Below are 72,089 nucleotides of genomic sequence, written 5' to 3'. Positions count from 1 at the left end.
TTTCAGGAAGAAAAGAACACTGAGTAAATAATTATGACAAGAAAGAAACATCACAGTATTGGTGAAGCAATACAAGTATCTATCCAGAGATAGCGACAGATTTCATAGGCTAAGGGCTCAGTCTCACAAGAGTTCTGCGTGGTTAAATATAAAGTGCAAAGCTAGGATTTAAAAAAAAAGTTGACATAGATCAGTAAGTACAAAGTTATGAAAGAAAATTGTTAAGAAGTTTGAGAATTTGTACATAAGGAGGAGCTAAAAAACAATAGAATGTTTTGGTGACAGCAACATGGTCAGGTTTTTTAAAAGGTAGATCACTTTCTCTGCTACGGTATAAACAGATTCATGGGAGATAAGATGATACAGCAGAGGAATGTAGGAAGTTACTGCATTTGATTAAGAGAGAGATTCTAGAGAGGAGGCAGAGCAAGATGGCTAAGTAGACTCCCTTTAAAGACCATTCCCCCTCCCCACAGGAACACGAAACTAAACAACTATTCACACAGAAAGCCACCTTCATAAGAACCAAAAATCAAATGAGCGATAAGAGTACCTGGTTTTAACATCAAGAGGCACTGAAGAGGGTAGGAAAGACAGTCTTGAATTGCGAACAGCAACCCTCGTTCATCCGCTGGCGTTAGCCGTACGACACAGGCAGAGAATCTGTGAGCTAGGGGAGAAAGAGTGCCGTGATTGTGGGACTTTGCATTGAAACTCACAGCTGCCTGACATACTGGAAAGCAACACTGGGCAGAATTCAGTCAGAGCCCACAGAGGCAGCATTTAAACCAGTACTAGCCAGAGGCAAATTGTCCATCTAAGTGGTTGAAACCTCAGTTGTGGCAAGCCCCAACACCATGTGCTAAAGCACACTGGATCCTAAATAAATATAAAAGGCGTCCGGGTGTGGTGGCTCACGCCTGTAATCCCAGCACTTTGGGAGGCCAAGGCGGGCGGGTCACGAGGTCCAGAGATCTAGAACATCCTGGCCGACATGGTGAAACCCCGTCTCTACTAAAAATACAAAAATTAGCCAGACATGGTGGTGGGCGCCTGTAGTCCCAGCTACCCAGGAGGCTGAGGCAGGAGAATCACTTGAACCGGGGAGGCGGAGGTTGCAGTGAGCGGAGATCGGACCACTGCATGCCAGCCTGGCGACAGAGCGAAACTTCGTCTCAAATAAATAAATAAACAAATACGAAAGGCAATCTAGGACACAAGGAGTGCAATTACTGGAAAAGTTCTGGTGGTGTGGTGGCTTGGAGCCAGTAGACTTGGAGTGCCTGTGACCTACTGAGATACAAGCAAGGGCAGCTTAGGGAGTGCTTGTGTCACCCCTCCCCCACCCCCAGGCAGCAGAGCTCACAGTTCTGGGACATTCTCCTTCCTGTTGCTTGAGGAGAGAAGAGAGAGTAAAGAGGACTTTGTCTTGAAACTCAAACACCAGCTCAGCCACAGAAGGACAGGGCACCATGCAGAGTCCGGAGGTCCTCATTCTAGTCCCTACCTTCCAAATGACATTTTTAGACATAGCCTAGGCCCAGAAGGAAATTTGCCATCTTGAAGGGAAGAACTCAGTTCTGCAGTAACTTATCACCCCTAGCGCTGTCTCATGTTAGAATTATCTGGAGATCTGCTTGTTTGAAAGCATCTAGCACCTCCCCTTCACTCTTTCTCTCTCTCTTGCTAGCCATGTGAAGATGTGTCTGCTTCCTCTTTGCCTTCCGCCATGATTATAAATGTCCTAAGGCCTCCCCAGAAGCAGAAGACTGTACAACCCACAGAACAGAGAGTTGATTAAACCTCTTTTCTTTATAAATTACACAGTCTCAGGTATGTCTTTATAGCGGTGTAAGAATGAACTAATGCAATCACCAATGTTGGAGATTGGGCCTGGTGAGAGGTGATTGAGTCATGGGAGTGGATTCTTCATGAATGATTTAGCACCATCCCCCGACGTTGATACTGTATAGTGTGTGAGTTCTCACAAGATCTGGTTGTTTAAAAGTGTGTAGCACATGCCCCGTCTCTCTTCCTCCTGCTCTGGCCATGTGTGACATGCCTGCTTCCCCTTCACTTTTTGCCATGATTGAAAGTTTTTCGAGGCCTTTCCAAAAGATGGAGCAAATGCCAGCATCATGCTTCCCGTAGAGCCTTTGGAATCATGAGCCAATTAAACATCTTTTCTTTATAAATCACCCAGTATCAGGTATTTTTATAGTAATGCAAGAGCAGACTAATATAGTCAGTCATGTCATACAAATTCAAGGCTACATTACTAGCTAGAGACTTTGATGCCCCGCTTTCAACATTGGACAGATCTTCCAGAGAGAAAAACAACAAAGAAACATCGAACTGAATCTGCATTATGGAGCAAATGGGCCTAACAGATATTTACAGAGCATTTCATTCAATGCCTACATTATTTTCCTCAGCACATGCATTATTCTCCTGGAGATACCATATATTAGCCCAAAAATTAAGTCTTAAAAAAGTAAAAAAAAAACAACAAAAAACAAAATGAAATCACATCAGGTATCTCCTCTACCTACAATAAAATAAAACCAGAAGTAAATAATAAGAACTTTGGAAACTACACAAAAACATGAAAACTAAACAATATGCTCCTGGATGACTAGTGAAAAAATTAAGAAGGATGATGGTCAATGAAAAAATTAAGAAGGACATACAAAATTTCCTGAAACAAATGAAAATGGATACACAACTTACTAAAATCAACAGGATACAGCAAAAGCAGTACTAAGAAGAAAGTATTAATATACTTTCATGTGACAGACAGCAGGATGCCAGTTTTGATCTGGGATTGTACACAGTCAGTCTTTCTTTGGCAACCCAGCAGTGTGTCTGTGCAGGTGTTTTAGTATTAGTCCAGGGATTACAGCACTTGCTATGGAGCTGGCTAGTAACTTCCATAACCAGAATTAAGTGACAAGTGTGGAAAGTGCTCCAGGTGTATGCACTGAAATGGTGCTCTCTCTCATCACATGTGGAACAGGAGAGCCATTGCTGCCATAGTTTTTCCTGGGTGTTGAGATTTGTAGCTAAGGCCAACTGGGCAACCTGGAACTAGTCTGTATGTGACATTCCTGGCTGTCTCAGCCTGCCTCTCGAAGAACCTGGTTCAGTGGGGCCCTCTCTGCTCCATGCCCAGGCATATGTCCAGACACTAAGAGTGCCCTTTCACATGAATTAAAAGCTTAAGCTGTCCCACTCTTCTTGTGCATAAATTGGGGTGCAGCAGGACCCTCTCTCTTCTGCACCTAGGCAGATATTCAGGCATTCAGAGCACTTGCTCTCCAGGATCAGCAGCCTGAGCCACCCCACCATTCCTACACATAGATTGGGGACTGGTGTGGCCCTCCCTGCTCCATGCCCGGGCAGATCTCCAGGCAGTCAAAACACTCCCTCACACAGGGAGGAACTAGCCTGTATGTGACATTCCTGTGTGTCACAGCATGCTTCTCTAAGAAGCTGATGCAGTGGGGGCCTCTCTGCTCCATGTCCAGGCTTAACCCTCCTTTCCACCTTAACCCTCCTTTCCATAGATTGTGGTGCAGTGAGGTCCTCCCTACTCAACACTCAGATAGAGCTCCAGGCATTCAGAACACTTGTACACCTGAATCAGCAGCCTAAGTTGCCCATCCCTCCTGTGCAGAGATTGTGATCCAATGGGGCCCATCTGTAAGTGGGCATGGCCAGTCTGGCCTTGCCCATATGGGTCCCCACCTTACAGGGATAAGCAGGGAACTCAGACCACTGTGCACTCCATGGATTAGCTCATTGCCTGAAGCAACGAGACTTTCTCCCAGTAAACAATGACTATATGTTTACCCATTTGCATTGGCCACAGTTGGCTCATACCCATTAGCTCAATCTGGTAGCCTGTAGTTTGAACCATACAGCCCAATATAAAACCAGCCAACATCAGTGCATAGAGATATAGAAGCAAAGCCAAAAGATCCCATCAGACATTCTGTGCAGTCATATCCTCTAGGAAAGAGGTAGAGGTAGAAAAATAATAATAAGACAGGGAAAGAAAAAAAGAAGAAAAATGACATCTCCATAAAAACAGTTACAAAACCTAGAAGTGCCAGCATCTCCAGATGAGAAGGAACCAGCACCATGTAAAATCTGAATACTGTGACACCACCATGGGATCATACTAGCTCTCCTGCAATGGTCCTATACCAAAACAGAAACTCAGACATGGTAGACAAAGAATTCAAAGCAAGGAAGCTCAATAAGATTCAGGAAAATGTTCAAAATCAACAGAAAGGAACTTCTAAAACAATCCAGGAAATTAAGGAAGAGCTAAATATCTGGAAATAAATCAATCAGAGCTTCTGGAATTGAAAAACTCACTTAAGATATTTCAAAATTCAATTGAAAGTTGTATCAATATACAAGACTAAGCAGAAGAAATGATTTCAGTGCTTGAAGACAAGTCTTTGGAAGTAATTTGGTTAGATAAAAATTTGAAAAATAATTAAAGAAAGGGACAAGGTGTTTGAGAAATATGGGATCATGCAAACAAACAAACAAAAAACCCTGTATATTACTGGCATTCTTGAGAAAGGAGGAAAAGTAAACAACATGAAAAACACATTTTATTTGAGGGATAAATAAAAAAATTTCTCTAGTCTTGCCAGAGAAATAGAGATTCAGATATAATAAATCCAGAGAACATCAGTGAGATAATATACAAAATAAACACCATCAAGACATATAGTCACCGAGACTTTCCAAGGTCAGTGCTAAAGAAAAAATCTTAAAGTTAGAGAATAAGGTCAGGTCATATACTAAGGAAACCCCATCAGGCTAACAGTAGACTTCTTAGGAGAAACCAGAAGAGATGGGGGCCTAGTTTCAGCATTCTTAAAAACAAAAAAAGGAAAAAGAATAAGAAATTCCAACCAAGAATGAAGCTGTCAAACTAAGCTTCATAAGTAAAAAAGAAATAAAATCTTTTCCAACAAACAATTGCAAAAGGATTTTTTTTACCATTAAACCAACCTTATAAGTCATCTTCAAGGGAGTTATAAATGTGGAAACAAAAGAAAAATACCTACTACCAAAAAAATCTTCCCACATGTAAGTACATAATCCACAAACTCTATAAAGCAACTACACAATGGAAACTGAAAAGCAACCTGCTAAGAAATCCATAAGATGATCAAAACCTCACATATCAATTTTTTTTTTTTCTGAGATGGAGTTTTGCTCTTGTTGCCCAGGCTGGAGTGCAATGGCGTGACCTCGGCTCACTGCAAACTCCATCCCGCAGGTTCAAGTGATTCTCCTGCCTCAGCCTACCAAATTGCTGGGATTACAGGTACCTGCCCCCACACCTGGCTAATTTTTTGTATTGTTAGTAGAGACATGGGGTTTTGCCATGATGACCAGGCTGGTCTCCAACTCCTGACCTCAGGTGATCCACCCACCTTAGCATACCAAAGTGCTGGGATTCCAGGTGTGAGCCACTGTGCCTGGCTGCACATATCCAATATTAACTTTGGAGGTAGACAGTCCTATTGCCACACTTAAAAGGAACAGAGTGGCAAGTTGGATTTAATAAAAGACCAAACTGTTGGTTGTCATCAAGAGACCCATCCCATATGTAACAACATTTATAGGCTCAAAGTAAAGGGGTGGAGTAAGATTGAAGTCTTAGGGGTCCTAAATATATATGTACCCAACATTAGAGCTCCTGGATTTATAAAACAAGTACTTCTGGACCTATGAAAATACTTAGCTACACAATAATAGTGAGGGACTTCAATACTCCACTGACAGCATTAGAGGAATCACCAAGAGAGAAAACCAACATAAATTTTGAACTTAAATTCAATACTTGACCAATTTGACCTAATAGACGTCCATAGAATATTCCACCCATCAACCGTAAGTACACATATATACACAACCAAGAATACACGTTCTTCTCATCTGCATAGAGTACATATTATAAGATTGACCACATTCTTGGACATAAAATCTTAATGAAATTTTAAAATTGAAATCATGGCAACCATACTCTCAAATGACAGTGGAATAAAAGTAGAAATGAATTCTAAGAAGATCTCTTAAAATGACACAATTAGTTGGAAATTTAACAAACTAATCCTGAATGACTTCTGGGTAAAAAACAAAATTAAGGTAGAAATTTTTAAAAAATGAAAACAGATACAGAAATATACCAAAATCTCTGGGATGTAGCAAAATGTTAACAGAATAATTTATAGCTGTAAACGCATTTGTCAAAAATTTAGAAAGATCTCAAATTAGCAATCTAACATCACACCTAAAGGAACTAGAAAAACAAAACCAAAATAACCCCAAAGCTACCAGGACAATAGAAATAAATAAGAGAGCAAAGCTGAACTAAAATGAGACCCAAAAATTCTTACAAAGGATGAGCAAATTAAAAGTTGATTTTTTAATGGATAAACAACAATGATAAACTGCTAGCTAGATTAACCAAAAGAGAGAATCAAATAAGCACAATCAGAAATGACAAACGTGATATTACAAGTGATCACACAGAAATACAAAAGATTCTCAGACTATTATAAACACCTCTGTGCACACAAACTAGAAACTATAGAGGAAATGAATAAATTTATTGAAATACCGATCTCCAAATATTGAATCAAGAAGAAATTGAAGTCCTGAACAGAACAATAGAATTCCACAATTGAATCAGTCAAGAAAGACTACCAACCAAAAAAAAATCCTGTATGAGTGGATTCACACCTGAATTAGACCAGACACACCGAGAAGAGCTGGTACTAATTATACTAAAAGTACTCCAAGAATTTGAGGATGATCAACCCTTACTTAACTTACTCAACAAAACCAGCATTACCCTGATATCAACAACTGGCAAAGACACAAGAAAAAATGAAAACCACAGGCCAATGTCCCTGATGAACATATATTTGAAAATCCTCAACAAAATTGTAGCAAACTGAATCCAGCAGCACATCAAAAAGGTAATACACCATAATCAAGTAGGGCTTATTCCTGGGATGCAAGTTTAGTTCAATATATGCAAATCAATTAATGTGATCTTTGCATAAGCAGAATTTATAACAAAACCATAAGATTATTTCTGCAAATGTAGAGAAAGGTTTTCATAAAGTCCATTATCCTTTCATGTTAAAAACCCTCAACAAACTATGCATCAAAGGAATATACCTCAAAATAATTAGAGCCATCTATAACAAACCCACAGCCAACATCATACTGAACAGGCAAAAGCTGGAAGCATTCCCTTTAAAACAGGAAAAAGATAAGGATGCCTACTCTCATCACTCCTATTCAATATAGGAGTGAAAGACCTACCCAGAACAATCAGGCAACACAAAGAAATAAAAGACATGTAAATCGGAAAAGAAGTCCCATTCTCTCTCTCTTTTTTTTTTTTTTTTTTTGAGAGGAGATCTCACTCTGTGTCTCAGGCTGGTGTGCATTGGCACAACCTAGACTCACTGCAACCTCCGCCTCCCAGGTTCAAGCAATTCTCGTGCCTCAGCCTTCCAAGTAGCTGGGATTACAGGTCTCCCCGCCACCACACCCAGCTAATTTTTGTATTTTTAGTAGAGACGGGGTTTCACCATGTTGGCCAAGCTAGTCTCGAACTCCTGACCTCAGGTGATTTGTCCGCCTCAGCCTCCCAAAGTGTTGGGATTATAAGTGTGAGCCTGGCAGAAAAGAAGTTCCACTCTTCCTTTGCTGATGATATGGTTCTATACCTAGAAAACCCTTAAGACTTCACCAAAAGCCTCTTAGACTTGAAAAAATGACTTAAGTAAAGTTTCAGGATATAAAAATCAATGTAAAAAATGATTAACATTGCTATACACTAATAACATTTAAGCTGAGAGCCATATCAAGAACTAAATCCTATTTACCATAGTTACAATACCATAAAATAACATATCAAGGAATACATCTAACCAAGGATGTAAAAGATCTCTGCAAGGAGCACAACAAAACACTGCTGAAAGAAATAAGAGATAACACAAATGGAAAAACATCTCATACTCATGGACTGGAAGAATTAATATTATTAAACTGGCTATACTACCCAAAACAGTCTACAAATTCAATCCTATTTCTATCAAACTACCTACATCCTCTTTCATAAAATTCAAAAAAAATTCTAAAATTCACGTGGAACTAAAAAAGAGCCCAGATTACCAAGCGATCATAAGTTAAAAGAAAAAAGCTGGCGCCATTGCACTCCAGCCTGGGTGACAGAGTGAGACTCCGCCTCAAAAAAAAAAAAAAAAAAAAAAAAACAAAGCTGGAGACATCATATTACCTGCCTTCAAACTATACTGTAAGGCCACAGAAATCAAAATGGCATGGTATTGGTACAAAAAAAGACACGTAGACCAATGGAACAGATTAGAGAACCTGGAAATAAAGTAACATACATAAAACCATCTGATCCTTGACAAAGCCAATAAAAATAAACAGTGGTAAAAAGACTTCCTATTTAATTAGTAGTGCTAGGATAACTGTCTAGCCACAGGCAGAATAAAACTGAACCCTACCTTTCACCATATCCAAAAATTAACTCAATCTGGATTACATATTTAAATTTAAGACCTCATACTATACAAATTCCAGAAGAAAACTGAGGAAATATATTTCTGGTGATTGACCTTGGCAAATAACTTGTGACTAAATCCTCAAAAGCAATTGTAGAGGCATGGCACGGTGGCTCACGCCTGTAATCCCAGCACTTTGGGAGGCTGAGGTGGGTGGATCACCAGGTCAGGAGATTGAGACCATTCTGGCTAACATGGTGAAACCCTGTCTCTACTAAAAATACAAAAAATTAGCCGGGAGTGGTGGCAGGCGCCTGTAGTCCCAGCTACTGGGGAGGCTGAGGCAGGAGAATGGCGTGAACCTGGGAGGTGGAGCTTGCAGTGAGCCGAGATTGTGCCACTGCACTCCAGCCTGAGCGACAGAGCGAGACTGTCTCAAAAAAAAAAAAAAAAAAGCAATTGCAGAAAAACAAAAATTGACAAATGAGAATTAGTTAAACTAAAGAGCTTCTACACAGCAAAATAAACTATCAACAGAGTAAACAGAGAACCCACAGAATGGGGAAAATATTTTCAAACTATGCATCTGACAAAGGTCTAATATTCAGAATCTATAAGAAAATTAAACAACTCGACAAGTGAAAAACAACTCCATTAAATAGTGTCAAAAGACTTAAACAGACCCTTTTACAAAGATATACAAATGACCAACAGACATATGAGAAAATACTCAACATCACTGACCAGTCAGAATGGCTATTATTGGAAAGATAAAACATGCTGGCAAAATTGTGGAGAAAAAAAAATGCTTATACACTGTTGTTGGGAATGTAAATTAGTCCAGCTTTTCTTGAAAGTAGTTTGCACAAAGTGGGTACATTTTTTGCTAATGGTCTGAAAGCAAGGTGCCTCACCTGAAGCTTAAGATCTTCTTCCAGACTGATTTGGCTTGTTAGAATATTTTCTTTTGGTCATAGGACTGAGATTCCAGCCTTCCTGCTTGCTGTTGGGAAGAGGAGGCCATTCTCAGCGCTGGGAGATTGCCTGCTGTTTTCTGCCCTCTCCACAACATGGCAGTTGTTCCTTCAAGGACAGAAAGAAAATATCTTTGTTGCTTTTAACCTGAAGTTCCTTCACTCTGACTTCTAGACCTATATACAAAAGACTCACATAGGTCAGGCCAACATATATAATCTCCTATTTTATTTATTCAAGGTCAACTAATTAGTGACCTTAGTACATCTGCAAAATCTCCTTTTTCATGTAATATGGCATAATCATGAGAGTTTTATTGCATCAAACTCAAAGGTTCTGAGTACATTTAAGATGAGGAAATTATATAAGTCATGTGGAACAAAGGTTGGAAATCTTGGCGTCATTTTACAATTATTATTATGTTACAATGATAGTTATTAACCTTCAAAATATATATATATATACTATTCAACATACATGAAAAAAGTAAAACATGGTATCCTCCATCCCCGTCTCATTGTATTTTCTGATATTATCATTCATCTGATTACTTTTCTTTAAAATTTTCTCCTACATTGTATTAAATGTGTATCCCACTTTGAAATTCATAAAAAAATTTTGAAAATTGATGTGGAAAGAGCATGAGACAACAAAGGCATCCACGGGAGGAAAAGATAGAAGGAGGTATTTTTTACATAAGGGAAACATATGATTCTATGAACTCCCATGATGACTTAAAAGAATATTTTATCTTCTGTAGCCATGGGATTGATATAAAAAAAACCAATTACTTTCCAAGTAAAGATGTATCATGCAAATGAAATGAGGAAACTCTGTGGGGTTCTTACGTGAATGTGAGAATGTTTATTAGGAAAACATGAAAAACCCTGAATATAGAATGAGAGAATTCATACGTATTCTTATAGAGATGATTACTTACACTCTCCACTCCCCCATCTTCTTTTACTTTGCTTTTAAGAAGAAAGTCACTTCCCCGACTAAGAATATTAACATTCCTTTGCTTTAAAATGTTTTTTTTAAATAGTGCAGTATTTATTTTTATAAAAGTAAAATCACTTTTTTTCTATATATCCTTCGGTGAATAGCTTTTTCATCTAACAATGTATCTTGGATAACTTTCCATGTTGCTACTTATGGATCTATATTTTTCTTTCTTTTTTTATATATATGTGTTTTTTTATTGTACTTTAAGTTCTAGGGTACATGTGCACAACATGCAGGTTTGTTACATATGTATACATGTGCCATGTTAGTGTGCTGCCCCCTTTAACTCATCATTTACATTAGGTATATCTCCTAATGCTATCCCTCCCTCCTCCCCCCAACCCACAACAGGCCCCAGTGTGTGATGTTCCCCTTCCTGTGTCCAAGTGTTCTCATTGTTCAATTCCCACCTATGAGTGAGAACACGTGGTGTTTGTTTTTTTTTGTCCTTGCGATAGTTTGCTGAGAATCGTGGTTTCCAGCTTTATCCATGTCCCTACAAAGGACATGAACTCATCCTTTTTTATGGCTGCATAGTATTCCATGGTGTATATGTGCCACATTTTCTTAATCCAGTCTATCATTGTTGGACATTTAGGTTGGTTCAAAGTCTTTGCTACTGTGAGTAGTGCTGCAATAAACATACATGTGCTTGTGTCTTTATAGCACCATGATTTATATTCCTTTGGGTATATACCCAGTAATGGGATGGCTGGGTCAAATGGTATTTCTAGTTCTAGATCTCTGAGGAATTGCCACACTGTCTTCCACAATGGTTGAACTAGTTTATGGTCCCACCAACAGTGTAAAAGCGTTCCTGTTTCTCCACATCCTCTCCAGCACCTGTTGTTTCCTGACTTTTTAAGGATTGCCATTCTAACTGGTGTGAGATGATATCTCATTGTGGTTTTGATTTGCATTTCTCTGATGGACAGTGATGATGAGCATTTTTTCATGTGTCTGTTGGCTGCATAAATGTCTTCTTTTGAGAAATGTCTGTTCATATCCTTTGCCCACTTGTTGATGGAGTTGTTTGTTTTTTTCTTGTAAGTTTGTTTGAGTTCTTTGTAGATTCTGGATATTAGCCCTTTGTCAGATGAGTAGATTGCAAAAATTTTCTCCCATTCTGTAGGTTGCCTGTTCACTCTGATGGTAGTTTCTTTTGCTGTGCAGAAGCTCTTTAGTTTAATTAGATCCCATTTGTCAATTTTGGCTTTTGTTGCCATTGCTTTTGGTGTTTTAGACATGAAGTCCTTGCCCATGCCTATGTCCTGAATGGTATTGCCTAGGTTTTCTTCTAGGGGTTTTATGGTTTTAGGTCTAATATTTAAGTCTTTAATCCAACTTGAATTAATTTTTGTATAAGATGTAAGGAAGGGATCCAGTTTCAGCTTTCTACGTATGGCTAGCCAGTTTTCCCAGCACCATTTATTAAATAGGGAATCCTTTCTCCATTGCTTGTTTTTGTCAGGTTTGTCAAAGATCAGATAGTTGTAGATGTGTGGTATTATTTCTGAGGGCTCTGTTCTGTTCCATTGGTCTATATCTCTGTTTTGGTACCAGTACCATGCCGTTTTGGTTACTGTAGCCTTGTAGTATAGTTTGAAGTCAGGTAGCATGATGCCTCCAGCTTTGTTCTTTTGGCTTAGGATTGACTTGGCAATGTGGGCTCTTTTTTGGTTCCATACGAACTTTAAAGTAGTTTTTTCCAATTCTGTGAAGAAAGTCATTGGTAGCTTGATGGGGATGGCATTGAATCTATAAATTACCCTGGGCAGTATGGCCATTTTCATGATATTGATTCTTCCTATCCATGAGCATGGAATGTTCTTCCATTTGTTTGTATCCTCTTTTATTTCTTTGAGCAGTGTTTTGTAGTTCTCCTTGAAGAGGTCCTTCACATCCCTTGTAAGCTGCATTCCTAAGTATTTTATTCTCTTTGAAGTAGTTGTGAATGGGAGTTCACTCATGATTTAGCTGTCTGTTTGTCTGTTATTGGTGTATAAGAATGCTTGTGATTTTTGCACACTGATTTTGTATCCTGAGACTTTGCTGAAGTTGCTCATCAGCTTAAGGAGATTTTGGGCTGAGACAATGGGGTTTTCTAAATATACAATCATGCCATCTGCAAACAGAGACAATTTGACTTCCTCTTTTCCTAATTGAATACCCTTTATTTCTTTCTCCTCCCTGATTGTCCTGGCCAGAACTTCCAACACTATGTTGAATAGGAGTGGTGAGAGGGCATCCCTGTCTTGTGCCACTTTTCAAAGGGAATGCTTCCAGTTTTTGCCCATTCAGTATGATATTGGCTGTAGGTTTGTCATAAATAGCTCTTATTATTTTGAGATATGTCCCATTAATACCTAATTTATTGAGAGTTTTTAGCATGAAGGGCTGTTGAATTTTGTCAAAGGCCTTTTCTGCATCTATTGAGATAATCATGTGGTTTTTGTCTTTGGTTCTGTTTATATGCTGGATTACGTTTATTGATTTACATATGTTGAACCAGCCTTGCATCCCAGGGTTGAAGCCCAGTTGATCATGGTGAATAAGCTTTTTGATGTGCTGCTGGATTCTGTATGCCAGTATTTTATTGAGGATTTTTGCATCGATGTTCATCAGGGATATTGGTCTAAAATTCTCTTTTTTTGTTGTGTCTCTGCCAGGCTTTGGTATCAGGATGATGCTGGCCTCATAAAATGAGTTAGGGAGGATTCCCTCTTTTTCTATTGATTGGAATAGTTTCAGAAGGAATGGTACCAGTTCCTCCTTGTACCTCTGGTAGAATTCGGCTGTGAATCCATCTGGTCCTGGACTTTTTTTGGTTGGTAAGCTATTAATTAATGCCTCAATTTCAGAGCCTGTTATTGGTTTATTCAGAGATTCAACTTCTTCCTGGTTTAGTCTTGGGAGGGTGTATGTGTTTAGGAATTTATCCATTTCTTCTAGATCTTCCAGTTTATTTGTGTAGAGGTGTTTGTAGTATTCTCTGATGGTAGTTTGTATTTCTGTGGGATCGGTGGTGATATCCCCTTTATCATTTTTTATTGCATCTATTTGATTCTTCTCTCTTTTCTTCTTTATTAGTCTTGCTAGTGGTATATCGATTTTGTTGATCTTTTCAAAAAACCAGCTCCTGGATTCATTGATTTTTTTGAAGGGTTTTTTGTGTCTCTATTTCCTTCAGTTCTGCTCTGATCTTAGTTGTTTCTTGCCTTCTGCTAGCTTTTGAATGTGTTTGCTCTTGCTTCTCTAGTTCTTTTAATTGTGATATTAGGGTGTCAATTTTAGATCTTTCTTGATTTCTCTTGTGGGCATTTAGTGCTGTAAATTTCCCTCTACACACTGCTTTAAATATGTCCCAGAGATTCTGGTATGTTGTGTCTTTGTTCTCGCTGGTTTCAAAGAACATCTTTATTTCTGTCTTCATTTCGTTATGTACCCAGTAGTCATTCCGGAGCAGGTTGTTCAGTTTCCATGTAGCTGAGCAGTTTTGAGTGAGTTTCTTAATCCTGAGTTCTAGTTGGATTGCACTGTGGTCTGAGAGACAGTTTGTTATAATATGTGTTCTTTTACATTTGCTGAGGAGTGCTTTACTTCCAACTATGTGGTCAATTTTGTAATAGGTGTGGTGTGGTGCTGAGAAGAATGTATATTCTGTTGATTTGGGGTGGAGAATTCTGTAGATGTCTATTAAGTCCGCTTGGTGCAGAGCTGAATTCAATTCCTGGATATCCTTGTTAACTTTCTGTCTCATTGTTCTGTCTAATGTTGACAGTGGGGTGTTAAAGTCTCCCATTATTATTGTGTGGGAGTCTAAGTCTCTTTGTAGGTCTCTAAGCACTTGCTTTATGAATCTGGGTGCTCCTGTATTGGGTGCATATATATTTAGGATAGTTAGCTCTTCTTGTTGAATTGATCCCTTGTTTGAGGCAGATGCCTTTCAAGGGGATGCTGATTGTTTTTAAGACTCACAGGTACCATCCCTCATGTCTTCCTGACCCAGAATTAAATAGCCAGCATATTCTCAAAAGAATAAGGATAAATCACAACCTGAAAGGGGATAGAAGAAAAGCCAAAAGATCTGCCTGATTTTTCTCAATTCGTATCAACTGAAACCTGGAAATGCATGTGGGGAAGAATTCTAAGTGTGTTATTTTATGAGGAAAAAATATTATAATATTAGATGGGATTTAATTATTAATATGGGTTACAGCTTGAGCAACAATGAGTATCTCTAATAGTTTCCTTGATGAATAACTGAAATCTGGATGCTATGTTGGCCTACGTTAAATAGAATGGAAATACTAGAACTTAACTGGCATGTAAAGCAGGGGAAAAAATGAAAGTGCTTAGGAAGAGGAAGTAACTACAGTAGATTCAGCATGGATTATTCACTTATCCAAGCTAATCATATTTCCAAGAAAAGCTCGGAGAATATCTCCTTCACTAGTGAATTGAGAAGAATCCAGAAGATAGTTCATTTATAAGTGACTTGAAAAGTTAACAACGATGAGAACAGTACCAACATGCTTGGAAAGGATAGCCCTATAATGGCTGTCTTTGTCAGGTCCATGATAACAGGTGTTACGTCTTAATTTAAGTGGTGGTAATGAGATTGTGCAGTGGCGTAGGCCAACATCTAATAGCTCTTACCTGTATCTTTAAGCTGGGTGTGGTTAGCAGTAATCACAATGTTTTGGTCTGCAGAGACTTGACGAAGTGAGTATTCGAGGTGTTCCTGGGAATGAGAACAATAGATATGATGGCTTTGTTATGTGCTCACTTGGCTAAGCTGAAGAGTATTTCCCAGAATTCCCTTTTTATATGCTTCTAATAAGGGTGCCAGCAAGGCAGGAAGCAACCGTTTTGTAGGATGTGCATGGATAGTCTGTTAACTCACCTCATTAGCATAAAGCAGCAGCTAGGTCTTCAATTCTCTTCTTGCTATACCTTCATTTATTTTGTCTGAATCTTAGGCCACATGTATTACATGCTACTTCTATAACAAAGGACTCTTTGTCACCTTAGGCCACCTCTATGGCAAAGGACTCTGTTTTCGAGGATGCCCTCATCACTAATGTCAGTGGTAACAAGACGAAACATGACTTTCAGTCTGTCCTCCTGTGGTTCCAGACTTCTTGTTATCTTTTCTCTCTGCTTGTCTGTCTGTGGACTTTGGCCTCCAGCATTTGATATAGAAATATCCTTGCAAAGACTGGCTAGTCAATTTCCATTTCCCATAAACCATTTCCCATAATAAATGTCCCGCTTGTTCTGGTCCTCTGAGTGAACCCTGATTGAAACAGAAGGAATCAAGTAAATTATTTATTAATAAGTAAAACAGGGAAAACATAGATTAAAAACAAATTTTCTATAGTTTGAAAAATAATATCTCCTTCAGAATTCATCTTAAAATTTAATACCCAATATAAAGGTATTAAGAGGTGTGCCTTGAGGGTGTGATTAAATCGTAATGGCGCCACTGTCTTGAATGGGATTAGCACTCCTATAAAAGGGCTCAAAGTTGCCTTTCCATCCCTTCTTCCACGTTTCTCCCAGCTGGAGGATGCAACAATAAGGTCCATCTTGGAAGCAGGGAGCAGCCCTCACCCAACATCAATCCCACTGGCACTCTGAACTTGGATTCCCTAACATCCAGAACCATGTGAAATAAATTTCTGTTCATTATAAATTACCCTATCTCTGGTATTTTGCTATAGATCCACAATCAGACTAAGACAAAATGTAAGTGGGCTGAAGATACTTGAGGGAATCGCCAAGTTAAAGAATCAAGGACCTCTAACCTACTTCCCAGATGTGATTCAAAAGACAGATTCTAGAGCTCCTGAAATAAAGTAGAAACTGGGTTCCCCCTGAAGGTAGACCCTAGAAACAAACCTACAAATATGCAATGAAAAGAGTCTTTCCAACTTTACCCAAAGAAACCTGTGAACATTTTCCAAAGTAAATCGCTTTGAATATCCAGACCTTTTAAGTATTACTCAATACACTGGCTCTGAGCTGACATAAATTTTTCATACTTCAACAGGCCGCTGCTGTCCATGACTCAGAGTGGGGGTTTATGGAGGTCATTTGAGAAAAGGAATGTTGGTCTGAATCCATCTGTAAGTGGGCACAGTAAATCTGCAAAACCATTCTGTAGTTACCTCCCCAAGTTCTGAATGCATAGTTGAAATATTCATACTCCATAGCTAGCAGAATCCTCACACTGCTTCCTTGGCCTATGGTGAAAAGGCTCTTATGGTACAATAAAAAAGTAGAGGTCTTTGATCTCATTTTACATGAATAGCAGAAAAAAAAGTCATATGTCATTTGTAGTACAATCGCAAGGAATTATGCCACCATCAAAGATACAAGAAAAGTGAGTTCTACTTTATTTTCACTTAACATGCCACTTGGGCTTGTGAAGAAATATTGATGCTATAGATCGAAAGGAACTATTGTAAACCTAATTAGCAATTGCCTCCAATTGCAGCTGTTGTTTCAAATGTTGTATATATATTGGAGCAGATAGTATGAAGCTCCGTAGTTGGTGTAAACCTATTGTTCTGGACTGGACGCGGTGGCTCACACCCGTAATCCCAGCACTTTGGGAGGCCGAGGCAGGCGGATCATGATGTCAGGAGTTCGAGACCTGCCTGACCAGCATGGTGAAACCCCGTCTCTACTAAAAATACAAAAAATTCACCAGGCATGGTGGCGTGCACCTGTAGTCCCAGCTACTCAGGAGGCTGAGGCAGGAGAATTGCTTGAACCCAGCAGGTAGAAGTTGCAGTGAGCTGAGGTTGTGCCACTGCACTCCAGCCTGGGCGACAGGGTGAGACTCCATCCAAACAAACAAACAAACAAACAACAACAACAAACTATTGATTGGCAATTGCTTGCATCTATGTATTACAAAGGACCACCACAAAGTTTGCTTTCATACTGTGTGGAATGCAGCACATCTTCTCTGTATTACCTCAGGAATGTGTCGTCTCTGTTCTGTTTCATAAAATAGTGCACTGTGTCACTTTTTGTGTCATAACATAGCACACTTGCTCACCTCAACTGTGTCACCATCCCTCAGGATATATTATCTTATTATGTCAATAATATCACAAAACTTGCATTTGGTGAGCAAGATATAGCAAATAACCTCTAGATGTATTTGTAAAATCTATATGTCAAATGGTGGGAAATAAAACCTGTGAAAATTCAGAAGGGATGAATGTTACACATGAGGTGAACAACAAGATCTTCCCTTAAGTAAGACATATCTAGCTGAGTGACTAATATTCAAAACTGCCATTTCCCAAGAGGACCAGTCTGACACCCAATGGCCGTTTAATTATATTGAATTCTTCTCATCACCTTGTGGAGAAGGATACAGACAATAATCCATCTTCACTGTAATAGTGATTCAGTGTATCACTAAAAACATCTATCAAATATTATATTACAGATGCTTTTAAGTTGCCCAGAATTATTTTTAGCATGACTTTAATTGGTTTTGTTTCATACTCATTCAACATCATGGTATTCACACATCACTGCCCCTTAACAACGAACCGTTTTACAACTGAAGCAGCAAAGGAATGGACTTAGACTATCAAGAAATTCACTGATCTTGCTATGTACACCCTCCCTGGAAGCAATAGTACTGATAAAATGTTGGGATGAACTGTTAGGGGCTTGTTTACAACCAATGCTGGTTTGATGACAATAACTTGTCATGCAAAAATAACTACTACATAGCTGGAAAAGCATCCAAAAATATTGAAATTAATGTAAAAGTCTTGGATTCTGGTCTTCGCCCTATCCCTAATTAGTTGGATGGTACTAAATAAATCAGTATGAATTTGTATATTTTTAAAAAGAGAAAATTGGAATATGTGTGTCTAGAAACATCAAAAGTAGCCAAGGTGTTCCAGAACGACCTAGGCTAAAAGGTAACAACATTAAAAAAAATCAACATAATTTTTAAATATAATACCCCTACCCCAACATTCGAGAGCCTTCTGTGGACGTCAGGTGTTATGTGTGTTTATTAGTAGGTATCAGATAACCATAGCTGATTTTATCTATCATTTCACTTGTTTCTTATGTGAACAGTTTTTGATGTGTTGAACTTTTAACCATTAAGTCATTTTAATGTATGTTTGTTTTCATTTCTATATATTTAATTTGTGTTTATTATCAAAGTTAATAATAAATCTTAATGGTTTTGGTCAAATTTCATGCTTTAAGAAAGTCTGGAATATTTTGTATTTACTATACTTTTAAAAAGCTTGATGATTGAAAAAATAATGACTATACAGTAAAATCCATGGTTCTAGTGAATAACGAGAAATTATTCTTTCATTTATAATTGATTAAAATATTACAGAAATCGCCTATTTTTGTCAAGCACAAGAAAATCAGGTTTGAATAATTATGATGGCAAAAGGAACAGCTGGTAAACATTCCAACATGAGCATAAACCTAACAAAAGTGTGAAGCTTTACAAGTCAATATTTACCTATGTAACACACCTGCACATGTATCCTTGAACTTAAAAGTTTTTTTTAAAAAGTCAATGTTAGTATGGGACTTTTACATTCTTAGGAAAGAGCTACTAAATGAAATTAAAATATGTTAGACAAATGTATTCATAATGCAGCAGGAATAAAGATAGCAAGACAATCAAAAGCAACTGCTGTGAACATTATAAATCACACAATTTGGACTTTAATTATGAATGTCTTTGACAACACTATGTACTGATAAGCTTTCAGAATGGATCAACCTTATCAGTATGAGTAAGACAATCATGCAGTTTATTTTTCCTCTGCTTCAAAGATTAACCCCACTGAATTTTTTTTGGAGCATTTGTACCCCACCAAAATGCTTTCCATTCAATGGAGTTTCACTGTTAGTTCTAAAATACTAATATTTAAGAGTACAGAAATAAGACACTGAGATATTATTTTATCCTTTCTACAGTTTATTTGCCTCCAAAGGAGACTGCTGTAATTTAGAATGACAGGTTTTTAAATAGAAGTAATCCTGTTATCTGCTTAGTGAAAATTTTATTGGAATAGTCTCTAAATTTAAGAAATGAATACATATATACGGAATTACTAGTGTCATCAGATTAATAATAGGTAAAGTCTTATAAACATGTTGGCTTCACTCAATAAAGTGAGCTTTTGAATTTTGAAGGAACAGTGGTTCGTAAATTTCTACTATCTGAAGAGCTCTTTCCTTGTGCTTTTAAAAATACAACATATGACATGAAGAAAGGCAAAGTTACTCTGGTTAAAGTTTGTATGAAAATTGTGTAATCTATTCTACTGGGCTCCATCCTCAATGGGCCTTTATGCAGATACAAGAGACCCAATGGCTTGGCAGAAAAGTATGAAAACTCTATTTTTAACCATTTATATTTGTAACAAAAATAGTTGGTTAAAAATGTATAAGGATATGGATTTACCCTCACAGCCAGACACACACATACACTCCTCCAATGAGGTCCAATTGTATGAGTGTCCTTATCTCCATGAAGGAAAAGGAAGCATGAGATGCTCCGCATGGTGACACATATCTGTCCTGTACTACCAGCTACTCAGGACGCTGAGGCAGGAGGCTCACTTGAGCTCAGGAGTTCAAGGGTGCAGTGAGTTATGATTGTGCCATTGCTCTCCATCCTGAGCAATGGATGACAAAGTGAGACTCCATCTCAAAAAAAAAAAAAAAGCACAATAGTGCTTCACAATAGTGAAGGCAAAGAGTAAGGACAAATAAAACTGGAAACGAATGTTTTAGAATCTTGTCTCGAATTCTAATGCATATAGCATATATATCTGTTCTTAGCATTTTGGAGAAAATGGAAATATAATTGTGACTTATATTTAAAACTTCCAGATCAGCATTGCTTAACCTGGTTATTCCTTTCTATTCCTTTGATCAACATGATTGATAATATGACATGTAAAAATGTCCCATCTGTGTTTGCAATGCCCAATGGTTCTGATATGATATTAAAAACTGTAAAGTATCTAAATTTTTTACCCTATTTGCAAATTAATAAGTCAGCTTGCCATAGTTTCAGATATGTACAATCTTTATTAGAAACAAATAATAGTTTATTACTCATTCCAACACCAATAACCAGAATATTAGCATTTGCATTTCAATTTTCACCAGCTGAGGCAAAAAGAACAAGTGACACCTGCCCACGAAGTGGATTATATTATAGAAGAGAAACACTAAGTTTACAAAACCCACATTTTTAATGCTGGGTAGTATGCATAGATAGGGGAGGAAAATTTTACTTTTAACTTCTTGGGATCCTGACTGAGCCTAAAAATTAAATTGACATAAGATAGATTAACAGAAGAAAAGCATACAAATTGAATATAAGTTTATATGACATGGGAGCCATCATAATGAAATAAAGACTCAAAGAAGTAGCAAAACCTAAACGCTTTTATATTAGGTTGAACAAAAGGGAGAATTGTGAAAAAGCAACTAAATTTTCCACAAAAGGCTAAAGGAATATAATAATTACTTTAACAGTCCGTTTATACAGAATTTTCTTAGCTCTGATTTCTCATTGAAGAATATTGCTTCTTTTTGGTATAGGGAGGACATTATATATTTATTTATTTATTTATTTTTATTTTTTATTTTATTGTTTTTTTTGAGACAGAGTCTCACTCTGTCACCCAGGCTGGAGTGCAGTGGCACAATCTCGGCTCACTGCAAGCTCCGCCTCCTGGGTTCATGCCATTCTCCTGCCTCAGCCTCCCAAGTAGCTGGGATTACAGGCGCCCACCACCATGCCTGGCTAATTTTTTTGTATTTTAGTAGAGACGGGGTTTCACTGTGTTAGCCAGGATGGTCTCAATCTCCTGACCTCGTGATCTGCCCGCCTCGGCCTCCCAAACTGGCGGGATTACAGGCGTGAGCCACTGCGCCCGGCCTAGGGAGGACATCATTTATACAAGGAGTTTTCTTCTCAGGTTTTTATGATGAAGGAAATTACAGTGTCTTTCTTGTATCTGCTGTTTTTCAAGTGCTAAAGCTCAAAAGAATCTCTATACCAAAATGGTATATTTTGGGATGCATATCCTGCCAAACTTGCTCCAGAGAGACCAATGACTGCATGCATGCCACTTGCTCCAGAGAGAGGTACTTTATCCTTTAACATTTTAAAAATCCACGGTTTGCTCTGAAGTGAGGTGGGGTGGGGTCAAGGTGGACACTAGATCATCCAAGGCTGTTTGCTTTACAGACATCGTTGAAAAGATAGATCAGAACAAAGCAGTTAGTTATTTTCCTTACAAGACATAGAAAAATGTAAGAAACCCATGGATAATTGTCTCCTTGTGACACCAGTTTTTTAACCCTTTTGAAGATACTATCAGGGAAATGTAAAATAAAAAGAGTAAAATCAAAATAGCAATTTTTTAAAAAGAGCAACATCTGCATATCAACTGACTGTAGCAAATCATTATTTTGTGAAATTATAGCAAAAACATCTGTTCTAGACAGAAGGTGAACCCAAAAGGAACACATTCTATGGGTACATAATAAACTTTTAATATATTGAAAATCCAATTATTTGGCTGTCCCCATTATGTTTCTAAATCCCTCTGTTCTTCCATTTCATGAAGTATACTGGTGTGTGTTTGTCTTAAAAATGTCCCTTTCCATTAAACAGGAAGCTCCATGAGCTGTGTTGATATCATGGATATCATGAATCCATGATGAAGCACTGTGTTGATATCAGTGACAACTGGATCCTAAGCACCTTGCACACTGCCCAGCACATGATCAGCATTTGATTAATGTCAGTAGGAGAAATAAATACCACACAACAGATTATAAGACAATGATGATATTTATAAAGTTTAAAATTATTAAATTGGCATTTCTTAGAGATTCTATAGATTCTAAAAATACTGAGTTTTGCAATGAGTCCTACTCATTCTGATGCTCACAGTGCAATGTATAAACACAGCACCTGACACATGGTATGTGTCATTTTAAAACTTGAAGGCTGTAAACAACCTCTTGAGAAAACTAAGATCAAGAAAAATGTAAATTTGCAGAGTGTTACAGAATTCCAGTCCTAGTTAGTGGCTAGAACACAAATTTCCACATTTTATGCTATGTTCTAGAGAATCATTATTTCTTTTCTCTCTAACTTAAAGGATAGTGGCTTGTCTGACAACATTACTTGAGTATTAAAATCAATGTTGTGGAGGCATCACAATACCTGACTTCAAACTATACTACAAGGATACAGCAACAAAAACAGCATGGTACTAGTATAAAAATAGATACACAGACCAATGGAACAGAATAGAGGACCAAGAAATGAAGCCACATACCTACAACCATCTGATCTTTGAAAACCTTGACAAAAATAAGCAAATGGGAAAAGCCTCCCTACTAAATAAATGGTACTGGGATAACTTACTAGCCATAGGAGGAAGAAGGAAATTAGTCTTCTACTTATCACCATGTACATTAACTCAAGATGGATTAAGACTTAAAACCCCAAACTGTAAAAGAAGAAAACCTAGGAAACAGTCTTCTTGATATTGGCCTTTGCAAAGAATTAACGGCTAAGTTCTCAAAAGCAATTTCAACAGAATGAAAATTTATAAATGGGACCTAATTAAACTAAAGAGCATTTTCACATCAAGAAAAACTTTCAAGGAAGTATGCAGACAACCTACCAAATTGGAGAAAATATTCACCAACTATGCATCCAACAAAGGTCTAAAATCCAGAACCCATAGAGAACTTAAACAAATTAATGAATAAAAACCAAAGAACCTTATTAAAAAGTGGGTAAAGAATATGAAAAGACAATTCTCAAAAGAAGACATACAAGTGGCCAACAAACACAAAAAAATGCTGATCATCACTAATCATCAGAGAAATGCAAATCAAAACCACAATGGGATACCATCTCACACCAGTCAGAAGAGTATTTGTCAAAAAGTAAAAAATAATTAAAAAAAACAGATATTGGCAAAGCTGCAGAGAAAATCGGACACTTACATAATAGGTGGAAATGTGAATTATTCCAGCCATTGAGGAGAGGAGTTTGGAGATTTCTCAAAAAGTGGTAGTTGACCATTTGACCCAGCAATCCCATTACCAAGTATATACCCATAGGAGGATAAATTGTTCTACCAAAAGAACATTTGCACCCATATGTTCATCTCAGCACTATGTAAAATAGCAAAATGATGAAATCAACTCAGGTGCCCATCAATGGTGGACTGGATAAAGAAAATGTGGTACATATACTATGTGGCCATACAAATACACAAATACACAGAATTATTTCTTTTGTAGCAACATGAATGCATTTGGAGGCCATTATTGTAAGAGAACTAGTGCAGAAACAGAAAACCATGTACCGTATGTTCTCACTTATAAGTGGGAGATAAACATTGGATACTCATGGACATAAACATAGGAACAATAGACACAGGGGACTATTAGACTGGGGATGGAGGGAGGGGAACAAGGGCTGGAAAACTACCTATTAGGTACTATGCTCACTACCTGGATGATATGGTTTGGCTCTGTGTCCTCACTCAAATCTCACGTTAAATTGTAATCCCCATATGTCAGGGGAGGGACCTGGTTGTAATCCCCACATGTCAGGGGAGGGACGTGTTGGGAGGTGATGAAATCATGGGAGCAGATTTTCCCCCTGCTGTTCTCATGATAGTGAGTGAGTTCTCCCAAGATCTGATGGTTTAAAAGTGTGGCACTTCCCCCTTCACTCTCTCTCTCTCCCACTGCCATGTAAGATGTGCTTCCCTGTCACCTTCCACCATGATTGTGAGTTTCCTGAGGCCTCCCAGCAATGCAGAAATGCAAGTCAATTAAACCTCTTTTCTTTGTAAATTACCCAGTCTCAGGTAGTTGTTTTCAGCAGTGTGAAAATGGACTAATACACTTGGTGACAATTTCAATCACACCCCAAACCTCAGCATTATGCAATAAACCTTTTCAACAAACCTGCACATGTACCCCATGATTCTAAAAATTAAAAAGGAAAACAAATTTTAAAAGTAAATTAAATTAAATGTAAAAACCAATGTTAACAGGGATAACAAGCCAAATTGTCACCAGTTTGTGGTAAATATTTTTTCTAAAATTAATTTTGAAATGGAACATATCTGATGCAAGATAACTACATTTAATTACTAAATAGTAATTAAAATTTAAAGATAGTAAAAAAAATATATAGAATTGTTCACAGAAGAGAAAAGTTCTCCAGAAGAGTTGTGAAGGAAGGACCCCAATCTTCTGGAAGATACCAAAGCATTACAAAGCTGCAAAACATGTAACTAGGCATGAAAACAGGTTGGCTTGCTATAAAAGCATGGTTATTCTGTGGAAAGTGGACAAGAAACTCAATGGACCAGGGCCAGATAGTTTGTTATTCAAGGAACTGTGTACATCAGGAGCATAAGCAAAGACACTACCTCCATGTCTCCAAGGAGATACCACTAGCCCAGATGAATATTAGGCAAACAGTGGGCTGGGTTGCAGGTGAGAAATGCAGTCCCAAGGCCTAGCACTTTTTGAGCAAGAACCAAGCATCATAGCAAGCAACAAATATTTTCACAAGCAACAAGCAAGCCAGTACGAAGGGAGGAGCAATTATAAGGTATTTATACTTCAGTCGCTTTGAATACTTCATTACCTATGTGACTAAATGAAGAGACTGGTCAGTTTCAGGAGACAGACAAACCTTGCAGTGTAACACAGTTACTGCACAGTTACTGCTGGGATGCTCAAGGACCACTGAAAATTGCCTCATCCAACAAGCCTTTTAGCCATCACCCTTTTCAAATAACAGTAACGCTAAACATATTTCTCGGAGTATTTGCCACTAACGAAGACTCTTTGTGTGACAAACATTAGTCATGCTGCAGAACCATCTCTTAGCACCATCTATGCACTTTCTTGTAAAATCTTGTTTTAGCAAAATTACAAGTCAGTTTAACAAGCATCACCCCTCACCTTTAGTATCTGATCACCCTCATGATCTGACTGGGTTCCTCATTCTCTTCAATTCCCCAGCTGATATCTGATCGTTCTGGCCTGTCTTCAGGAAAAATACTGTTAGGTCGGTTTAGTTACACTCCATCTTACCCCTGATGTTTCCTCTTAGTAACTTTCTATCCACTGATCCCCACCCTGCCCCTTGACTATAAATTCTCATTCTCTCATGCTGTATTCAGAGTTGAGCCCAATATCTCCCTGACTGCAAAATCCCATTGCAATGGTGCCTATATCTATCATGATGGTCCTGAATAAAGAAGTCTTCCTTTTTGTGCTTTAACAAGTATAATTAAATAATTTTTCTTCAACACCACCAAAAGATTCACCTTCTGATTTATTTTAAAAGAATGCCTTACTATAGTAAACAATCATTCTGATGCATACTGAATTCAGAATGATAAGTAATCTTTATATTTCACAATCCATTAATTTCCAATGAAGTAAAACCCTATAGTAGTGACATTATAATCAATATCCATAATATTAGGAAATATTAACAATTGTTTTTACATACTTGCCTTTGATATTCTACAGTCACTGCTTATGTATACAAAACAGAATCAAAACATTTTATTTATATGACTAATTATATCTTTAAAATTCTAGGCAAGAAGAAGATAGCTAAACCCTGAAGACCACCAGTAGCATTTTTTCCACCAAATATTGGAGAATATCACATTGATTAGATAATTCAATAATTTGGGGAAATTATCTCTAACCATGACTTTTAAGGTTAAGTAAAATATATGAAAATATGCAAATATGTTTTTAAATGGACTAGCTAATTGATATAGGTTAACATCATAATCACATAATTGTTAACTCTATAATTGATTCTTAATTGCTTATATGCGTATTATATTCATTGCTAATCTGCATCATCATAATAAAATATTATTAAGTTAAACAATACAGTTTAAATTTCCTATAATGTTATGACCAGTATCTTATTTTATTTTTCATAAAACACTTGGGTAGGTATGGTTTTGTCATACCATTTTAGAAATGGTAGAGGCTGGCATAGATCATAGTTTTGCCTATTACTTCAGCAGTTATTTAAAGGGTTAATGTATGTATCTCGTATGCCAAATCTGAAATTTAGATTACTCTGCCATTACCATTGGATCCTGCTCACTGGAGCCTGGAGAATATGTTACTACTGAGCTCGTAGCTCAGATCTCCTTGGTTGGGTAAATATGCAAATAGTTATGATTTGTTTAGGAGACTCAATCTTTTAGGATTCAGAAAAATAAAGCTTTAGAATAATGAAGATTGTTATGTACCATAGAGAAGAACTTAATAAATTTAAGAATATATGCTTCCTCCATAAATGGAGAGGCCATAAGCACAAAAATGCTTAAGTACTACAAAGTAGATGACCTTGGCCCCCAATATAAGTCCTATTATTTTTAATTTGGCAAAGATTATGATAAATATGTCAATTTGACTATCCTGATGAAAATTTGTTTCATTTTTTTTCAGGAATTTTATGAAGAACCCGGTTTAGGCTGGGAGCAGTGGCTCAGACCTATATTCCCAGCACTTTGGGTGGCCTAGGTGGGAGGACTACTTGAGACAAAGAGTTCAAGGCGAGCCTGAGACAAATAGCAAGACCCCATGTCCCATGTCTACAAAAAATGAAAAACTTAGCCATGCATTTTAAAAATTTAAAAACTTAGCCCAAGAGTTTAGGGTTACAGTGAGCTATGATCATACCACCGTACTCCAGCCTGGGCAACAGAGCGAGAACTTGTCTCTTATAAAACAAAAGCAGAAAACCTGGTTCAATTCTAATCAAAATTCAAGTCAGATAGTTCCCTAATTGCCAAAGAGATAAAGGGCAATAAACTGTAGTTCTGACCTCAAGAAGCTTATAGATGGGAAAAAAATAGCAAGCAACTAAAAAAAAAAAAATTGTCTATTGCATAACAAATGATCTTCCCTGTATAAGCTTACCAGTTTTGCTCACTATTATTAGCGATAGAATTTCTTCAATTTTTTTTGTCTCCTATTCTCAAAATAATTACAAGACTTAAAATACATAGCACTTAATTCTAAAAATATATGGAATTTTTATCCCAAAAACATCCACTACAAAATGATAATAATAAAACATTACATGCTGTTAAGAGAAACGAAAGTTGTTGAAACCTAGTTCACTCCATTTATAAAGTCATTCAGCAAAGGCATTTTAAAGAAAACTACTGACTGGCCGGGCGCGGTGGCTCACGCCTGTAATGCCAGCACTTTGGGAGGCCAAGAGGGGCGGATCACAAGGTCAGGAGATCGAGACCATCCTGGCTAACACGGTGAAACCCCGTCTCTACTAAAAATACAAAAAATTAGCCGGGTGTGGTGGCAGGCACCTGTAATCCCAGCTACTCGGGAGGCTGAGGCAGGAGAATGGCATGAACCCAGGAGGCGGAGCTTGCAGTGAGCCGAGACTGTGCCACTGCACTCCAGCCTGGGCGACAGAGTGAGACTCCCTCTCAAAAAAAAAAAAAAAAAGAAAAGAAAACTACTGATTGACAGTTTTACTTCAATTTTTGCTTGCTTTCACTATATTAGAACAGTCTCAAAAACATCCTGGTGAAAATGCCATTATTTTCCAGTTTACTCAGGTCTTGTGACCAATTAAGTGTTTAAATAGCAACTGATATTAAATTACAATGCAATCTACATTGTGAAAATGGAACATAAGCGATGCATTTGCTTTGTTTCGCAGAAGTCATTATAAAATATATATCTATTAATAAACAAAATATTTCAGCTACCAATATCATTAATAACAGAACATGTAGGCTAATTTATTAATTAGTGAAACAGATTTTAGTATCTTCAGTGAAATAAATAAAAAAACTCCTGGAATAATCCCATTTATTCTAAAACTTCAAGTATAGCAAAAATAAGTAATTCAATTAGTATCATTGTTTCTCAGTGCTATCATTGATATTAATAAAAACTCATAAAACTGCAGTAAATTCTGGTTCATATTTTTGCTGCCACCACTACTAAAATGCAATTTTCTCTGAATCTGACCTTTGTTTTATTGCAGTCTAAAATGTAGTTCTCAATGAAATTAAAGCAAAGGAAATCTATAATGTACTTTTTTATTCAACTCCACACAAGTTTTAGATCCTATCAAGTAGGAAATTGTGTCCAAATCATTCATTTTACAGTATTTTATTGTAACATTATAGATTTCTAAAAAGCTATTATATTAAAACAAAATCTAGTTTTAAATTCCCACTTATGCTTTTATTGTCCATAAAATTTTCAATTAATTTTATTGCAGCTCCATTAATATAGTTCAAATTATTTCCTAGCTGTATGATAATAATTTTGATTGAAAAACCAACTTATTTAAGCTTCCCCATCAAAATTTGAAATATATCTCAGAAAATTCACAAAAATAACCCAGAAAATTCATAGGAAAGTTTAATTATAAAATCCAGAAATATTATGAAGCAGAGCTCATAGATATATTAGCAGTTTTGTGAATGGAGATCATTAAGTGTCTTTTTTCTTAAGAAGGTATATTTCCCACATGATCCTCACTTCTTTTTTGACCTTCAGGCAAAACAAAAATTGAACATAGGTATTCCGTAAATATTGATGACTATTTACAAAAAGAATGGCTCACTTAACCTCTTTTCCTAGCATAGCATTCCATAAGTATCAATACAGTTCCAAATTTGGCACATATATAAGAAACATTTCTAACATCTTATAACTCAAATATTTGTGGCAATCACACACTTGATATTTGGATTAGTGCATCCACAGATGTTTATTGTAAGGGAATGATCACAGAGCAATGAATAAAAGAGCCTGAACTCCCATCTGGTCGCTGCTATTTACTGACCTATGTGATTGTGAGATAAATTCTTAACAGCACTTGGCATAAGACTTCAAAAAATATCTGTTGAATCAGGATAGAAATTAGACTAATGGAAACATATGTTGCAGAAAGAAAAGTGATATTGTATTAGTTTTCTATACTGTGTAGTAAATTAAAACAAACTTGAAGCTTAAAATAGCACACATTTATTATTTCTTTGTTTCTGTAGGGCAGAAGTCAGGCATATCCTAGCTAAGTTCTCTACTCCAGGGTCTCACAAGGCTGAAATTCAGGTGTTGGCTGGGGGCTGTGGTGATCAGAGCCTGGACTAGAGAATAATCCATTTCCAAGGCCTTCGTGTTGTTGGTGGAATTCATGTCTTTGCAAAGGTTGCCCTGAAGTTCTATGTTCAGCACTCAGCACTCTCAGTACTCAGTGGCCACTACAGTTCCTTGCCACGTGGCCCCCTCTGTACGCTCTCTCACAACATGGAAGCTTCTTCAAAACTAGCAATAGAGAGAGAGAGAAAGGAATAGAGAGAGGGAGAGAGAGAAACTCTTACTTCAGGGATGATCCATTTTCTCTTTGAGTTTTTTTATCAGTAAAACCAGACCCACCTAGATTAATCTCCCTTTTGATTAACTCAAAAGCAACTTAATTGGGATCTTAATTACATCTCCAAAATTTCTTCATCTTTACCGTATCTCATTGATGAGAAACAATTAACATTCAAAGGGAGAAGATAATGCAGGAAGTGAACACCAGATGGTGGGAATTACTGGGGTCATTTCAAGGTCTACTTGACGAAGATGGAATTGTGATAATTAAGTATAGAAAATATTCAACTTATTCTTTTTATATATGAAAAAATAGAGAAGGAATCCACTGAAGTCACAGTGTCCTAAGTTCAAATAAGATAAGGGCTGGGATGAAAGTTAGTTAAAATCATTAACAGAACACTGACAATAGACAAACGTTTTCTTCATTTGAGTTATGTTACTTTGCCTAGATATCTGCTACACTCAGCCAGCTGTCACTTATTATAAGAAATAAATATGACGGGTGGGGACCGTGGAGAGAGAGATGCAGGTTGCTCCAGGCAAATTCACATTGGTAATTGGTGCTTGAAAATTGTCCACATTGTAAGATGTTGGGCTCATCTGGGCAATAATGGCTCTTTACTCTTTCCTTTGGAAGTGACTTTTATTCCTTACAAGAATCAATTCAGGATAAATAAAAGTATTTATTTGCAACAACCCCTCCCACCACCCTAGGAGAAAATGAAAGTGTTTTTATTAAGCCCCACGGGAGAAGGGAAGTGTTCTTACAAATTAGATTTGAACATTATTTGATTTATTTTTTAAAAGCCAACAGAGTTTGGCACTTTTTTTTTTTTTCCTGCTAAAATAGAAAGATCTGAGCCCACTGTAAATGTGGCAGAGCTTTCATCTTTTCCAATGGAAATTTAATCTTACATGTGCTCTTCAGAATGACAGAGTGACACCTTTGAGCAAAGGTTGTTTATCAAGCATTTGTTAAAGGACGAGGTAGTCCAACAGTCAGCAGCCAATTTCTCTTTTCCAAAGTTTTGGGCTAAGCAGTGCTCATGTAATTCCCAAATTCTACCTCTGAAGTATAAGAACAGGAAAGAAAATTACATAATTTTATATTTTTTCCTACAACAACCTTCTCTATAATATAGCATAAAAATTGTGAGATAATCACATGAAAAGTAATGTATAATTTATTGGAATTATTAATTATAACAGTGAAAACCTAGAAAGTTATTCTTTGAAAATAAATGTTTTTACTAAGCATCTATTATGCACTATATAATATTCTAAATTCTTGGGAGAAGTGGAGAGAGTACCTTAACCCAAATATCTAATAATGGAGAATCATTAGGCATCTTATATTATGTTCACATTGTTAAATGTTAAATAACCATTACAGGGCTATTTGTGAAGAATTCCTATTAACATTTTAAATTGAAATTTTAAATAAAAATATTCAAATTAATATTTGCATAGATAAATTGTAGTATATTTATATAATAAAATGTGATACAACAGTTGAAATAAAGAATCTAGAATAAAAAATGTTGACTTGGATAAATCTCAAACACAATGTTAAGCATAAAAAATAGGTTGCAAAAGAATAGTTTTAGCATAATCATATAATACTACACAGCAAAAGTATAGAAAAGGCACATAAACAATAAAAACCAAATTCTGTTTAGTGTTTAACTATGTGGGAGAAGGAGAGAGATTTGGGAGAGGAGAACAAAGACTTCATTCATTTTTGTTAGATTTGTTTCTTCAGCTTCACGAAGGCACTTGGGGTATAGTAATACTTTCCTCAAAACCTATTTGCGTTCTGAAATAGTTCACTGTTAACTTAAAAAACAAATAATTTTTTGTTCCCATATATTAGAGAGAATATGTAATATTTATCTGTGCCTGGCTTATTTCATGTAACATACACTTTTAAAAATTGTACTTTTAGAGACAAAGAGTAGAATAATGGTTACCAGAGGCTTAGAAGGGGATTGTTGTGGGGGAAGACAGAGAGGGGTTCGTTAATGGGTACAAAAATACAGCTAAAAGTGATAAGACCCACTGTTCAGTAGCACAATAGGGAAACTAATAGTTAACAATAATTTATTGTGTCTTTCAAAATAACTAAAATAGTAGAGTTGGAATGTTTCTAACACAAATAAATAATAGCTGCTTGAGGTGACAGATATCCCAGTTACCATAATTTGGTCATTACACATGGTATGCTTGTATCAAAATGCCACGTGTACCTCATAAGTACATACAACAATTATATATTCATAATAACTGTAAATTACAAATAAAATTTAAAAATATAGGAATAAAACTACTAGTAGGAAAACAACCAGCATATCTTTTGAATTTTGTTACTATCTTTCTATTCAATGTGCATGTATTGGCTTTGTAATTGGAGAAAAAGCTATCGTTCAAGTTAGTCTAAATTAATGACTATTCTACTTTTCAAGGTCATTCAGTTACCAAATTCCGTTAGTATCTAGATTTTTATATTTTGTGCATTATTTCTGTTAGTGCTTTTTATGTTTACATGGTGATCATAATTTGTATTTAATAGTATGTTTAATTATGTCTCAAAACATATCTGTACAATTTTATGTCTCTAAAATTTGAAAGTGCTGTCAAAATTTGTATTCTCTAAATTTCTGTATCTTAGCTTTAGTTTATTTAGAAAATAATTATGGAAATAATATAATCTTTTCTATTCTCAAAGACAGGTCTCACTCTCCTGTAGATGCATGTAAAATATTATGAACTAGGATGTTTTATTTTTATGAAACATAATTAACTCCTCCAATCTCCTTTTCTATCAGAGTAGTTGGTAGAAGGATACACTATAAATAACTTGTGCCTTTAGAAACACTTGTTCTTATTTAGGATAATACTAAATTTAGTACACGTATGTTTCAACCAGTTGGAGGGTGAAATTTGAAGTTTATGCAGATTAAATTCAGGTAGATGTAAATGCAAAAACCTTTGTTAAGAAATCTTAATTGAAATAAGAAATTAGTTACAGTTTCATGTGATTTAAGTTACAACTTGTCTTCCTTTTAATGTTTCTGTTCTTTTCTTCCTGAATTTGATTAATGATGGGCTTCTGAAGCTGACTCAGTTCTGAAACACTTTCTGAAAACAGAAATTACGTTAATAGTCAATGACTCCAGCTGCTGGTTTCTCTTCTAACCCAACACATATTCTTCATGATCACCAGACATTGCACACCAGCATTGAGTCTGGGTGCCCCAGCAGTGTATGAGATTGCACAACTGATCCTCCCTGTTGTTCAACTCAGTCTATGTTCTTGCTTCAAAATCAGGTAGTTTCATTTAAAAACTTCTCTAGGAATGAGACACTGGTAATCTTACGTTTTGGAAAGACTCTGTTCTCCAATCCCCACTTCTAGTAAAGTCCTACTGTGGCTTCTTCACTCCCATAGTTCAGCAGGATGGAGTGATACAGCTCTTTCACTCCTGCACTTCAGCAAGTTCTGAGTTCTTGTCTCACGACCAAGAGGAATGAGGTGTGCAGACACTGGAGAGTGAGTAAGGCAGAGGAGAATTTTATTGAGTGACAGAAAGAAAGCTCTCAGGAGCAACAGGGAACTTGAAAGTGAGTTGTTGGCTGCGAGGTGGAGTCCAGGGTTTTTATGGGCTTAGAATGGGAAAATGTATGCTGATTTGTTTGTGGGTAGGCTTGGAAAAACACCGTTTAGAAAGAGGTACAAGAGTGTAAAGAATCAATAGAGAGCTGAAGTGAAGGCTTGGCCCAGGACCTTGGCCCAGAAGCAATCAGGGGCTGATTGAACCAAATGGAAGTGGAAGTTCCCACCCTGGTCCACGGACTCTATCCAGGATTGGTAGTTTGGTGTTACACTTCAGACTGTCCTTGGCTTGAAGGTTGAGTTTCACCAAGCACCTGTCCCTGTCTGCCCAGGAATTTCTCTGCTTCCTGTCACTATCACTACCAAATTATAAAAATCTCTCAATGCTGAATATCACTCATTTTTTTACTTCTAACTACTAATTCTACATTTAATAATATATTTTATCTCCTATACTCCATAGTGATACCAAGACCAATAATATAATCAATAATAGCTACCATTAAATGAATATTGAATATGTTCTAGGAGCTTTAAATATATTCTTTCTATTGCCTTAATAACTCAAATTCAATATTATTTAACCTGTTTTACAGATGAAGAAGTTGAAGTTAAATTTGTATAAAACATATCCTATTCCATAAGCGAATGTATGTTTTATCAAAGATTGCACAATTTCCACTAAGATATAATGCCTGCCATCAAAAATAAAATAGCAGCCATGGCCCCAACAAAGCTGTTTCTCCCTCTTTCTTTATTTTAGCATTTTAGAGAAGGAGGATAAAATGAACAGGTTAAGGCAAAATGAATCTAAAGAAAAACAGGGAAAATTAAAAATAGATGAAAAATAGGGTAGAATGTTCAAGAAATATCAATGTTGAAGAGTACATTTTAGAGACTACAAACACTAAGAAACATGCAAAAATATTAAAAAATTGTAAGAAATAATGAAACTTCTTTCATCAATTCCTTAGGAAATATACACCCCAATACTGTAAATTAAATGTTAAATTAATTAGAGTATCTAATCTTGAAATGCAGACACTTTTCTTAAAGGATAATGGAAGTGCTGTTCTGAGGTCAAGCATTCTTAAGCCAATCCTCATTATAAATATTTATTTTCTGAATTGTCCTTCATACCTCCTTAAGAAGAGTTGAAAAATAATGAATATATTTAACTCCTATATTTTGACTAACTTTAAAAATTCTTCTGTCTTTAAGATTTCAAGGTAATTAAACTAATAAAAGTGAACATCACTACTCTTGTAGAAAAATCTTTCAATATAAAATCATAAGGATATTCTTTGAAATTCAATCCCAATTATCACAGGATCCTTTCTACACAGGAATTGATTTTTAATCCTTTGGAGAAGTATATATGTATCATGATTTCTTAATGGAATACAGAAATATTATTGAACAGGTTAATACTTTTTAGCTCTAGTAGAGATAGAAATGCCAGTTAGATATGTATATTATTTAGTATTTATTGCTTTCCCTTCCAGTATTATGCACCTTATGCAAATGATTTTATAATTATTAGAAAGTCAGAAATAATAAACATTTAACCTGTTAACTATTATTCAATCAATAAGCATTACCTGTAAAATCACTAAAACACAAGGACAAGAACTTTAGCTTTATCTGATAGTTATACTGATGTTCTTGGCAAAGACAACTCGTCTCTGTGCAATCATATAGTATTTTTAATTATCAACTTACATTATTTTCACCTAAAATGATTTTAACTACTTACCACTTTTGAATCCCACCCTAAATTCAGTCTTTCATCTATAAAGATGAAGTTGAATGTTATTTTTAGCAACTTAATTTTGATCAAAATTATATTCATCAAAATTATTTTCTTTAATTTTCTTTTTTTTTTGAGACTGAGCCTCACTCTGTCACTCAGGCTAGAGTGCAGTGGCGCGATCTCGGCTCACTGCAAGCTCCACCTCCCGGGTTCACGCCATCCTCCTGCCTCAGCGTCCCGAGTAGCTGGGACTACAGGCGCCCGCCACCACGCCCTGCTAATTTTTTGTATTTTTGGTAGAGACGGGGTTTCCCCGTGTTAGCCAGGATGGTCTCAATCTCCTGACCTTGGGATCCATCCGCCGCCTTGGCTTCCCAAAGTGCTGGTATTACAGGCATAAGCCACCACGGCCGGCCAAATTATTTTCAAAATTATGTGATATCTTACTGAGTAACCTGTTAATGACAATTTGATTTTTAAAAAATTTTTATTAGACCTTAAACAAATATAGCCATGCCAACTGTAATTTACTATTACAATGTTTAAAAGGGACAAAATGATTATTTTGGAGATGTTTAAAATTATTCAAATAAAAATGCTTAATACATAATACTATAATAAATATTGTATATATGTATTTCACATATCAACTTGGAAAGAATAAAACAGAACCCATTACAAAACACAATAAACAGAGTATTGTGTTTATACTACATAAGCACTCCATACAACTTCCTGAGCAGGCCCTCATCCCTCTTCTGAAGAGCAGATGGCCAAGCTGATGTTTTTATCATGCCCTCAAGATTCTTTATCATTTTATGACATATAAATATATATATGCGTACTTAAAATGTTTTATTTATTTTATGTTTATAAAAACAGTAGAAAATTGTATGCAGCCTTCTGTGAAATTTTTCTCTTAATTTTATATTTCTACAATTTATCATGATTGAAGTAGGTATATTTGTTATTTTTAGTACTGTGCAATATTTCATTGTTTTAATGATCCACAATTTATTTATTCATTCTCAAATTGATGAGAATTTAGGCTGTTTCTGGTTTTCTTCCCCTCATGAGTAATATTGCTCTGAACAGTCTTCTTTTTTTTTTTTTTTGAGACGGAGTCTTGCTCTGTCGCCCAGGCTGGAGTGCAGTGGTGTGATCTCGGCTCACTGCAACCTCTGTCTCCTGGATTCAAGTGATTCTCCTGCCTCAGCCTCCTGAGTAGCTGGGATTACAAGTGCATGCCACCATGCCTGGCTAATTTTTGTATTTTTAGTAGAAGCGGGGTTTCACCATGTGGTCAGGCCGGTCTCGAACTCCTGACCTCGTGATCTGCCTGCCTCGGCCTCCCAACCTGCTGGGATTACAGGTGTGAGCCACCACACCCGGCCTGAACATTCTTCTTTATATCTGCTGATACTAAGTGCAAAAGTTGATTTTGTGCATGAATGATATTTATGAGGCTTAAATTATGTTCATTATAGGTTAAGGTAACTTAACAAAAACTTAACAAATGGACCAAAATATGTAAATGACTCAAATATATTAAACCTCTCTTTCTTGCTTATGTATCAGTTCAAAGCAGGTGCCTGATCTCCATTCAGTAATTCAAAAATCAAAGTTTCTTTCCTCTTGTACCACATAATTATGTGTGTGTGTGTGTATATATATATATATATGATTATCAGAAGTTCAAGAGAACATGAAGGTAGCACATCTATCTCCCAGAAACCTTGGCTCAATAATGGTGTACCCCACTGGGATGAACTGAATTATATTTCCACAAAATTAACACATTGATGTCCCACATCTCAGTATTTCAGAAAGTAACTGTATTTGGAGATAAAAATGAGGTCATGAAGATGGGGTTTTAATCCAATATGACTGAAGTCTTTATAATAAAGTATAAGATACAGCAGACATGCACACATAGAGAAGAATGGCTGTGTCAAGACACAGTGACAAAATAGCTTCCGTAAATCAAGGAGACAGGCCTCAAGAGAAACTGAACTGGGGATGTCTTGATCTTGGAATTCTAGCCTCCAAAACTATAAGAAAATACATTTCTCGTGTTTAAGACACCCTGTCTGTGGTATTTTGTGGCCATCCCTGGCAAGCTAGTACATTCACTGTTGCTCTTATTCCAATAGTAAACAAGTCACATGGCTTTTCTTACCACAGTGAGGGCTAGGATATACAGTCCCTGAGTGCCTATTACAGTCAAAATGCAGTCATTGTACTACATCTCTGTCACAAAGATTATATGAATTTACCAGCCCTAGAGAATAATGCTGTATTTTATACTCAAAGAGACTGTTCATTTTTTGTTCCTATTTTCTATTCCCCTAAGTGCATGAGAGAATGAATCAATCTTTATCTGCTGTGACATTTTGCATTTCAGGCTTCTTATTTAACAATTGAATGGGTATAAAATGACATCGCGTTAGAGTCCTGCTTCCAGCTTCCTTCAGTGTCAATGACTTTGGATGTCTCTTTATGTGTATGTTAGCCACACACATTGACTATTCTGTAAAGAATGTGCTCATTTACACTCCCCAGTAGTCTATTCATACAGTTAGCATTTTTATTTTTGAATTCTGAGGTCTTTATAAAACTATATGAATCCTGCTAATTATTTGTAATACAAATAACTTCTGCCAGTTTTCACTTTTATTAAAGTGTCTTGGATATACAAAAGGCTTTAATTTTAATATACTTGCATTTCTCACTTTCTTATGGCCATCATACATTGTACTCTAACTTCAAGTCCTGAAACATCTTGATTTATTTATTTTTTCAAGGAGTTGCAATTTGCACATTGGTCATTTAACTTAATCAGTCACTGGATTGAGAAGGGAGTACAAGGGATACCTCATGGAGGGAGTGACAGAAACCTGGCAGAATGGAGAGGGTACGTCCAGTGGCAACTAAGAGTACAGAAAAGAGCACCCTGTAATGCTTGCCAGCCTTTTAACCTCTCTAACCACACATCCTCAAGCTACTGGAAGTATCAGTTAAATTAGGATGTGTGTCAAAGATAATTTGATTGCTCTATGATAAAACAAATAGGACCTACAGAATGCTGTTCATAATATCCATGATTATAAAAATGAGGAATATCACAAAATATGAGTAAATGCGTTACATAAAATAGCAGAAGCAAAAACAAACTAAACAGCAAACAACAGACAACTTCCTTAAAATCATTGAGTTATTAAAGAAATTAATAATAAAATTACTTATATAAAATCACAGCACAAAATAACTACCTAAAAGATGTGTAATGTAAAGATAGTAACAGAAGTCAACAAACTGAAACTCAGAAAGATAAAAACTGAAAGAAAAAGAATGAGTGCAATTGAAAATCAAGTTGCTGTTATGAGGAAAAGGCTTCAGAAATCATAGTGAACATAGGAGGAAAGTCAAAATATTAAATCAATACACAGAATATTATTTATATAAAAAACAAAAATGATGTAACATAAGGTAATTGATGTCCCTGAAGTAAACAATACAAATAATATTCGGAGAGATACCTTGGAAAAAAAATTTTAAATTATATAGAAACTAAATTCACAGGAAAAATATACAGATCAATTTTTTAAGAATTCAGGATATATCACATACCCAGAAAGCTGATAAAGATAAGCCAAAATTGAGATTCATATTATGTACACCAAAACCAGTGAACTTTAAAGTAAATAATTTTTTAGATCATAAGTAGCAAGAAAACATCAGCTATAAGGGTAAAATCAGGCTAGCCTTTAGATTTCTCTACAGAAACATTCTTTGCCAGAAAATAAGGAAAGCAGTGATTGCCAAGTCTTGAAAAAAAGAAAGTGTGATCCAAGAATATGACACCCATCTCAATAGTCATAAAAGAATTAAAGCAACTGGCTGACATTCTGTAATATAAAAGAGTCAGAAAATATAAAATGAGTAATTCTGAAGAAAAATTCTTGGTAATTAAATTCAACGATCTAAAAAATAATATAAAGAACTTGAGGATGGAGAAGCCTTGGTGATTTATTGGTAATGACTATTAAATTTACTTAAATATAAAGACAAGAATAAATCCTGGTGGAAATATAACTGGATAATATAGTGTTATGATTGCTATCAAACTTAAAATAGTCTGGGCAACAAAATTAGCAGGTCAAGAGAGAAGATGTTGAAGAAATATGGATGCTAAGAGCTTGACATCTTCATTGCAAGGAATTATTAAGTTATTTCATATTGAAATATATATAAGTGTAATTTGGATGCTTTTTAAATTGAATTTATATTTTCTTGTTTTTTAAGATAATTACTGTTTAAGATCTTTATCCGTTAACAAAGTTAAAAAACAGCAAATAATTTGTTGGAGAAAGGTTACAAAACAGTTATAATAAAATTCATATTTAGAAAAGATGTGAAGGAACACATATGTTCATACACAAAAGAAAGGTATACATGTCAATGTTGTTTCTAAATAGTAGATTCATCAATTTTGATTTAACATTTTAGTTGTTTTTTCTAAAATCACTAAGTAATGTTCAAAATGAAACAGGTTAAAGAAAATGTAGGTGATTATGATGAAAAGGTTAAAATACATAAATATAAATGTTAAATAAAAATTAACCAAATCTTAGAAAATTATTTTTGTTTCTGTCTTAAAACGGTATGGAAACATTTTGTGGTTGGATATTTCACAATATATCATACAGTATGAGTTCCTCCTTATCCACGATTTCAATTTCTACAGTTTCAGTTACACATGGTTTGGGTTAACCTCAGTTCAAAAATATTAAACGGAAAATTCCAGAAATAAACAATCCATAAGTTTTAAGTTGCATGTTGTTTTGTGCAGTGTGGTACTATCTTTCACCATCCAACTATGTCCTACCCAGAAATGATAAGATTCATATTCCTTTGTCCAGCAGCTCCATACTCTCTAAGCTGCCTGCCCACCTGCCCCTTAGTTAATTGGTAGTCGTCTCAGTTATCAGATCCATTGTTGAGGTATCACAGCACTTGTGTTCAAATAGTTCTTATTTTACTTAACAATGGCCCCGAAGAGCAAGAATAGTGATGCTGGTAATTCGGATATGCCAAAGAGAAGCTGTAAATTTCTTCCTTTAAGTGAAAGGGTGAAAATTCTTGATTTAATAAGGAAAGAAAAAAAAAAACTTACTATAGTATGTTGTTATAATTGTTCTAATTTATTATTATTGTTCTAATATCTTACTGTGCCTAACATACATTAAACTTTATCATAGGTCTGTATATATAGGAGAAAACATAGTAGATATAGGATTCGGTACCATCTGTGGTTTCAGGCATCCACTGGGGGCCTAAAATCATATGTTCCACAAATAATGGGGGACTCCTGTATGCACATTCAAGCTTGATAAAAGCCCTTTGCCGTGGAATTAATTCTTACATAATGAAAGTCAAGGGCATTGCAGACTGCAGGTGCCAGCAATGGAAGTTTCTCATTAATGTGTACAGATTCACTACACAAAGAAACATTCTCTTGCCTGGTGACAGCTTCTTAGTGGCTGCTTGAAACCTCAGTGGACTTGTACTACATTTGTTATTCAGTCTAAGTTCTGCAGTATTAGAATGAATCCTGCCCTCTTAATACATTCATTGTCTTTGATAAGCTAAAATACACAGGAAATTGCTCACTTTGGGAAAAGGATTAACTAATTCAGGCCACAAAATTCAATTTAGTAAGGGAAAGGTCACTTGTAAACTATATTCTGAGCATCTGATTGAAAACCCTGAGTCAGGTACCAACTAATCAAGACTAATCAAGAGAGAGGTTTTGTTATTATTATTTTCTTTAGAATAACAAATGGTTTTGATGATATATGCCTTGTTTATTTTACTGCAAATTTTCAAGGATGTCTACCTAGATTTTTGTTTATACTCTACACTAATAGGGATGACACTCTAGTTCCCTTGAATATTTATACTTCATTCTGATTTTATAAACCAAGCCAAAAAACCTCTACAAATAAAGCAAAAAGATGTTTCATAATTGCTATCACCTAAAAATGTCTTGCACCTTCATACATACCAAGAATAATCTAATTTTGTCTCATTGAAAATATCTCCCCCTCCTGCTCACATCACAGTGTTCAAGGCATTTGTGTGCCAACTATTCCCAGAACACCTGGTCAATCCTTTACTGCCAGATGGACCTGCTGATGCAGAACAAAACAGGGAATAGTTGTAATAAATAATTCTGTGGGGGATATTGTTGGTAACGTTATTGGTCCAGTCTGCCTTGACTAAAAATTGTAGCAATCCATAGCCTTCATTTATCTGTCTAGAACTAGCAAATTATTCAGAGGTGTCAGAAGGCAAGGTGATAGAATGAAAGAGTACTGGTTTATAAATCATGGGATTGTGCAGTCTGTGCTACTCGCTTTGTTTCTTTGGGGCTCACTTTTCTATCTCTAAAATGAGTGAACTCAAAATTGAGAGAATTGAATGAGATGTTTCTTGCACTTTACTCAGGTTTATAGTTCAAAAGCCCAGTGTGAACACTGAACTTGTTGACACCAGAAAAACAAGAGACTTTTAAATGGCCTATGTTTTTAGGTTAACAGGTGCCTTTCCCCATCATCTTCATTCTCAAAAAAAATTTGGAAAATAGTCATAATAAAGTTATATTATTTTAACAAACTTTTGTGAATAATTACTGCTGGAAGATAATTATTCATGTTGTAACAGCTGAACATCAACTGTGTTACTAGGTGCCAGGCACCATGGCAGGAGCTGAGACCCTTGAGCCCCACTAAGCAAGACAAGCAAGACTGTGAAATGTAGGGTTAAGGAACTCACAGAAGTGCACCTGCTCAACAGATAGAGAAAAGCAGAACATAGATGGTTAAATTGGTTAAATGTGGAAATGGACGCTTCCTGACAAGTGTAAGCTGAACTGGCTCTCACTTGGCAAGAGAAAGAGGAGCAGCATGAGAATTTAATGTAAGGATGTTTCAAATGCCAACAAGTGGATGTGAAAAGGAATTAAATTACAAGAGCTTTTTTTATCAAGTAACTGAAAAATTAATAGAAGAAAGATAAAATGTCACATAGACAAAAATTACATGCACAGAGGCAGAAGCAAATTTTATAAAAGATAAAAGCTAACACTTAACCAATCAGTATTCGTGGATTTCCAACTTCAGCTGCAATTTTAAAGAGCTTAATAGTCATCACTTATATTCTTCTAACAAGAAATGATTGTACAAACTGAAAATCAATGGTGGTTCTTGAAGAGCTAAGGTTGTTGGGCAAATTTTTACCTTGAAATCTGGAAATCCTTAAAAAAGTGCCCATGCAGAGAATCAGAGCTGAGATCTGCTTATCAGGAGAAGAATCTCATAGAACCTTAAACAAATGTTACCAAAAAAGGGGGTTCATTTACCTGGAGTAACAAATGACTCTCAAGAATGCAGGTTTTGATCAATAGGAGTTTCATTACTTTCCACAAGTAAGGAGTGCATGGGGTGTATTCTCCAAGGCAGTGTCTCCCTGAAGGAGGGTTTCATGTGGCAGTGAGAGGGGAGAAGGTGCATCATTGCATGTAGAGGAGAGGTCCCAGTGGGGCAGATGCAGTAAGTCATTACGCTCGCACATAGGTTGCATGTTATGATAATGAAACTGTTGCTCTTCACAGGGTGGAGATTTTAGCATGATAATAGGAAAAGTTTACTTGGGTTAATCTGTAATTTGCTGGGATCTGTTAGGAGCTTGTTCCAGCCAATTAGGTGAACACATTCTACACAGAGTTTGGGGGAAAATGAAACTGCCGCTTAAAAAAACTATTACAGTGAGAAAATTATGACAGTGAAGAGATTTAACCTAACTGACTCCATCTTACCTCTAACCCTCAACCGGCCTTGTTATCCTGGGCATAGGCTGAACTAACTTTGGGAAGAACTTCGTTTATAGTTTAACTTTGAAACAAAGACTGTAACAGCCCTTTCCCAAACAAGCCCCCTTCTTGCCTGTGACCAGATTGCCTTTGTAAGACTAACACATTAGCCACGAGATAAGAAATTATGGTTTAGGAGTCACGCAGCCAGAGACCACTAGATTCAGAACATCCCCAATTGTTCTCAAGAATAATATCACTACTATAAAATCTAAGATTGGTGCTTAAGATACTTTCCAGATCCTGCATTCTGAGGCACCAGCTGGCACCACTCAGACCTGTAATCTGGCTCAACCAGTTCTGTGAATCCACCCAGGAACAGAAGACAGCAAAAAGTACCCACTTTGACCCTCCCAATTTTGTCACCTACCTGACCAATCAGCACTCCCAACTCCCTGGCCCACTGCTCACCAAATTATCCTTAAAAAACGCAGTCTCCAAATTTTGGGAGAGATAAATTGTGTAATAAAACTCTGGTCTTCCATTTAGCTGGCTCCCTGTGAATTAAACTCTTTCTCTATGGCAATTCCCCTGTCTTCATAAATTGGCTCCATCTGAACAGTGGGCAAGAACTCATTGAGTGGTTACAAAAACAGGCAGCAAAGCCATAAAACAGGCTGATTGCTCAAGTTGATTACATTCTTATAGTTCCTGGCGACTCTCCCTGTCTTCTTACACTGATAGGAAAACATGAATCGTAACTTTTTCACCAGAAACAGGTCCCAATCAAGACCCCAAGAGAGGGTTCTTGGACCTCGTGTAAGAAAGAATTGGAGGTGAGTCTATAAAGTTAAAGCAAGTTTATTAAAATCGTAAAGGAATAAAGGAATGGCCACTCCATAGGCAGAGTAGTGGTGTGGGCTGCTCAACTAATTATACTTACAGTTATTTCTTGATTATATGTTAAACAAGGGGTGGATTATTCATGAGTTTTCTGGGAAAGGGGTAGGCAATTCCCAGAACTGAGGGTTCATCCCCTTTTTAGACCACATAGAGTAACTTCCTGACATTGCCATAGCATTTGTAAACTGTCATGGTGCTGGTGGAAATGTCTTTTAGCATGCTAATGCCTTATAATTAGCGTATAATGAGCAGTGAGGACAACCAGAGGTCACTTTCATCGCCATCTTGGTTTTCGTGGGTTTTGTGGGCCTCTTTAACGACTAGTATCTTGTGCCAACCTCCTATCTCATCCTGTGACTTAGAATGCCTAACCTTCCAGGAATGCAGCCAAGTGGGTCTCAGCCTCATTTTATCCAGCCCCTGTACAAAATGGAGCTCCTCTGGTTCAAACACTTCTGACAATTTGAACAAATTAACAAATTACTAGATGCAAGGTGTGGACTAGTGTAAGAATGATAAACCAGGGGCTGCAGTTTTCAGGTGGGTGGGATATATATTTATGGGCAATCTTTCCAAGAATCCCTAGGAAATATCTGAGAATAATCTCCTATTGGTTCTGGCACAGAGAGGGGAAAAGAAACAGTTCTGAAAAACACCCAAAGTCTTCTCCATAACAAAGCCTTACTCCGCAGAGAAACCATTTAACTAGAGCCTTATTCCACCTTAAGAAAAGGTAATTTCTCCACTCTAAAATCCTCTAGATTTTCTGTTTCACCTAAGGGAAAGCTAAGAAACACTTGTGAAAGTCACAGTACAGGAAAATAGACAGATACATTAAAAGAATGAGATTTAATAATAAGATTACACACTGTTTCCTCTACCCCACAATATACCCCCAGGCCAGTCAAGACTCAGTAGATTATAATCCCAGTGGATTATAGTAGATATAATCCCAGTGGATTATAGCTGAAATAGCTGCAAGGCACAGACTTTATGAGAGTAGTACTTAAGGGACCCCAAAATCAACAGGGGAGACAAAAATAAGGTCACCAAAGGAATTTGAAATCTGTGGTATATATAACCCCAACATTAAATACAGCCCAGCTCCAAGCCAGGCTAACATAAAACCTTCCATTAAAGCCTGTTTAGCTCAGTTACTGTTACCCAATACATCATGTCCAGCTTTCAACCAAACATTATTAGGTATTGATATGGTTAGGCTTTGTGCTCCCACCCGAATCTCATCTTGAATTGTAATTCGCATAATTACTACATGTCAAGGAAGAGACCAGATGGAGGTAATTGGATCATGCGGGAGGTTTCTCTACACTGTTCTCATAATAGTAAGTGAGTTCTCACAAGATCCGATGGTTTTTAAGTGTTTGATAAGTTACTCATTCTCTCTCCTGCCACCTTGTGAGGAAGGTGCCTGCCTCTTCTTCCCTTCCGCCATGATTGTAAGCTTCCTGAGGCCTCTTTAGTCATATGGAACTGTGAGTCAGTTAAACCTCTTGGCTTTATAAATTACCCAGTCTCGGGCAGTTCTTATAGCAATGTGAGAATGGACCAATGCAGGCATGTTAATTTGTTTTTTTAAAAAAGCAAGCTTAAGAACCAAACTTAGATAAAACACACACTTTGGGATTATCAGGCAGGACATTTAAAATAACTACTGTTAATTTGTTAAGGGCATTAACAAACTTTATAGATATTAATCTAACTGTAGCCATAATAATTTTAAATGCAGATAGTCTAAACATGCTAATTTAGAAGCAGAGATTGTCAGAGATAAAATAATGAATAAACTACACATTCTTAAACAATCAATACATAAAAGAGGAAATCACCTTAGCCTGCTATTGAAACCCGACAAAGACATTATAAGAAAACTACAGACCAATGTTTAATGTGAACATTGATGTAAAAATACTAGCAACCAAACTCAGAACCACATTCATTCAAAGTACTATACAATTTAAGAAAGTACTAAAATTCAAATTCAAAGTACTATACAATTTGAGATTTGTATCTGGAATGCAATAATGACTCATCATATATAAGTAATGTAATACACCACATTCCAAGTATGAAAAAAAACACACACATGGTCATCTCAACTGATGCAGAAAAGCATTTGACATAATTGACACTTTTTATGATAAAAACAACAAACTATGAATAGAAGAAAACTACCTCAGCATAATAAAAGTCATATATTTTTAAAAATCCACAGTGATCATCATAATGGTGAAAGACTGAAAGCTTTTCCTCTAAAATCAGGAACAAGGCAAGCATGACTAGTTTTATCCCTTCTATTCAGCATAGTACAGGAAGTTCTAGTCAGAGTATTCACACAAGGAAAATAAATGAAGGCATCCAGTTGGAAATAACAAAATAAAATTATCTGTTTGCAGATGATATGATCTTATCTCTAGAAAACTCTAGAGAGTTCAGAAAAAACTGTTAGAAGTAATACATGAATTCAGCAAAGTAGCAAGATACAAAGTTACCACCAAAAAAGTTTCATTTTTACATAAAAATAATGCACATTCTTAAAAGAAAATTGTAAAAATAATTCAGTGTATGCTAGCATGTAAAGAATACAATACTTAGGTATTAACCAAGGCGGTGAAAGTTTTGTACAATAAAAACTGGAAGAAAATGCCAGAAGACATTGAAGAAGACATAAATAAAAATATGTTTTGTATTTATCGATTGAAAGATTTAATATTAAGCTGTTTATACTACCCAAAGTGATCTGCAGATTTAATGCAATCCCTATCAAAATACCAATGATCTATTTTGCATAAATAGTCTCAAGAGACTGAACAGTCAAAATAATATTGAAAAAGAACAAAGCTGGCGGATTCATATTTCCTGATTTCAAAATTCACTACAAAGCTACAGTAATCAAAATGTTATGGTACTGGCATAAACGCAGACATATAGACCAATGAAACAGGTAGAGGTCCTAGAAATAAACATTTACATATACAGTCAAATAATTATTGATGAGAGTACCAACACTATTCAATGAAAGCAACAATAGTGTTTTCAACAAATGGTGCAGGGAAAACCTGGACATTTACATGCAAAATGATAAGTTGAACCCTTTTGTAACACCATATATAAAAATGAATTCAAATGGTCAAAGACTAAAATGTAAGACTGAAACTATAAAACTTTTCAGGAGAAAATGTAGTGCAAAGCTTCACAACATTAAATTTGGCATTGACTTTTAAAATATGACTCCAAATGTACAGGCAACAAAATAAAAAATAGACAGTTGGACATTATAAAAATTAATAAATTTGTGCTTCAACAGACACTATCAATAGAGTAAAATGGTAACCCACAGGATGGGAGAAAATATTTACATATCATACATCTGATAATGGGTTAATATACGGAATATGTAGAGAACTCTCAAAACTCAATCACGTAAATCAAACAACAAAATTCAGAAATGGGCAAAGGACTTGAATAAACATTTCTCCAAAGAAGATGAAGAAGGACAAATGGTCAATAAGCACATGAAAAAATGTTCAACATCACTAAACATTAGGAAAATGCAAATAAAATCTACAATTAGATACTACCTATTATCCATTAGGATGACTACTTTAAAAAATAAACAAATGAAAAACAGAAAATGAGCACTGGCAAGGATGTGAAAACATTGGAACTCTTGTGCACTGTTGTTGGGAATATAAAATGGTACAGATGTTACTTCAAAAATTAAAAATAGAATTGTCATATAATTCAGCAGTTCCAATTCTGAGTACATACCCTAAAGAACAGTTTATAGCAGCATTATTCACAATAGCTAAAACATAGAAGCAACTCAAACATCAACGAATGAAGGAATGAATAAACAAAATGTAGTAAATGTAGTCTATGCAGGTAATACTATTTAATCTTAAAAAGAGAAGACATTCTGACATATGCTACAACATACATAATCTTGGAGGACATTATGTTCAGTAAAATAAGTAAGTCACAAAAAGCCAGTATTTCATGAGTCCACTTACATGAGATACATAGAGTAGTCAAATCATACAGTCACAAAGTAGAATGGCCATTGGCAGTGGCTGAGAAAATGTAGAGTCATTGTTTAGTGGGTATAAAGTTTCAGATTTCCAAAAATAAAAAATGTTATGAAGATGGATCTTAGTGATATTTGCACAATATTATGAATGTATTTAATACCATTGAACTGTATGCTTAAAAATGGTAAGATGGTAAATTATATGTTGCGTCTGTTTTACCATATTTAAAAATATTGGAAAAAATACTGCAACAAAATTCTACCAAAAATAAGAACGATTAAACACTATTAAATTTTACAAATTACTAAAATTATGCTGTTACCTAAATCTCAATAGTCAAATACCTGATATCCAAAATTAAATAATTGATATGTAAATTCTGCAGCATGCAAATCACTTTCACCTCATCTACATTTCTTAACTTCCACAAACAATCCCAGGTAAATGGGTGTGTTAAATTTTGAAGGAAACAAACAAAAAATATTTAGCTAAGGATTAATTTTTATGTAACGTAAGAAACTACACTAAAACAGATCTTCTGACTCCAAAAGTCAGTGTTAATTCCATTATATGTTTTTTACATTTCTTTCATTTAAATGTAAATACTACGAAACAGGAAAAAATGTCTTTATTGTATGAAAATTTAGGCAAAACTTGTATAAGAAATTAAAATTTCTGAGACATTAATTTAATTACATGCGTCTAAAAATTAATAAATCCATTGAGAAACAATTTTTTGAGGAAATTGAAGAAAATAATTTTAAAAGAAACCAAGTCTTCTCCAGTCTTATGCAAGAGTCATAATTTGATGATAATATTTTGAATAAAATATTGTTTTATTTTTATTGCTGCTTCTGTTTTACTGCTTAATGTTAAAAGCTGATACTGGTTATGAGCTTGTGGAAAACAGTTCAAATTACATTCAATAACTAAATGACAAACGGTTGTATTTCATGAACTCAAAAGCTGTCTTCCTGATAATACAACATTTTTATTAACATCATCAAGATTGTATCAACAAAGCATTAAATAATGGGACTTGCATTATTATTTTCTAATGTATCATCTGCACAAAATAAATGACATTATATATTATCGTGAGGATTGGTGGCTGAAAGCAAACAAAAACATGTAGTTTCAATGAATTTAGCTATCAATGAGTTAGGTTCCCGTTGTGCTCAAGGCACACCTGGATTTTGTGAGAGACACAAAAGAGTAAAAAGCTCAATCTCTACCTATCCTCAAAGAACTGTAACTTAAGTATGAAAGATGTCATCTAAATAGATGGCTGGAGAAAAGGCAAAGTATAAGAAGAGTATTTAACGTCTAAATGTCAGAACGCAGGAGAGGGAGAAATGCCAGTTAATCAGAAAATTTGTCTCATCCCGAGGGTGTGCTGAAGAGAACACGAGGTTTTAGATCTTTACCAAAACAGTGACAGCAAAATCTGGCTACGTATAACCAAAGTACAATGTCCTGGGACCTCTTGTGCTCTGTGTTATTTAAGGCTCAAGCTGCAGCTACTGTTCAAAGTCAGGAGAGAACAATAATATTACTATGGTTACCCCCCATATGGCCCCTGTTTTGCATCATGCAGAGGATGGATGATATACTGTATTGTACCATGCCACCTTTTTCTCTTATAAATAGTGTGTCAGCTGTAGGTAGCTTTTGAAAATAATTTATTATCTTTACAAGAAAACTAGAAAGAACTTAAATAGAAAAATCTTGGTTAATAAAGAAAGCAGGGACTGTCCAATTCAACAAGGCTGTCTGACTCTCAATTCCAAAAATGTCTATCTGTTGACACTGAGCATATTATTTAATCTCACTCAACCTCAATTTTTTCATGTATGAAATGAAAATGATGCTTTTGTGATTATTACTAATGGCTATTGGTATTAAATAAGAAAATAATAAGTTAGGTATCTGGTAAGTAACCTTTGGTACTCAATAAGTGTTCAATTCATTCTTTCCTTGCATTTAATGAAATTCTCAGCCAGCATCATAACTCAACTTTAGAGTCTATGACTCTGCATAGACCAAAGAGTAAAAGTCAACAATATTGTGACTGTAGTTGTCTCATATTCAGATCAATATCATTGGCATTTCTGCCCTCATCCTCTTCTTGCCCATTAAATTTCATTATTCAGTTTTATTTAAAAAGTATACATGCTGATACAATTAGTGTATTTGACATGAAAAGTTGAAAAAATTAGTAATAATAAAATTAAAACATAGGTTTAAATCATTATATTTTATGATTAGAATTTTAACTTAATAATTTCTAATTATCACTAACATTTTGATTTAGTTATTCTTATTACTATTCTACATTACTTTTACATTCCTATGAGGCACCTTTACTGATTGTTAACAATTCACACTTTAATTATACTTTTAAATATTTGTCAAATCTCTTTTTTTACTAGAATAAATAATTTTTGTGAAAAGTTTGATCGAAGTTAAAGTTTTTTTATTTTATTTATTTGTACTAAGGCCATTATATTATCAATTTCATATAATACAATGGCATCTTTATTTGAAATATTAAAAATTGCATTTACTATATAGCATGAAGTAATTAAAACTTATCATGCTCTTTATTATTAAATTATTTTTAATTTTTTTGGTAAAGCAATATTTTTGGTTTTTATTTAAATAAAATTTTAAATTTAATTTGGCAGTTGCTCTTAATAGGATTCATTTGTGTTTATTTTTCTCATTTTGCCACCATTAATATTAATTAGATTTAATTATATACTTTCTTCGTTGTATGTAAAATAGTGACATAGTGATGTTTAGAAAATTTACAGTTTTTACAAATATGAATATTTTAAAATTCTATGTGTAATTTGTAATTAGATAGGCCTTGAAGCCAATGCAATGTCATGTTCAGGTGTATTTTGAATCCTTTACAAATTGTCTGGCAAGTTAGGGGTTGACATAGAGTTTAGGTTGTATTACTTTAATTATTTTTTATAAATAACTACTTTAAAAATAATTATTTTGTAGGTAAAAAAACAGCATTATTTTTGGATTAAATAACTAAATTGGAGATTTCATTCTAGAAACAAAAAGTGGAAAACGAGGAATTGCCAGAGAAATCCAAATAAATTTACAAGAATTAAAAAAAATTATTAGCTAATTTAAAGGAACCAAAATGTTAATATTCTTAAGAATTACAATGTCTTTTGATGTGAATTTACTGCATATACTATTGTAGTAAACCTACTCTTTATTACCTTTAAATATTAAAGATTTTATTCCTTTCCCTTTCTCAAGCAAAATACTTCAGTTAGATAATAGAAGTCTAGTACTATAGCTTATTAACTCGTTATTGCATAATATATCATCTCATTAAATAATATTGTGATAAGATTATTATTATTTTCGTTTTATTAATGACAAACCTGATGCTCAGAAATGCTAATTGAAATACCCAGGGTAATTCAGCTATTAAGAAGCTAAACCAGATGTTAAAGTTCTTATTTGTTATTGCAGGTTGGGTTTCCTTGGAAGAAGAGTCTGAGATGGAGGTTAACAAGCAAAAATTTTTAGGGTATGTTCTTGAAATCAAGTCCTGCTGGGGTTGTGAAGGAAGTGGGTTGAGGGAGAAGCATGACTGTCATGCAGGCTTAACAAAGGCTGTGACCAATCCCATGAAAATTTCTAAAATGGACATAGCTGTTTAGAATTGCTCTGAGAGAACAGGAAGTCTTCCAAAAGTAGTAACCCTTCATGTTGCAAAGTGTGCAATAGAATAAATTGTCCCTTACTGGCTGGGTGCTTTGTCTTATGCCTGTGATCCCAGCACTTTGGGAGGCCGAAGCAGGTGGATCACCTGAAGTAAGGAGTTTGAGACCAGCCTGACCAACATGGTGAAACCCCATCTCTACTAAAAATACAAAAATCTGCTGGGCGTGGTGGCCAGCTACTCGGGGGCTGAGGCAGGAAAATCGCTTGAACCCAGGAGGTGGAGGTTGCAGTGAGCTGAGATCGTGCCATTGCACTCCAGCCTGGGTGACAGGGCAAGACTGTCTAAAAAAAAAAATGTCCCTTACTTCAGAGCAGGGCTTTGCAACCCTTAACTATCAACACTTTGGGCCAGGCAAATTTTTTTTTTTTTTTTTGAGGGTCTGCTCTATGCATTATAGGATTCCTGGACTCTACTTGGTCAATTCTAATAGTATGCCTCCCTACTTGTAACAACCAAAAATACCCCTAGATATTGTCAAATACACACTCAGGCACAAAATCTCCCTTCCTCCCAGTCAAAACTAGAGCTTGAGAGGACATGTGCTAGAAAGTTTCAGATCATTAGCCTCGAAAATGTCATTGAAGCTGCAGGTCTGAGGCTTCATAGGGCTTATCCCCTGCCCTCTGGAACAATAAATGTGAACTATTTTTGAGTTGTCTTTTTAATATAAATGTAAAGAACATATTTGTTGGATAAATGTCCATTTATCATGTATCTGAAACCATGCACAGAAAGCACATCCCGCACTGCAACTGTTTTTCACTTGGCTGAGTTTGTGGGAGTGTACCGTCATTCTCGACAATCCATCTTCAATGAGCCTGTAGTGGCAAATTTCACAAAATAAATGGTGATACGAGGTAACCACCATTCTTATATCTTATTATTTTTGCAGGTGTCTCTGATTGATTCATATTTACTATGGTGAATATTATTTCCTATCTCAGATGGTAAGTGGGGGAGTTTCAAAGAATTCTACTTGGTTTTCCCCACTGTGATAGTGTAATCTCATTGACTAAGGAACTAATAAAGAGATTTTGCAAACTGCCAACTATATGCCCATTTTGACTTACAGTTGGAACCCAAAAAAGGATCACCAGGTGAATCCATCAAACAAGTGGATCCACTAGCCAGACCTGGGCCAGGACTCTTATTTATTGTTTGGCTCTTATATGACCCATTCTAATAAGGGATCCATGTTAATGCTTCACATGAACAGTATAAATGTTAGCTTGGATCCTGTGTCCAATAGTCCTCAAAACTTGGAGGAGTTTCTTTTTTCACTGTATAATTACCTGAGCAAATGACTATAGATTTCCTAGGGGAAAGGACTGGGGAATTATCATATATTTAGTCTAGTATTGCAGGATCTGTCCTTTTAGAGACAAAACCTCTTCCTTTGTCAGTGACAATCAGGTTGGAAAACTGGCTCAGGTCTAAAAATTGATAAAGAAATTATAAATATTAGAGTGGTTGCCCACTTATTTTTCCCTTAAGGACACTGTGCTCTCTAATCCTCCCCACAACTCTCTGCGAGTTAGGCTCCCTGACTATCCCTCTGACCTTGACTCATATTATAATTTCTACTGTCTTGCTTCAGACAGTAATATACTCAATGAGTCCAATTCTATAATAGAGTTTTCTAAAGTTAGCTCTTATCTACAGAGAAGATCCAACACTGAACTTCTTATGGGTGCTTATTTTACTGTTTTAAGCACATTGTTTTTATTGTTTTGGTAAATTTAGGCCCTGCTACAGAAAAGAGTCCTTTGTTGAGTTTTCTGATCTTACATTTTATATTCTCTCTAGCTTGCCTATTATTCTGAAACTTGTTATTTATTCTTTTATCATATGACGTGGCAATTTCGGCAATTCTCATAGTAGATCCTCACTCTGTCCAAGGTACTGAAATCTACAGTAGCAACAGGAAAACAACATGTCTAGGGAAGGTATCAGAATGTTAAACATTTAATTCTAGGAAAATGCTTCAAATATACATTAATTAATTATCCCTTATTAAACTATATATTCTGCCTCCTTTGATCTAGAATGTTAATATCTTATGATAGGTAGATAGATGGATAGATAGATAGATAGATAGATAGATAGATAGATAGATAGTAGAGATAGATACTCTTCCATTTCCTACCAGTACATGTTGTTTAGGTCCTGCAGCTTCTTCATGATACTTTGTCTTTCTTGATTGGTGAAATTTACCTTGAAAAGTTATGTTGTCAATTAATCCTAGTTTATGGTCTGGTGTACAGGAAACTATGTAGCAGCAGATCCTTGAAGGGTTGTATGCATTATCTCATCACGCACATTTTCATGGAGCAGAGGAGAGTGCTAGCCTTTAAAAGAGAGAAGTTGGTCATTTCAGCAGATACTGGAGAATATAGAAAGTCAAGATTTTCACATATAACACCAACTAAGGCCCTAACCTTAGATATCAGCGCACCCTAGTTGGAAAGATCAACCTTCTCCCAAGCTCTGCTGTTCTTCTTATTAAACCTCAGACCTGCTCCTCAGGTTTATTTGCCTTCTGACTGCACAAGATAAGTCTCTTTATACACTGTGAGGGAGCCTTTTTAGACTTCTCACCCAGACTTTAGGTGATAATCACACTCAGGCTTTCATTATCGTTGCTCAAAACATCAATTACCCCCTGCAAAAGTACACAATTCTATTATCCTTATAAATATTACTCCTTACCTATATCACCAAGCCCTGATAATTTAATTTTAACTCATATATAGGATATGAGACCTGTGCCTGTGAAAATTTAAACAACTGCACTACTGCTATGTGTCAGAATATATCTGTGCTCCAATTACTACTAGCAATAGACTTCCTATTGTTATCTAGCCAATAAAAGACCCAGCTAGAAAATTCCAATTAATATTCTACTTTTTTTCTCCCACTTCTTGTACCAACAATTGAAGGTAAAGTTCCTTAGGATGTGGACCCAGAGAAGATTAGCATATGAAATGTTGATCAGAGAGGGCTTTCTTGTGCGATTAGAAAAACATGTAGTATTAGGTCAAAGGATAATTTAGGATGCGATACAGCCTCAAATAAGGTGTCAGCCAAACAACAATGGCCCTCGAGAGTTATTCCAAAATGAGGCAAGAAGGAGAACCTTTATACCACTGTATCACAATCTTTGAATGAAGACTGCCCCTTGTAGGTGGCTTGTCAATACCCATGGTAGCACTCTATAGCCAAGGCACTTTCCATAGAGAGTTGCCAGTTGAAGGCTATCATCCAGGTACATGACAGCAACTAGAAAAATAAATTCTTTAGTCTTGAAGGGATATGCTTATGGCCAGTGCATTATAAAATCCACTATAACAAGCCACAAAATCTGTGTGTTTTTAATGGTGCCATGCTGTCAAATAGACTACCACTTTGGTCACATATGACTGCTGTGATTCTTGAAGCACATGGTTTACTTTTTGTAGAAGAATTATCTTTTTTACTGTTAAAGTTCAACCCATCTCACTGAGTTAATGTGAAATTAAAGGAGATGGGTTAATGTTTGGCAGCATAGAACCTGTATTTGGAACCACAAATTTACAGGTCTTATGACAGATGAGTTTATTTATCTAAAAATGTATAAAAATGTCTCTGCTTTTAAATTTATATTTTAATTTTAAATAATAATTTCAATTGTATAAGCTGTAAAATTCTATGATGTGACAAAATATAGCTAATTTTTAACTGAATTTTCTTTTAATTCTAACATTATCATTAGGCTATAGTTCTCAAATTTGCCTGCAATTAGATTGGTTCTAGTCAATGAAATAAATACTCCTAGTGGATTATGCTATGTTTAGACATGACTCATATAAAAATTCACAAACATTATTTCCCCATGTTTATTCTTCTTGAAAGCCACTCATTGAAGTTTGTGGAGCTACGAGATGAAAAGTGTTTGAGTATTTAAACTGCCATTTGGAAGAGAGCTGTTTTCATGTCAGGAAGAGCTACTTTGGACTGCTCATTTGTAGAAAATATATTTTCATTTTCTTAAGACGCTAATTTATCTGTTAGTCAGCTAGTGCTCCCTTGATTAATGGAGATTATACTTAAAATTTTATTTTATGTCTGCTGAGTATTTTTAGCTATTTTTTCCTTTTAAATATATATAAATTTCTTTTTTTTATTATACTTTAAGTTCTAGGGTACATGTGCACAACGTGCAGGTTGGTTACATATGTATACATGTGCCATGTTGGTGTGCTGCCCCCTTTAACTCGTCATTTACATTAGGTATATCTCCAAATGCTATCCCTTCCCCCTACCCCCACCCCACAACAGGCCCCAGTGTGTGATGTTCCCTTTCCTGTGTCCAAGTGTTCTCATTGTTCAATTCCCACCTATGAGTGAGAACATGCAGTGTCTGGTTTTTTCTCCTTGCGATAGTTTGCTGAGAATGATGGTTTCCAGCTTCATCCATGTCCCTGCAAAGGACATGAACTCATCATTTTTTATGGCTGCATAGTATTCCACGGTGTGTATGTGCCACATTTTCTTAATCCACTCTATCATTGATGGAAATTTGGGTTGGTTCCAAGTCTTTGCTATTGTGAATAGTACCACAATAAACATACATGTGCATGTGTCTTTATAGCAGCATGATTTATAATCCTTTGGGTATATACCCAGTAATGGGATGGCTGGGTCAAATGGTATTTTTAGTTCTAGATCCTTGAGGAATCACTACACTGTCTTCCACAATGGTTGAACTAGTTTATAGTCCCATCAACAGTGTAAAAGTGTTCCTATTTCTCCACATCCTCTCCAGCACCTGTTGTTTCCTAACTTTTTAATGATCACCATTGTAACTGGTGTGATTCCCTATTTAATAAATCGTTCTGGGAAAACTGGCTAGCCATATGTAGAAAGCTGAAACTGGATCCCTTCCTTACATCTTATACAAAAATTAATTCAAGATGGATTAAAGACTTAAATGTTAGTCCTAAAATCATAAAAACCCTAGAAGAAAACCTAGGCAATACCATTCAGGACATAGGCATGGGCAAGGACCTCATGTCTAAAACACCAAAAGCAATGGCAACAAAAGCCAAAATTGACAAGCAGGATCTAATTAAACTAAAGAGCTTCTGCACAGCAAAAGAAACTACCATCAGAGTGAACAGGCAACCTACAGAATGGGAGAAAATTTTTGCAATCTACTCATCTGACAAAGGGCTGATATCCAGAATCTACAAAGAATGCAAACAAACTTACAAGAAAAAAACAAACAACCCCCTCAACAAGTGGGAGAAGAATATGAACAGACACTTCTCAAAAGAAGACATTTATGCAGCCAACAGACACATGAAAAAATGCTCATCATCACTGGCCATCAGAGAAATGCAAATCAAAACCACAATGAGATACCGTCTCACACCAGTTAAATATATATAAATTTCCATAGTGCAGCTGTATTTAGCTTCCACCTTGTTTAAGTTATTGTTGTTTTTAAAAGATAAACACCAAAAACTTTTATTCATTTTCCATTTTAAAAACTATTTTTGTTCTCTTTCTCCATTCATTTATGTTTATGAATATCTTTTTATCAGAATTTTTATACTGGATTATTAATTGTATATATTTTGTTAATAATTTTTAAAGTAATTATTAGTCTGGGAATGAATCACAATTGGCGAATGCTTGTTTGAATGTTAATGTAGAGAGGAAAAAATGATTAATTCCATTTATAGTTTGGGGAGGTCAAATTTGAGATAATCCTTGAAGATGGAAAAATATTATACCAGGTAGATAAATAAGAAACTGGTGTGTTTGTGTGGCAGTGAGAGTTCCATGGGATAAGAACACTCTGGTCTGTAGTATTTGCCTGTCCAAAAAGTTAAATTGAGATATTATATGAGATATTACACAGTATATTCAGAGAACCGAGGACAGTACAAGGTGGCGAGGGTGGAGAAGTCATGGTAGAGTGCCTGGGATGGGTGATGTAATTTGTTAATGATTTTCACTTTAAAGTTTTAGATTTAGATGTTGTATATCAATTTAAAATTTGTTTATTTTCTATATTTTTCTCTCTTCCTCTTTTTTAACCTCACACTTATTAAAATGGCTGTTATCAAAAAGACAAAAGATAACAAGTGTTGGAAAGTGTTGGAAAGTATACAAAGAAAAGGAATTTTTTATAAACTATTGGTGGGAATGTCAATTAGTATAGACACTATAGCAAACTATATTGAGGTTCCTCAAAAAGCAAAAAATAGAACTATCATATGATCCACTTCTGTATTCCAAAAGGAATTGAAATTAGTATGGCAAAGAAATATCTACCTTCCTATCTCCATTGCAGCAATATTCACAATAGCCAAGACATAGAATAGAGCTAAATATCTATCAATTGATGAATGGAAAAAGAAAATGTGGCATATATGCACAATCAATGACTTAGCCTATTTTGTGCTTCTGTAACAAAGCATCAGAGACCAGGTAATTTATAGTGAACAGACATATATTGGCTCATGGTTCTTGGTGCTGAAACTCAAGATTGAGGGACCAGAATCTGACAAGGGCCTTGTTGCATTGTCTTATGGTGAAAAGCAGAAGAGCAACAGAAGGTGAGTGAGACAGAGAGAGAGGGCTGAAGTCACTCTTTTCTTAGGAATCCAATCCTGAGATAGTGGTATTAATCCATTAATGAGAAGGATGCCCCATGACCGAAACCTCTTCCATTAAGTGCCATCTCCCAATGCCCCTTCATTGATAATCAAGTTTCCAATACATGAACTTTGAGGAACAAATTCAAATGATAGCAATGAAATACTATTCAGGCTTTAAAGCTAAATTTGTCATCTGAGTCAACATGGATGAACCTGAAGAACAGTATGCTAAGTGAAATAAGCCAGTCACATAAAGATAAATACTATAATATCATTTCTTGTAAGTGTAATCTAAATAAGTCAAACTCATAGAAGCAGAAAGCAGAAAGGTGGCTACTAGAGAATAGAGGGATGGAGGATACAGGATAGAATGGAGAGATAAATTTCAAAAAAAAAATAGTGTATATCATAATTGCTTTTGTATTTATTGAAGAAACACATAGGAGACACTGTTCCTTACTATTCAGTGACACATTTGCTGAGACTGACCTTATAACTTATTGTGCTTTTCACTATTTTGAGAAAGAGGTGATAGTCATAAAGTGCAAAGTTCCAGTTAAACAGGAAGAACAAGGTTTTTGAGATCTATTCCACAGCAGGGTGACTATAGTTCATAATAATGTATATTTCAAAATTCAATTTCCTTACCTTAAAAATAATAAGTATATGAGGTGAGAAATGTGTAATTTTCTTGATTTAATCATTCCACATGTATATTTATATAAAATATCACATTGTACTCCACAAATATATAAGACTATTAGGTCAATTAAAAATACAAATAAGAAGGCATCATTGCTCTAGGAAAAAAAGGAGGGAATTGACACAATCAGGCTTGCATTATTGAATGTTGTAGATAAACAGGTGTAATCAAGAATAAGGGGGCCAGCCCTTCCACACCTGTGGGTATTTCTCGTCAGGTGAGATGAGAGACTGAAAAAAGAAATAAGACACAGAGACAAAGTATAGAGAAAGAACAGTGGGCTCAGGGGACCGGCGCTCAGCATATGGAGGACCCACACCAGCACTCATCTCTGAGTTCCCTCAGTATTTATTAATTACTACTTTCACTATCTCAGCAAGAGGAATGTGGCAGGACAGCAGGGTGATGGTGGGGAGAAGGTCAGCAAGAAAACATGTGAGCAAATAAGTTCAAGGGAAGGTACTATGCCTGGATGTGTATGCAGGCCAGATTTATGCTTCTCTCCACCCAAACATCTCAGTGGAGTAAAGAATAACAGAGCGGCATTGCTGCCAACATGTCTTGCCTCCCACCACAGGGCGGTTTTTCTCCTATCTCAGGACTGACCAAATGTACAATCGGGTTTTATACCGAGACATTCCGTTCCCAGGGGAAGGCAGAAGACAGAGGCCTTCCTCTTATCTCAACTGCAAGAGGGCTTCCTCTTTTACTAATCCTCCTCAGCACAGACCCTTCACAGATGTCGGGCTGGGGGACAGTCAGGTCTTTCCCATCCCACCAGGCCATATCTCAGTCTATCACATGGGGAGAAACCTTGGACAATACCTGGCTTTCTAGGGCAGAGGTCCCTGTGGCTTTTAGCAGTGCGTTGTGCCCCTGGTTTATGGAGAATGGAGAATGGCGATGACTTTTACCAAGCATACTCCCTGTAAACATTTTATGAACAAAGTATATCCTGCACAGCCCTAGATCCCTTAAACCTTGATTCCATACAACACATGTTTTTGTGAGCTCAAGATTGGGGCAAAGTTACAGATTAACAGCATCTCAGGGCAAAGCAATTGTTCAGGGTACAGGTCAAAATGGAGTTTCTTATGTCTTCCTTTTCTGCATAGACACAGTAAGAGTCTAATCTCTCTTTCTTTTCCCTACAGGTAATATTAAATAGATTCCCATAATCCAGATAAGAGATCATAAAGATCTGAATGAGGGTAAAACCAAACCAACATAATTTGAATGTTAAGTTTTGACATGCTGTATTAGGTCATTCTTGCATTGCTGTAAAGAAATATCCGAGACTGGGTAATATATAAGAAAATAGATTTAATTGGTTCACAGTTCTGCACGCTATACAGAAAGCATAGTGGTATCTGCTTCTGGTGAGGCCTCAGGGAGCTGACAACTATGGTGGAAGGTGAAAGGGGAACAGGCAGGTCACACAATGAAAGCAAGACCAAGAGAGCACTGGGTAGGTGCCATAACTTTCCCACCAGGCCCCACCTCCAACACTGGGGATTACATTTCAATATGAGATTTGGGCAGGGACACACATCCAAGCTATATCAAATGCGTTCACACCACATGATAATTTTTCTTGTATTTTTTTTTTAACAGAAGTCATTTAAAGAATATATCTTTGTATTTATTGAAGAAACACCTTGGAAGCACTGTTCCTGGCTATTCAGTAACACATTTTTTGGGAATGTAATTTATAATTTGTTGTGTTTTTTGCTATTTTGAGAAATATTGGGAGAGCGACATAATTAAGCTGAGACAATAGAGATAAACAAAAATGTTCCCGTGAAAATAGGATACCTATAAGAATAAGTAAAACTAAGAAAACAGGACACATGTAAGAATGCATGGGTCAGTGACTGCCAGAATTCTAGTACCAAATAATTTCTCGTCTGAAATTTTATGAATTTGTAAACCAAAAGAAGTATAATAATCCATTGTTATTTTTCTTTTTTAATACTTATTTTCTAATTAATTGTTTTCCTTTTTTACTCCCTTCTTCTTTTTCAACTTTTCTGATTTGTCAAAGTCTTTATATTTTATATAAATGCCCCATTTTTAAGTGCCTATTTTCATTTCAAAGTCTTACTACAATTAACTCTTCTATTGAGAAACAAATTCTGATGACCTTCTTTATTCTTCACAGTGCTATAATAGCTTATGTGTGACTTGTGGTGAGTTTGTGTTATTTTTGAAGAGACCATAAATTAGCATAAATAAGGACATTTTTACATATGCTAATTTATACACAATTATATGAGACAATATAAATATTAAAGTTTAGAAGTTCACACTGCTAGGTTTCTCTTGCTTTGAAAATATGGAGTTTCCACAACTTTGAATCTTACCATTTATTACTTTGACCTAAACTCCAAGTACACAAAAGCCCTCACCAATTCAAAGTCATGATATATAGAATGAGAGATAATATGGGACAGAATTTTTCTTTAAATAAATACTAACATGACCAGACTATTTAACTAAAATGCTAAATTATTGGCCCTCTAGTAGATCTATATTTAGCACGGAATGAATGGCCGTGCATTTGGTACTAGGGTAAGATACGAAATGGGTGATTTATCCCAGTCACTGAAAATATTTGAATATTAAACACCTTATTTAGAAACAGCATACATCCATTATCAGGTTGATTTTGTGTAAGCCAGTAAGAAGAAGTACAAGGTCATCTCTCCTTGATATTTTACATAAAACCAGTAATATTCATGATTTGACTTTCTATGGTAAATTCTGCTAGTCTGTTACAAACTGGTATAGGGTGATAGTAGCCAAAATATAAGACAATAATTAGTGGTACCTGTTATTTTAGAATATTTTGACAATTTTACACATGACTATTCTTTAAATTTTATAATAAATGAATATAAAGGCTTTAATTTTGATACCCAAATTACCACTGGAGTTTAAAGCCTGTGTAATCACATACATTTATTTATTTCTTCAAAATTAAATCTAGGTATTTGTGAAATTTTTATTGGAGGTAAATATAAGAAATTTCTAGAATTGTAGAAGAAAATGTGTCAAAATAGCAACTATACCTAATACATAATACTCCAGTCTATATGTTAACATGAACTTGGAAATTTATATTTGGTGTTTTCACAGCTGTTCAGTTTACATAAAAATTATTGGCTATTTCTATTTAGGACCAATTTTTGTGTCTTATTTTCTATTAATATCTCGCACCAGAAAACAAATGGCACTTTATCTTTACTTAAACTTTTACTAACTCACTTTTGGTTTTATGAAGGTATTTAAGAGGACGAATCATGTCCGACTTCATTGCAACATGAACCCACTCGGTTTTATAATATTTTCATATTCATCCTTATTCCTGAATCCATAGATTCAAGATGCAAGACAGCCTATAAAAAGTCCAACACTTGACAAGGAAGGCCAGGTGTAAATCCTAGCAGTATATTTGGATATAGTGATAAAATAAACTTCTTTGAATTCTCCTTTAATATCTGTTACATTTAATTCACAAATTTGTACCTATGCTATAACACAACAATCTTTAATCTTATAGAATGATAAAAAGTCTATCATTGCAGAGATATTAAATAAGCCAATACTTTGGGAGGCTGAGGCAGGCAGATCACGAGGTCAGGAGTTTGAGACCAGCCTGAGCAACATGGTGAAACCCCATCTCTACTAAAAATACAAAAATTAGCTGGGTGTGGTGGCACATGCCTGTAGTCCCCGCTACTCGGGAGGCTGAGGCAGGAGAATCGCTTGAACCCAGGAGGTGGAGCTTGCAGTGAGACGAGGTCACGCCACAGCCTGGACGACAGAGTAAGAGACTCTGTCTCAAAACCAACAAACAAAAAAACAAATAAGCCAATAGATGAGAAATGAAAAAAATTAATTGATGAACTTCAAAATTGTATCACACTTTCAGAAGTATTCTTCAGTTCTCTAAAAATCTTACAAAAATAGGAGAGTAGGATTTCTAATGAATGATAAAGTCAAAGAAGGAGGAGCTAAGAAAGGAATATATTAATATATCGTAGCATGAAGACTGAAGGCAACATAACGGGGGATTCCATGATCACTTTTCATGTCTGATTTCCTATTACCGATAGGGCAGATAACAGAAGTTATGAATGTCATTACATGATATTCTCACATTCTGAACATCTTGAAAAAATACATCACAATAACAGTTTATTCCTCAAAGGAGCAAAAGCATGTTATCACTTTAGAAAGAGTAAATTGAAGATGTAAGGGAGTGAAGCTTTCTGAGGTGTTTGAAATGAAACATCCCAAAATATTTCGCAGAATTTAGGAGAACCTTAAAAATATATAGTGTGCATCATAATTGCCGGATATGTAACTCTCAGATGCCAAGTAATAGAAAGCAAGATAATTTTGTTTATTTAATTTTGCTTTGTTTTACTGCCTTCACCTCCTAAACAATGCATGCAAACAATAAGCTGTGTTCTTTTTTATTAAAAAAAAAGTTTTAGATATTGAAATAAAAGCTTAATGATTAATTGGAAAAAATATCTTTTTTTGGCATAGCTTGAACTTTATGACTAAAGTTTAGCATTGAGGAACTTCTCTTTTATAACTCGACTAAATGTGAAGAATGAGAACTTTACTAGCTTGAAGCTGATTTCAGAGGGAGTTTAAAAAGAGGTTCACAAATCATTTTCTTAGTTTCAACCAAACCTTGAAGGCTTGAATTTAATTGAAAATGTTAAAATTTCATTTCAGGCTTCAGAGATCAAATCTTCAGAGTAAAAAAGGGCAATTTAAAGACAATTACGGTCTTTGGAATGTAATATGAAATCGTCCTTATTTTCAAATTAAGGATTTCCATATTAAGATCACCTCTAGATTTGTGACTGGTAAATAGTACATTGCTGACATGAATACCTGTGGGTACCTTTAAAAGAGCTATAAGTTAATCAGTTTCCTACCACATACTGGCTCCCTAATGAAGAATGATGCTCTGCCTAAATTTAAAGGGACTCAGTGCTCTGATTCTACAAATTGATTCCAACTATAGACACATTTCTCTCTAAAGCACAGCTATGGTGGTAAAAGTTTTAGGCTTGTAGTCAGAAGGCTGACATTCAAGTCTTATTTGCACTAATTTACTGGCTGTTTTATCTTGCATATTTGTTTAAACCATGTGGGGCTCATTATCTCCAAACCTGTAAAAGTAATATTTCTACTGGCAATTCTTATAATGGACCCTATAAATTTTTAGTTCTCTTTCCCTTCAGACTGTAGTATTCAGGATAAACTGGAATTATTTATGTCACAGCAATTGATAACTTATACATTGCTATACAAATGTTTAAAAATGGCATTTTTCAGATCTTAAATACATAAACTATAACATTAAACATTGATCAACGATTGTAGGCTAATTCCACTGCAGCCTGGTTAAATTTATGTATCCACTTGGCTGGTGCCTAGATATATGTTCAAACATTACTCTGGATGTTTCTATGAGGATATTTTTGGATGAGATTAACATTTAAATTGATGGATTTTAAGTAAAGCAGATGGCCCTCCATAATGTGAATGGGCCTTCTCCAGTCAGTTGAAGTCTTGAATAGAACAAAAGAATGACCTCTTGCCAGCAAAAGGGAATTCTTCAGCAGATGCATTTGGACCTGAACTTCAGTATCAGCTTCTTCCTGGTTTCTAGCCTGCCAGCCCATCCTGAGAATTTTAGACTTGCAAACTTCCATAATCATGTGAGCTAATTCCTTAAAGTAAATAAGTAAATTTAAAAAGCTCCATTTGTCCTGTTCTCCAGAGAACTCTGATGAATATATAGTAAAAAAAAAAAAAACATATTGAAACTCATAGAAATTGAATTTATGTAATATTGAAATTTTATATTTATGAACACTGTTACCTTATATAAGATACTTATGTTTTAAATTGCCTTAGTATTCATTTTTAAAATTATAATCTATGGTAGATGATATTTACCTTCTCAAATAAGTAGAATTCTCAGAATATGGTTCTTAATCAAAACAAATCATTAACCCATATCCTAGGGCAGGATTTTACCTGTTCTCCCAAGTTTTAACAGGGTCTGCCACTTGAAGACACACTCCCTCTACTCTTCTGAACACCATGAAACATTCTTTGCACAGAAAGAGTTCTGTCTAATTTGTTCCTCAGTTTCTTTCATGAGAATAGGGCATCTCTATTTAAGGACATGGCTACTGTCACCCATTATACCAGTTTCATAGACCAAGTATTATTTGAGATCAACCCTTAGTCATTCTGTCCCCAAAATAACATCTGCCAGAAACAAAATATTTGAATCCAGTCATTTCTAAACATTACCCTCATCTTTTCTTTCCTTTGGAAGCCATTCTTCCCAATCTCGTCTAAATTTTATGCCCTCTTATTTTCTTATCTTCTTAGAGCAAAAAAAACTTCCATTTCCTGGAAGCTCCTAAAATGGATTCCCCTTCAGTCCTTTCCTCTGCTTTATGGAACCCTTGTACCACTAAAAATAAACTTAACCACTTTCTCCTTTTTACCACAATTTTCTGTTACCTGCTTGCTTTGACTAGCACTTGGTCCTCAACTGAGAACACATTCCCGTGTGGTCATCTCCTGTGGAATTTTTCCTATCATACATGATCCAGAGAGCCAGGAGCAGATTTAGACCAACTGGCCAAAGTCCTTTCAAGGCAAGGTCAAGATCCATGTAACTCCTCTCGGCTGGGTTAGTTACAAATATTCAGCATTCCCACAAAGCCATATGGTTACATCTATTTTCATAGTTATTCAAAATTATCTATGTATTAAACTATTTTCACTGTCAATTGTGATTTCTTTGAAGGAGGAAAGATGTGTTGTATTTTATTTTATAGCTTCAAAACTTTTCAATAATACCTAAATAGTGAATGATATATAATTATTTTCTTACATAATATCAGTGAATTAACATATGTATGAGTAAAAAATAAAATATTATCTTATTAGACATACAGTTACGTTTATTTACTGGTTAATTTACATGAACAATGTCAAGTTTGGTGAACATCTAGGATTTTACTGTAGTTGTAGAATGTGATTGTCTAGAAGTATATGTGATAGAATGGGTTTGAAATAAGATCAGATGTATGCTGTTTCCTTTTTCTTTTTGATACAGAGCCTTGCTCTGTCACCCAGGCTGGAGTGCAGTGGCACAATCTTGGCTCACTGCAGTCTCCGTCTCCCCAGTTCAAGCGATTCTCATGCCTCAGCCTCCCAAGTAGCTGGGATTACAGGCATGTGCTACCAGGCCCCGCTAATTTTAGTATCTTCAGTAGAGACAGGGTTTCACCATGTTGGCCAGGCTGGTGTCAAACTCCTGACATCATGTGATCCACCTGTCTTGGCCTCCCAAAGTGTTGGGATTACATGGGTGAGCCATGCAGCCAGCCTTCAGATGTATTTTTAATTTGTGGTTGTATTAGTCTGTTCTCATGCTGGTAATAAACACATACCTGAGACTGGGTAATTTATAAAGGAAAGAGATTCACTGGACTCAGAGTTTCCCGTGGCTGGGGAGGCCTCACAATTATGGTGGAAGGCAAAGGAGAAGCACAGTCATGTCTTACTTGGTGGCAGGCAAGACCATCAGACCTCGTGAGATGTATTCACTACCACTAGAACAGTATTGGGGAAACCACCCCCATGATTCAATTATCTCCACCTGGCCACACTCTTGACACATGGGGATTATTACAATTCAAGGTGAGATTTGGGTGGGGACACAGCCAAACCATATCAGTGGTAATTCTTATTGTATTGCAACCTAGGACCAAATGGAAAGAAATTTTTGTAATGGTTTGAGAATTGGGAAAGGCAATAACCAACACCTGGCAAACTCAAATTGCAAAGTGGTCCATAAAGCACAAAACAAGACTCAGCATTCTAAAAGGCTGGGAAAGCATTTACAAACATTATCGGGCCTGCAGAAAAGCCCAGTGAGAGGGGAGAGAATGAACTGAGAAAGGAATGAATGACTCTTAATCTTCTGTTACTGTGGCAGTGACACACAGACCCCTGGACAAACATGAACATTCTAGTGTAAAGGAGGATGATTCTACACCCTTGATTGGAAATCCGGGAAAAGAAAGTCTTTCAAAGTACAACCAGAGTTAGAGACAAAAAGAGTGTGTGGATTTAAAGTTAAAGGGTAGAACTTGATTATACCCTGCAGGAATTGTCATGACTCAGGAAAGTAGTTAGGCTAGGGGTATACTTACAGGACCTAGGCATTGGAATACATCTGTGATTTTTTTTAGAACATATAGTGTTCTAAGTTCAACACATAAAGGTAACAAGGACAGGGCAGTATATGCTTGGGCTTGCTCAGTACATGTAGTGAGAACAGAAATGGAAAAGTAGGAAATGCTGTAACAGTAAAAAGTCTGTCAAGAAACTGAAGAAGAGCAGTTGATAATCCTCTCCCCCAGCATTTTAATAACACTCAAACTTCCTCTGCAGCCTCGGGGTAAAAGTCAGAAAGAAGAGAATTAAGAAATTTGAGCACAGTAGTTGCCACATTTAAAATTTATTCCTTTATTTTTATTACCTTTTCTTTTGTTTTATCTCCTCCCTCCCTTCCTTCCTTCCTTCCTTCCTTCCTTCCTTTATTCCTCTCTCTCTCTTCTTTTATTCTTTTAAAATATACTACAATAAATTTCAAACATTATAGCATTACATCTTGTTTTGGACACTCTGAGTAGAAGGACAGACTTCCACCCAAAATTTGATCCAGATGTCAATAACGATAATGGTACAGACACATCCACACACACACACACACACCCCCCCAAACACCCCAAGATGGTATGAAAATATTTATTACTAACAGAATAAAGCATTTTGAGGACAAGACACCCTTTCCAAGCTGGTCTGAAAAATGTCTCGAGAGAGTAAGGGAAAGAGACTAGCTTGGAGATGTCATTGTGTTTAAGAATTGGGGGTGAGGTGAGGGTTCCCAGGAATATTCAAGAGGCTCGAGTGTTTCGAATCTTCTACCAGCCGAAAGAGGAATATTGTCAACCTGCTTAATAGTGAGGCCTAAGAAGAGAAGGGAGCAGTGAGGTTTGTAAGATGTCAGCAATCAAACATCAAAAAGTAGAGTCAGGCAGTTCTGTATTCTAAATACTTCATTGCATAATACAACCACACTCTTTTGTCAGACATAACAACAAAAATAGCATTAACTCTTTATGTCATCTAATAGTCTATACTCAAATCTGTCCAGTTATCTCATTCTTCCTTACATTTGATTTGTTAAGAAGTCAGAGTTTCTCAAGGTCTACAAATTGCATTTTAATGTTTTATAAGCCTGTTTTATTCTTGCATCTTCTTCTATCTTTTATACTCAATGTCATGAAATTATTGCTGATGTCAGATGTTGTAGAATGTCACATTTTATAATTTTTTCTCATTGGTTGTAGTGTCATTTGACTTATCCTTTTAATTCCATTATTTGTAAACTGTAGGTTACATGTAGAGGCTTGATCATATTTGAGTTCAACATTATAGATAGAATATTACATAATACTTTATACCTGACACTGTGTACTTTACATTTCATCTAATCATGAGGAATATGCTATCTGCTTGTTTCACGTTAAAAGATTCTAAGACTAATTGCCAGTTCAAGAGGGGACAGTCAGATATCCACATTGCAATTTGAACCGTTTATTCTACAATCTCCATGTAATCGGTGGGGTATAATTTAGTATAGTGTAAATATCCAGGTCCCCACACTACTCCAGCAAAAGTGTTTCTTGATAAGGTTTCCTGTCATCTTGATGTTAGTAAAACAATGGTCAAGTCCTATCTCAGCTATTATTTAACCAAACCATGGCTTTTGGCACGGATTATTTCTCCTTTTTTCTTGTAACAAATTCTTCTTTTTGCTTGCAGAGCCCTATTCTTGTTTGATTCTTTGTTTCCCTCTCTGGCCTCCCTGCAGAGGTAGTGCTGGTTTCTTCAGTTCTCCTTAACTTTTTTCTTTCTTTCTTTCTTTTTTTTTTTTTTTTTTTTTTTGAGACAGAGTCTCACTCTGTCACCCATCCTGGAGTGTAATGGCGCAATTTCTCAGCTCACTGCAACCTCCACCTTCTAGGTTCAAGTGATTCTCCTGCCTCAGCCTCTGAAGTAGCTGGGGGTACAGGCACCTGTTACCATTTCCTGGCTAATTTTTCGTATTTTAGTAGAGATGGGGTTTCACCATTTTGGACAGGCTGGTCTCGAACTCCTGACCTAAGGCGACCACCTGCCTCGGCCTCCCAAACTGCTGGGATTACAGGCATGTGACACCAAGCCCAGCTGTTCTCCTTAACTTCTAAACATTGGAGAATCCTAAAAGTTAGTCCTGGAGCTTCTTTTTTCTATTCTAGAGCAGTCAGTGGTCTCAACTGGAGATGACTGTTCTCCCATGGGACATTTGGCAATGTCTGGTGACATTTTGGGTTACCACTGCTGGCATATCGTGGGTAGAGGCCTGGAATGCTGCATAAGACAGCCTTCTAAAACAAAGAATTATCCACCCTTCCATAGCAATATTGCCAACATTGATAAATCATGATCTAGAATCGTTTTTTGGTGATCTTTATTTCCATGGCTTTAAATATCACTTAAAAGCTGATGGCCTGGGCACAGTGGCTCACACCTGCAATCCTATATTTTGGGATGCCGAGGCAGGCAGATCACCTGAGGTCAGGAGTTCAAGACCAGCCTGGCCAACATGGCAAAACCCAATCTTTACTAAAAATATGAAAATTAGCCAGGCTTGGAGGTGTGCACCTGTAATCCCAGCTACTCAGAAGGCTGAGGCAGGAGAATAGCTTGAACCCGGGAGGTGGAGGTTGCAGTGAGCCGAGATCGTGCCACTGCACTCCAGCCTGGGCAACAGAGAGAGACTCCCTCTCAAAAAAAAAAAAAAAGTTGGTGATTTCTATATTTAAGTCTTTCTTGAATTCAGACTCATAAATGTACTGTCTATTCTTTGTCTCAACCTGGATGGCTAATAAGTATTCAAAATTTAATATGTACACAAAGATTTCCCCAGTACTATCTCTTCCAAAGCATTTCCATTTTCAGTAGAAGTCAAAATATTTTAAAGCAAAAAAATAAAAAACATTCTCACAGAAATCCACGTGTGTTCTACCAGCATTTCCTATTAGTTCAACCCTCAGAATATATCCAGAATCAAACCTGTTTTCATCACCTACACTGGTCCAAGCTATGCTCATCTCTTGTTTATGTTAAGGCAGTAGTCATTGTCTGGAATCCTTTCTTTTGACTTCTAATATTTTAATTCAATCTCTCTTCTTTGTAATCATTTCCAATTCACCTGGTACATTTCTAACTCTTACCAGCTTTCAAAACATTATGTTATACATATATTTATCTCATTTGTAATGTAACAGGCATGACTATCTTTTATATTTTTTTTTGAGTGTGGATTTATATTACTTAAGTTATCTGCACAAAACAGAGTGTGGGGTATAGTAAATGGTTAATAAGTTAGTATTTTCTTAACAGTGAATATGGGAGTAAACTCTGCAATTTGTATTTTAAAAATTCTCTTCTGTTTTAGAAAGTGATGCATAAAAAATGTAAAATGTTGTTACGTTGGGTGGAATTATTGCAAGTTGAATTCAGTACATATATATACAAAGAAAAATTTAGTCTAGATCACCTCATAGATTGTAGTAATTGATTTTAACAGCCTATTATCAGCAACAAGATACTTTAGAGACTGGATATTTGTAGATGAACTGAATAGCATAGAAGTTACAAAGGTTTATTTGTGCTTACCAGTTAAAGCTGATCATGTGTAACTTTAATTAAATGTGGGAAAATGTGTTTTCTTAATGCTGCAGGGTAATTGGAAAAGATAAAAAGAGCATTTGATAATGAAACGTGCCTCTTTTTCATAATGAGATACAAATGCAAAATGTCTTGAATCATATATTTAATAAGTTGCATTTGTTTTAATAGAAAATATGGCCTCAATGCTTCTTTAGCTGTCAAAATACTAAGGGGACCTTACATCCTACTGAATATATTACATTCTGATATCAGTAATTATTTCTATCACTAGTATAATAGCTATTCTAATTAAGTTTATTGCCAGGCTGAAATTATGCTTTTTGAAAAATACAGCTAAAATTCCTCATGATCATTCATTTGAAAAATACCTCATTTTGACATCTGTGCCTCAAGCAAACTGATAAGATCTAAAATCGAAACATATTTACATTTTAAAAGATTGATTATAGGTAAAAAGCAGTTTAGGTGGAAATGTTTAAAGACATCATGTTGTGTTGACTTACTTCTATTCAAACTAAACAAGTGTTTTTATCAAAATGTAATAAATTGACATGATCATTTACCACTATTTTATTATTTTAATATATTTGTTTTCACTGAATGTGAAAATACAAACAATCTTAATTTTTGTTATTCATGCTTTTTAATCTTTCTCAGGCACAAGATTTAGAAAATACAAGAAATGTATTTTTCTTTTTCTTTTACCTAAGAAAGCATCTGATGATGAATGTATTGATTACGGACTCTAATTTCAAGTAATTTTATCATGATCTATTAGTTTCTTAAGGCTGCTATAATAAAATATCACCAACTGGGTGACTTAAAACAACACAGATTTTTCTCTCTCACTCAGGAAATCAAAACTATGAAATC

This window comes from Pongo pygmaeus, chromosome 22 (assembly GCF_028885625.2).
Source record: "Pongo pygmaeus isolate AG05252 chromosome 22, NHGRI_mPonPyg2-v2.0_pri, whole genome shotgun sequence".
In the NCBI taxonomy this organism is placed as follows: domain Eukaryota; kingdom Metazoa; phylum Chordata; class Mammalia; order Primates; family Hominidae; genus Pongo; species Pongo pygmaeus.
The sequence above is the reverse complement of the archived record's forward strand: the minus strand, read 5'-3'. Positions refer to the sequence as shown.